Source organism: Panthera leo, chromosome B2 (genome assembly GCF_018350215.1).
Source record: "Panthera leo isolate Ple1 chromosome B2, P.leo_Ple1_pat1.1, whole genome shotgun sequence".
NCBI classification, from domain to species: Eukaryota; Metazoa; Chordata; class Mammalia; order Carnivora; family Felidae; genus Panthera; species Panthera leo.
The window spans coordinates 20,050,057-20,122,145 of record NC_056683.1 but is presented as its reverse complement, the minus strand read 5'-3'; the positions used below and the strand labels follow the sequence as shown (position 1 = coordinate 20,122,145).

Sequence of the window (72,089 nt, the reverse complement as noted above, 5' to 3'; positions counted from 1 at the left end):
AGAATTATGTGGTCAGTAAAGGAAATGCTGTGTTAGAGCTTAATGAAGCTTTTGGTATATTTTTTGGTTAATAGTGGGATTCTCAGAACTTTTAATAAACAAATGTGCATTGCAAATCTATAAAGAGGGACTATAGTATCTCACATTTTCCAAATTTAATTGATCATGAATGCGTCTCCTCAATTCTCCCACCCCCTTTTCTTATGGAGCCTAAAGAAAATAGTAACTTAGAAAGCAGTTTTACGGCTACTTATGAGGATATCTCGACTACATTCATTTCTCAGGTTAATTCTAACCGCAAATTGTGAATACACCTCAAAATCTTATGAGGCAATTTTCCCTGGAGTCAGTTTCTTTTTCTTTTTTTCTTTTTTAATTTTTTTAACATTTATTTATTTTTGAGAGGCAGAGAGTGAGCAGAGAGAGACACAGAATCTGAAGCAGGCTCCAGGCTCTGAGCTGTCAGCACAGAGCCGGACATGGGGTTCAAACTCACGAACTCCTAGGTCATGACCTGAACTGAAGCCAGACACTTCATCGACTGAGCCACCCGAGTGCCCCATCCTGGAGTCAGTTTCTTAATTGAGATCTGATGAGCACATTTGGCAGTCCATTCATGCCTTCGGAGCACAAAGACTATAACACTGTCGGACTGAGCTCAGGCCCCCAATCTGGACAATTCAGGTTCCATCCTTTGCTTTTTATTAGCATTTTTGCTCAGAACTTCATCAATTCATGCTGAGTCCTTTTGCCTTCAACCTCTCTTCCTCCTCTCTGTACCCACCCACCCTGCATAAGCTCCTTTATTCAGCCTCCCCAAAGCCTGTTCCATCAAACCACATCCTGGGCAGTAGTCCTAAGTGGTTCTGTTTTTCCTGTGGAGTTATTTCCAGCGTGTTCACCTGGAAATCCGCGTACTGTCTGAAGAGCACCATCGAGTAATGATAGATTTAATTCCAATAAACAGATTAAGAATAATATTTGCAGCAGGAAAATTTTCTACTGCATATAAAAATTACAGACCGAAGCACATCTCCCTTAAGAACATGCTGTCAGATTAAGCACGCTTGGCTATTTTCTGGAAATTTCTTGTTACTCGTATTTTCACTTCAGTGAAGTGTAAAACTTTTAAAGGAACATTTTTTTCTGATACCGATATAATTGGAAAACAGCACTTTGTAAGTTTAAGGCGTACAGACAGCACAAAGATTTGATTAACATATATTGTGAAATGATCACCACAATCAATTTATTAACATCCGCCATCTCATACAGATACGTCAATCAATCAATCGAGCCAGCAAGCATTTTTTTTTTCATGTGATAAGAACTCAGGATTTACCCTCTTTGCAACTTTGCTATACAACATACAGCAACGTGTACCACTTTTGTCATATTGTACGTTATGTGTTCAGCACTTACTTATCTTATAACTGGAAATTTATACCTTTTGAACATCTTCCTTCAATACCCCCTCCCTGCAACCCCTGCCTCTGATATTCCGGTAACCACACGGCTGATCTCTTTTTCTGTGAGTCTGGTTTTCTCTTCTCTTTCTCTCCTTTTGGTTCCATATGTAGGTGAAATCAGACACACAGTATTTGTATTTCTCTGATTATTTCACTTAGCATAAATGCCTTCTGGGTCTATCCACATCGTCACAGATGGCAGGATTTCCTTCTTTTTTTGTGGTCGAATAATATTCTGTTGCATATATACATACCACGTTTTCTTTACCCATTTATCTATCAATGGACAATTAGGTTATTTTCATGCCTTGGCTCTTCTAAATAATGCTGCTATGAATATGAGGCTCTTTACCATAGTGTTTTGTTTCCTTTGGATATATTCCTGGGTGAGGAATTGATGGATCACACGGTAGGTCTGTTTTTAACTTTTTTTTTCTTTACGGCACCAATTTACAATCCCACTAACAGTGCACAAGTGTTTCCTTTCTCCACATTCTCATCAGAATTTGTTCTCTCTTGTGTTTTTGATGATGGGCATTCTAACAGGTGTGACGGAGTATCTCATTGCAGTTTTGATTTGCATTGCCCTGAGGGTTGGTGATGTTGAACATCTTTTCATATAGGTATCGGCCATTTGTATGTCTAAAGAAAATGGGAGAAAAATTTTAATTGAGAAAACCCCATCTAAGTCATTCATTTGTTTTTCTATGAGTTAGCAAATCATTGCTACTCCTTGACTTTTGCTAGATAATACCAATTCTAACCCATGATCTGAGACGGCAGTTTTAATACCAAAGACTCAACACCAAACTTGTAATCTGTTCCTGTCATATTCTTTTATTTTTAAAAAATATTTTTAAGGTCTATATTTGAATTCCGGTTAACATACAGTTATAATATTAATTTCAGGTATACAATATAGTGATTTCATACAGCACCTCGTGCTCCCCACAAGTGCCCTCCTTAATCCCCATCACCTGTTTTACCCATCACCTTACACACCTCCCCTCTGGTAATCATCAGTTTGTTCTCTAGAGTTAAGAGTCTGTTTTTTGGTTTGCCTCTCTCTCTCCCTTTTTCCCTTTGTTCGTTTGTTTTGTTTCTTAAATTCCACATATGAATGAAATCATACAGTTGTCTTTCTTTTACTGACTTATTTCCCTTGGCATAATACTCTCTAGCTCCATTCATGCCATTGCAAATGGCAAGATTTCATTCTTTTTTTATGCTTGAGTAATATTCCATTGTGTATATACACCATGTCTTCTTTATCCTTTCATCACTCAGTGGACACTTGGGCTCTTTCCATAATTTGGCTATTGTAGATAATGCTACTATAAACATCAGGGTGTATGCATCCCTTTGAATTAGTATTTTTGTATTCTTTAGGTAAATACCTAGTAGTGCAATTGCTGGATCATAGGGTAGCTCTATTTTTAACTTTTTGAGGAACCGCCATACTGTTTTCCACAGTGGCTTCACCAGTTTGTACTCTCACCAATAATGCAGAGAATATTTTCTCCGCATCCTTGCCAATATCTGTTGTCTCTTGTGTTGTTAATTTTAGCCATTCTGACAGGTGTGAGGTGATATCTCATTGTAGTTTTGATTTACATTTCCCTGATGATGAGTGATGTTAAACATCTTTTCAAGTGTTTGTTAACCATTTGCATGTCTTCTTTAGAAAAATGTCCATGTCTTCTCATTTTTAAGTTGGATTATTTGTTTTTTTGGGTGTTGAGTTTTATAAGCTCTTTGTAGATTTGAGAAACTAACCCTTTATCCCATATGTCATTTGCAAATATCTTCTCCCATTCTGTATGTTGCCTTTTAGTCTTGGTTGTTTTCTTTGCTGTGCAGAGTTTTTCATTTTGATTAAATCTCAATAGTTTTATTTTTTATTTTTGCTTTTGTTTCCCTTGCCTCAGGAGAAATATCTAGAAAGAAGCTGCTATGGCCAATGTCAAAGACGATACTATCTGTGTTCTCTTCTAGTATTTTGATGGTACCCTGTCTCACACTTAAATCTTTAATCCGTTTTGAATTTGTTTTTGTGTATGGTGTAAGAAGGTGGTCCAGTTTCATTCTTTTGCATGTCACCATTCAATTTTCCCAACACCATTTGTAAAAGAAACCGTCTTTTTCTTACTGGATATTCTTTCCTCCCTTGTTGAAGATCAATTGACCATATAGTTGTGGATTCATTTCTTGGTTTTCTATTCTGTTCCATTGATCTATGTATCTGTTTCTATGCCAGTACCATACTGTTTTGATTACTACAGCTTTGAAATATAACTTGAAATCTGAAATTGTGATGCTTCCAGCTTTGCTTTTTTTTCTCAAGGTTGTTTTGGCTATTTGGGGTCTTTTGTGGTTCCATACAAATTTTAGGATTGTCTGTTCTAGCTCCGAAAAATGCTGGTGGTCTTTTGATAGGGATTGCATTAAATGTGTAGATTGCTTTGGTATACACATTTAGTATAGACATTTTAACAATATTTGTTCTTCCAGTCCATGAGCATGGAGTATCTTCCCATTTCATTGTGTCATCTTCAATTTCTTTTATCAGTGTTTTATAGTTTTCAGAATACGTCTTCTATCTCTTTGGTTAAGTTTATTCCTAGGTATCTTATTGTTTTTAGTGCAATTGTAAATGGGATTGATTCCCTAATTTCTCTTTCTGCTGCTTCATTATTGGTGTATAGAAATGCAACTGAATTCTGTATGTTGATTTTGTATCCTGCCAGCAGAAGGAAGGAAATGATAAAGATTAGATTAGAAATAAATGATATAGAAATCCTAAAATTTCAAACAAATAACAGAAAAGATCAATGAAAACAGGAGCTTATTATTTGAAAAAATTAAGAAAATTGACAAACCTCTAGCCAGACTTACCACAAAGAAAAGAGAAAGGACCTAAATAAGTAAAATGAGAATGAGGTCGCCCAAGCACACACAGTTTAAGGAGGGAGGTGAGGGGCCAGCCACTTAAATCTCAGTTTTCACATTTTTTTTGTAAAGAATAATCTCTCTCTTAGGACTGCTGCAAAGAGGAAATAATACAGTGTATTCTGCTGACTGTGAAGCATGTTGCTGATTTGAATTATATGATGGTGGTTTACTTACTGTCCCCATTCACCCAGGCCCTTTTCTGCCTCTCACCTGTCCCTATCTGTGAAAAACCTTTCCTCACTTCCTTCCAAGTATCTATCTGAATTATGGGCTAAGTTGAATGCCCCCAAAATTCATGTGTTGAAGTCCTGACCTTCAGTATCTCAGAATATGACTATTTGGAGGCAGGGCCTTTAAAGAAGTGATTAGTTAAAATGAAGTCATTGGGATGGGTCTGAATCCAAGAGAGCTGGTGTTCTTACAGAAAGAAGGGCGCCTGGGTGGCTCAGTCAGTGAAGCATTGGACTTTGTGGCTCAGGTCATGATCTCATGGTTAGTGGGTTTGAGCCCTCGTCAGGCTCCGTCCTGACAGCTCGGAGCCTGGAACCTGCTTTGAATTCTGTGTCTCCCTCTCTCTCAGCCACTCCCCTGCTTGTACTCTGTCTCTCTCAAAAATAAAAATAAAACATTAAAACTTAAAAAAAAAGGAAAGAAGGAAGAGATCAGGACACAGACACACACAGAGGAAGAACCATGTGAGGTCACAGGGTGAAGACGGCCACCTACAGGCTAAGGAGAGAGGCCTCAGAAGAAACCAACCCCATCTGCCATCATTTTAATCTTAGACTTTCCAGACTGTAGAATTGGGAGGAAATAAATGTGTGTTATTTAAGCCACCCAATCTGTGGTCTTTGTTAGAGGAGCCCAGAGGACTAATACTTGGTCTTTCTGGTTTCAGGAAGTTTCAAGTGCTCTCTCCTCCAGCCCCTATTCTGCACCCCAAACCCCAATCTACACAACTACATTGGGTGGAGTTTTAATTGGCACACATACATGTCTGATATCTTCAATTATGTATTATGGTTCTGGAGACTGGGCAAACTCTATACACTGTCCATTGTCCAGACAAGTGCTTGTGAATAAGTTAATCAATATAAACTTGTTGATTGGTTGGTTGAAAGAAGAATCCCAGTCAAGTGTGCTAGCCAGCCAAAGAACAATTCTACCTCCAGAAAAGCAAAACAGATTTTGCCCCCGTTAAGCCTGTATCAGTGCTAATCTCATGATTTAACATAAGTGTTTGTAAATTCAGTTTGGGAGGCAGCCAAACTGTGGGAATAAGTGAATCTTAATGCCTTCTCTTTGAATAAAAAATTCTAATTCCTGGGGCACCTGGGTGGCTCAGTTGGTTGAGTGCCTGACTTTGGCTTAGGTCACCGATCTCAAAGTCTGTGAGTTCAAGCCCCACATCGGGCTTGCTGCTGTCCCCGCAAAGCCGTCTTCACATCCTCTGTCCCCCTCTCTCTGCCCCTCTCTGCTTGCAGTCTCTCAAAAATAAATAAACAGCTAAAAAAAAAACATTCTCTCTCCCTCTTTCTCTGCCTCTGTCCCTCTCACTTTTTTTCTCCCTCTAAGATAAAAGTAAAAACAAATAAATTAAAAAAAAAATCTAACTCCTTATTTTACTTGACCTCCCAGCCCTACTCCACTCCCACAACAATGTGGGGTAAGCAAAGATGTTACTGCTCCTATCTGAAACGTAAAAAAAGCGGAGGTTCAGAAAGGTCAGGAGGTTTAGCCCGGAACTAGTTAATAGCCAGAATGGCACGTGGGAGGTTCCTGGCGCTTTGACAACAAACAGGTCCTGTGATGAAGTTCTCAATGAAGGGTCTTCATAGAAGAAAAAAGAAAAGGATCTCATGCGCGCCCCCCCCTCCCGCCCCGCGCCCCCCTACCCTTCCCCCATCAAAAACGAAAAAAGCACAAAAACCCAGAGCTTGCATGTGAATAAGCCAGAAACCGTATTTTTCGATTCTCTGCCACAACTTCTTAAATTTAAAACCAAAATTGAAAGCAATCTCCATAGAATTTCTCTGGAGAGAAATGACCTACTTCAGCTTATATTCCTCCCTGTATTTGCTCTGAGCCTTGGGAATTACCTTGTCCATGTATTTTCATTCAGAATGAATGCTCTAATATATTTCTTTAATCATCTGTTGCATCAGAGAATATTGTTTCATGCATATTAAAGACTTGAGCATGTAATAGACCAGTGTTCTGACTAATAAAAGCACTCAAAGCATGTCACTAGTCTTATTGCTTTTCTTGGCTTCAGGATAGATGTGTTTTATTTGGCAAGTAATAATAATAATACAAATAATAATGATAATAGCACTTACACTAAACAAAAGGAATTATTTTATTTTAAAAGGGTGCCATGGCCTTGTACAGATCATTATTCTTTTGAAGGGGTTGGCCCTCTACCCTACTTCCAGAGTGTTTTATTTCCCATTCAGGCAAATCAGTCAATGAGTATGAGGAGACTTCTCTGGACCCAGTATCAAGCTGAGCAGAAGTAATACAGACACAACCTTTGCCTAGAATGTCTTCTAGTAGGATTTGGGTCTGTAAGACTTTCACAAAACAATGAAAAGCGCAAACCACAAACAGAGAAGGGAAGATCTTCATAGAGGGATGAGGTTTAAGTAGGATTTTGGTAGAAGAGAAAGAAATATTGGGATGGGTGAACAAAAGGAAGGAGGGGCTTCTGGCCAAGGAGAAGGATATGAACAAAGGCACAACGTTGGGTATTTATTTAATAAACACTCTCGGGGCGCCTGGGTGGCTCAGTCGGTTGAGTGTCCGACTTCAGCTCAGGTCATGATCTCATGGTTCATGAGTTCAAGCCCTGCGTCGGGCTCTGTGCCTGGAGCCTGCTTTGTATTCTGTGTCTCCCTCTCTCTCTGCCCCTCCCCTGCTCATGCTCTGTCTCTCTCTGTCTCAAAAATAAATAAAAACATTAAAAAAAAATAAATAAATTGAATAAACATTTACTCTCAAACTCACTTTTTTAGATGGGAGGGCCACAGAGATAAAAGCCATGGTTTTTGTTCTAACGTGAAAAGTCCAACAGACCCTAGCAGGCTATTGTATACAGAGTGATGGGTGCCATGGAAGAGCCAAGGGTGGTATGCTCATTGACCTCAGAGAAGGGCCACGTGACATGACTGGGGGAGAAACAGGAGTACAAAGAAACTTTTCCCAGAGTTGTTCATGCCTAATAGGAATCTCGAGCCAGGAAGGAATTAGCCAGCGGAAGGAGAGGAAGAACATCCTAGGCAGAGGGAATCATTTGGTGAGGGCAAGTGGGAAAGAGAGAAGAGGAGAGTTCGTCCTGTTTCAGTCTGGCTGGAGTGCGATGTGTGTGGGAGGGGTGAGGCTGGAGACACGGGCCGGGGCCAGGCTGCGGAGAACCCGAGAAATCCTAGCAAAGAATTCTGATGTTACTCTGGAAGCAGCCGGCAACAAATACCATATTCGTAAAAGAGCAAGAAGGAAGGAGGCCTGGTTGGAGCACAGGCTTCTGTGAAGTTGAAAGAGAGAGAGAGAGAAAGAGAGAGAGAGAGAGATTGAGAAAAGGGAGAGTGTGAAAAGGGAAGGTAATAGAGAATTTTGCGTGTCTTTCACAGAAGTTTGGATTTGAGCTGGAACATAATCTGGTCACTGGAGGTTCATGTTCTCATTCTGGCATTTCTTTTTGTGAGACTCATTTGACATGAGCTTCATGCACATGAAAATATGCAGTCCAAATAAACCAGATTGTGTGAACCCGGGCAATCACAGTCATACTCTCTGACTTTGCTAGCATCATTTAACAATGACAAGTAGAAAATAAATGTTATATCCTCAATATCTCAACTAATGCTCATCTCTCTCAAATAATATTTTGTCCCAATTCCTCATGCATTCAAATTCCTTACATAAAATAACAGTTTCTAAAGTGAATCTGAGCATCATAACTGGTACTCTTTTTGTTTTAGTATCTTAATCATGATATATAGACTGAAAAATCTTTAGAAGTTGATTGACTAGCACCAAATCAGAACTGTAAAAAGTCAGTGGACATTGTCTTCTTTTCTTGACCTCAATCAATCAAGCACATTTGAATGATTTTTAACTGTAAGGTAATGGAAAATGGAAATGTACAGGAGGGACTAAGAGTAGGGGATTTCATTGTAATCCCTTAGCCTGGCTCTGAAAATAAATTCATATAATCTTGCTATTCAGTTTACCAGCTTGTAAAATGCCCTTAACGTTTTCCCACACAAATGCCTCAGGGATGTATGACACAGCTAATGGCAACTTTCTGTATGACTTCAGGATTTATGACTGAAAATGGAATGTACTGTCATTTGGATATTTATATCTTCCAGGAGTCAGTAAATAAGTATTGTCCGTATGGATCCTCCTACAACTTAGGAGTGGGGTCTGGATATGGTGAAAAATGAGACAGGTAGTATCTCTTTAACCTAACAGGCTCATGCAAGAGACAAAAAAAAAAAAGCTTATTTTCAGGGAAAGTTAAGAGATCAAGCTAAAATGAAAATGAATCTAAACTGCCTAACATTTTTATACAATGGAAAAATAGGATTTTTTAAGCATGTAATTTGATTTCAGAAAAAGCAGATTATGGGTCACAATATTTGATTAAATCTACAAAGAAACTATTGAAAAAATAATACGAGTGGGGATCCAATGGAAAAGTGTTAGTAAATGGTACATCTGAAATAAATATAAAATTAAAAAATGCAAAACCTTCCCAAATTGTTCTGGGTCATGTAAAAAAAATCTGGCAAAAAATGTCACGGTAGAAAGAAGCACAAGCAAATATATTACCTTCCAATAAGGTTTAAAAGTGCTGACATTGGAAAATGAAAGTAAACCTTTAAAAATATATATTATAAGTTCTGGAGATATGCTCATGTTATTTTTTGTTATGCTATTTTTCCTTGCATAGTTGTTCGGAAAACATCTTACGATTCTCAACACAGCCCGCAGCTTGACTCATTGTATCAGTCTGCTCAGGCTGCCATAACAAAATACCACACAATCTGGTGGCTTAATCAACAGACATCTATTTTCTCCAGTTCTGGAGGCCGAAGGCAGAGATCAAGTGCCATGGTTGCTTCCTGGCAAGGCCTCTCTTCTTGGCTTGCAGACGGCTGCCTTCTTTCTTGTACTCACATGGCTTTTCCTCTGTGCATGTGTGGAGAGAGAGAGGTCTCTGATGTTTCTTCCTCTTCTTACAGGGATACCAGTTTTACAGAATTAGGGCACCACCATTACCGCCTTATTTAACCTTAGTTGCTTGTGTCCTGTCCCCAAATAGTCACATTGGGGTTGAGGCTTCAACATAAGTGTTTTTTTATAGGCGGCAAAATTCAGCCCATAACACTCATCAGTATCAACTCTGAGAACAATTAAACCACAAATTAAGTCATTAAAGCTCTAAGATAGTTTCTTCTACTCTCTTAGGTATTTATATATAAATATTTTTAGTTATCTAAGTCTTTATGTCAGGTATTATGTGGAAACTCTAGATGAATTTATAAGAATATCAGCAACACTGACATAATTCTTTGGAGATTAAAGGAGAATTCTAATAAAGCAGTGGATACAAAGTCTAGCTGGGGATGCTCAGATGGTGGAGGAGAGGTTTAATAAAGGAGAGGAATATAGCTAGATAGGTGTGGGAATCAGCAGTAGGGTGAGAGTGGAAGGAACCCTATTCAGGCTTGTTTCTTCAGGGAGAATAACAGCTTGGTTTTTAAAAGCTTACTTCTGTCATTTTTCTCTCACCAGAGCTTTTAAGTGGACAAACATGGCTTCACAGAAGGGAGCCCAGCTACCTCTACTCTTCCCCACCCAGTCGTGCCGATCCTTCAGAGTAAAACCTTAGACAATTGGGATAATCCTTGGAGTCCTCAATTTCCTCTTCTTTAAAATGAAGTGTACATTGGGGCGATGGGTGGCTCATTGGTTGAGCGTCCGACTTCAGCTCAGGTCATGATCTCACGATTTGTGGGTTTGAGCCCCGTGTCAGGCTCTGTGCTGACGGCTCGGGGCCTGTAGCCTGCTTCGGATTCTGTGTCTCTCTCTCTGCTCCTCCCCCGCTCACACTCTGTCTCCTTCTCAAAAATGAATAAAGATTAAAAAAAATTTTAAATGAAGTGTACATAGCAGTAAAACCCTACTCTACTCCTAACATCTGGCTTGGACTTCCCTAAGACTTCCTTCTGGAGAAGGCATATTCTGGTTCCAATGTTTCTAGAACACTTGCCATGTAACATATAGAAACCTTTCTTCTCTTCGTAGGTGTAAGTAGCTCCACAATGCCAATCTTTATGCCCAACTTGATTGAATTCTGAGGTATAATCTGGAAATCACTGTAATCTGAGAAGTAGGGAGGAAGAGGGGAAAGAAACCATAGTATAAAATCCAAGTAAATGGCCTTATTTCCATGGCCTTGTTATGTAGTTAGCTCATTTATTTAGGAGTAATTTCATTTTAATTACCCCAATTCTGTTTTTGTAATGCTCATGTTTAAAAGAATAGATTAAATTTAAGCTTTATGTGTTGAGAATGGAATTTATTTTTTCTTTTTTTTTTTTACAAACATTAGAGTTTTATTGGACAAATACTGTTCTTAGTTTATTAGATAATTCAAAATATCTATGCTTGCATTGGATATATCATGTCATCACCGCAGAACGACACAGTAGAAACACACACCGTATCACTATAAGTTTTTCATACTTTTTAAGAGTTTCCATATATGGCATCCATATATGGCAAGTGTTAATAAAATTATATACGTTTCTAAATATTTTTCTCAGAATGTCATTTATCAGCACCTCTATCAGTCGATATTAAGAGGTGGTCACATAATATAATTTAGGTCAATCTCATAACTTCACCAGAGAGCTTCTTGGTTAGTTAGACACTGGTGTGACTTCTGGGTCATGTAGATATAAAGAGCGTGATCTCCTTTAGGAATATTCTTGACTAAGAGGAAATAGAGCTGCTCTGCAGGAACAAAACAAGACAGAGGCAAGAATGGTGATGTGAAGAGAAGGAAGAAGAGCAACTGGATCCTGAAGGTTTTCTTTGTACTTCTTCCAGTCCCTTTGGATGCAGTCAGTTTGCAATCCCTGCTCTTGGGTTCTTCTTCTAAGAGAAACAACAATGTCCTAGTGATAAACCTCTTGACAAGGCTAATTAAATATGACTGTGTAGCACTTGCACTCAATAATTCCTTCCTCACCACACTTGATTTTGGCAAACCACTCTAGAATTTACCAAATTTTTATTGCCTTTTCAGCCAGTGTCCTCTTACTTGTTTTCTCTTCCCACCAAATTGTATATAGTTTGCTCAAGCAGTCAACAATATTGTGCTAATCTGGCCAAGCATGGTCACAGACAGAAACTTAATGAGTTGAATGCTTCATTTACTGACTAAAATTTAATGCACCAGTTAGTGATTTGGCACAATTTCCAGCAAATACATGCCATTGTTTAAAAAGGAGCAGCTAGTTTTCTGAAAAGACTTATCACTGTAAATTCATCACCAGAAATCCAACTAAAAATGTCTAGTGAATGGAAGTCAGTAGTGTTGGTATAGGAAATGAACTGCTAGCTATCATATTTGTTTATTGATTAGTTTATATCCACAAACCCATAAGAGTAATTCCCAAACCTCACTGGGATCAGAATTGCCTCGGAAATATTTTAAAGCATAAATTCCTAGGACTGTCCCAGAACTGTGGAATAAAAACCTGTGGGAGATGAAATCCGGGAATCTGTATATGTACAGTTTCATAGATGATTTTGACCCTCATCTAGCTTTGAGGACCACTGTCCTCAAATATGTATATATATATATATATATATATATATATATATAATGACCAGGGGAAAAATTGTAACTGGAAATAAAATGCCACTAAATATAGAAAAATCAATTGTATTTTTTTTTAGTTTTTAATTTACATCCAAGTTAGTTAGCATATAGTGCAATAATGATTTAAGGAGTAGATTCCAGTGCTCATCCCAACAAGTGTCTTCCTTAATACCCCTTATCCATTTATTGCATTACTCCACCCACAACCCCTCCAGCAACCCTCAGTTTGTTCTCTATATTTAAGAGTCTCTCATGTTTTGTCCCCATCCCTTTTTTTATATTATTTTTGTTTCCCTTCCCTTATGTTCATATGTTTTGTATCTTAAATTCCACGTATGAGTGAAGTAATATGATATTTTTCTTTCTCTGATTAATTTTGCTTAGCATAATACCCTCTAGTTCCAACCATGTTGTTGCAAATGGCAAGACTTCATTCTTTTTGATTGCCAAGTAATACCCCATTATATGTATATATGTATAATATATATATATATATACATTACATATATATTATATACACATATACATTATACATATATATGCATTATATATTTTTCATATATATATATATATATATATATATATATATATATCACATCTTATTTATCCATTCATCCATCGATGGACATTTGGACTCTTTCCATACTTTGGCTATTATGGATAGTGCTTCTATAAACATTGGGGTGCATGTGCCCCTTCGGAACAGCACACCTGTGTCCCTTGGATAAATACCTAGTAGTGCAATTACTGGGTCATAGGGTAGGTAGTTCTATTTTTAACTTTTTGAGGAACCTCCATACTGTTTTCAGAGTGGCTGCACCAGTTTACATTCCCACCAGTAGTGCAAAAGAGATCCTCTTTCTCCACATCTTTGCCAACACCTGTCCTTGCTTGAGTTGTTAATTTTAGCCATTTTGACTGGTGTGAGGTGGTATCTCATTGTGGTTTTGATTTGTATTTCCCTGATGATGAGTGATGTTGAGCATTTTTTTCATGTGTCTGTTAGCCATCTGGATGTCTTCTTTGGAAAAGTGTTGATTCATGTCTTTTGCCTATTTCTTCACTGGATTATTTGATTTCGGGGTGTTGAGTTTGGTAAGTTCCTTATAAATTTTGGATACTAACCCTTTAACTGATATGTCATTTGCAAATATCTATTCCCATTTCATTGGTTTCCTTTTGGTTTTGCTGATTGTTTCCTTCACTGTGCAGAAGCTTTTTATCTTAATGAATTGCCAATAGTTCATTTTTGCTTTTGTTTCCTTTGCCTCCGGAGACTTGCTGAATAAGAAGTTGCTGCGGTCGAGGTCAAAGAGGTTTTTGCCTGCTTTCTCCTCGAGGATTTTGATGACTTCCTGTCTTACATTTAGGTCTTTCATCCATTTTGAGTTTATTTTTGTGTATGGTGTAAGAAAGCGGTCCATTTTTCTGCATATCACTGTCCAGTTTTCCCAACACCATTTGCTGAAGAGACTGTCTTTATTCCATTGGATATTCTTTCCTGCTTTGTCAAAGATGAGTTGGCCATATGTTTGTGGGTCCATTTCTGGGTTCTCAGTTCTGTTCCATTGTTCTAAGTGTCTGTTTTTGTGCCAGTACCATACTGTCTTGATGATTACAGCCTTGTAACACATCTTGAAGTCCGGGATTGTGATGCCTGCAGCTTTGCTTTTCTTTTTCATGATAGATTTGGCTATTCAGGGTCTTTTCTAGTTTCAAACAAATTTTAGGATTGTTGGTTCTAGATTTGTGAAGAATACTGGTGTTATTTTGATAGGGATTGCATTGAATATGTAGATTGCTTTGGGTAGTATTGACATTTCAACAGTATTTGTTCTTCCAATCCGTAAGCATGGAATATTTTCCCATTTTTTTGTGTGTCTTCTTCAATTTCTTTCATAGGTTTTCTCTAGTTTTCAGTGTATAGATTTTTCACCTCTTTGGTTAGGTTTATTCGTAGGTATTTTGTGGTTTTTGGTGCAATTGTAAATGGGATTGATTCCTTGATTTCTCTTGCTGTTGCTTCATTATGGTGTATAGAAATGCAACCGATTTCTGTGTATTGATTTTATATCCTGCAACTTTGCTGAATTGATGGATCAGGTCTAGCAGTTTTTTGGTGGAATCTTTTGTGTTTTCCATGTAGAGTATCATGTCATCTGTGAAGAGGGAAAGTTTGACTTCCTTCTTGCCAATTTGGATGCCTTTTATTCCTTTGTGTTTTCTGATTGCTGAGGCTAAGACTTCCAATACTATGTTGAATAACAGTGGTGAGAGTGGACCTCCTTGTAGTCTTCCTGACCTTGGGAGGAAATCTCTCAGGTTTTTCCCCATTGAGGATGATATTTGTGGTGAGTTTTTCATATACGGCTTTTATGATCTTGAGGTATGATCCTTCTATCCCTAATTTCTTGAGGGTTTTTATCAAGAAAGGAAGCTGTATTTTGTCAAATGCTTTCTCTGCATCCATTGAGAGGATTATGTGGTTCTTATCCTTTCTTTTATTGATATGATGTATCACATTGATTGTTTTGCAGATATTGAACCAGCCCTGCATCCCAGGTATAAATCCCACTTGGTCGTGGGGAATGATTTTTTTAATGTATTGTTGGGTCTGGTTGGCTAGTATCTTGTTGAGGTTTTTTGCATCCATGTTCATCAGAGAAATTGATCTGTAGTTCTCTTTTTTAGTGGGGTCTTTGTCTAGTTTTGGAATCAAGGTAATGCTGGCTTTGTAGAATGAGTTTGGTAGTTTTCCTTCTATTTCTATTTTTTGGAACAGCTTCAAAAGAATAGGTGTTAACTCTTCTTTAAATGTTTGGTAGAATTCCCCTGGAAAGCCATCCAGTACTGGACTCTTGTTTTTTGGGAGATTTTTGATTACTAATTCGATTTCTTTACTGGTTATGGGTCTGTTCAGTTTTTCTATTTCTTCTTGTTTCAGTTTTGGTACTTTATGTTTCTATGAATTCGTCCATTTCTTCTAGATTGCCCATGAACTGTGAGATCATGACCTGAGCTGAAGTTGGACACTTAACCGACGGAGCCACCCAGGCACCCTAAAGACTTATTTTAAAGTTCAAATAAACAAGACAGTGCAATATTGGTGAAAAAAAACAGAGCCAGACACAGAAATTGATGGACTAAAATATAGAGTCCATAATTAGACACATGCATACAGATTTTGGAACAAAAGTGCAAAGGCAGGTTAGTGGAAAAGGGAATGTCTTTCCAATAAATGGTGCTGGAACAATTGAATATCGACATGTAAAACCACAAACTTTGATGCCATGCCTTATTTTATAAGCAAGCATTAAGTCAAAAAGAATAAGCTGACCTACATGTAAAACCTGAAACTATAAAACTTCTAGAAGAAAGCGTACAAAGAAAATATTTTGTGATCTCAGATTAGGCAAAGATTTATTAGAAATGGTCAAATGCATGATCTACAAAAGAAAATGGTGTTAAATTGAATATCATCAAAACTAAAAGCTTCTGCCCTTTGAAGAATATTGTTGAGAAAACGAGGACAAGCCACACACTGGGAGAAAATATTTCAAAATTTGTATCTGATAAAGAATGTGTATCCAGAATATGAAAGAAGTCCTAAAACTCAATAATAAAAAATATAGCCAATAAAAAATGGGCAAAAGATTTGAACACTTTACTAAAGTAGATATATAAATGACAAGTAAGTGCGTGAAAAGATACTCAATGTCATAATCGTTAGGGAAATGCAGTTTGAAATCACAATGAGATACATTTATACACATATTAGGATGGCTGAAATATAAAACCTTACCATATTCAAGTGTTAGCAAGGATTCAGAGAGGCTGTAACTGTCATACATTACTAATAGGAATACCACTGTGAAAAACAGTCTGGAAGCTTCTTATAAAGTTAAGCATATACTTGCCATATAGTATAAATATCCTACTCCTAGGTATTCATTAATTCAAGAGAAATAAAACTTCTGTTTATGAAAAAACCTATACATAGATGTTTGTAGTGGCTTTATTCACATTCACCAAAACTGGAAATAACCCAGATGTCCATCAACAAGTAAAATGATACGGGCACCTGGGTGGCCCAGTCAGTAAAGCGTCCGATTTTGGCTCAGGTCATGATCTCATGGCTTGTGAGTTCAAGTCCTGCATTGGGCTCTGTGCTGACAACTTAGAGCCTGGAGCCTACTTCTGATTTTGTGTCCCTCTCTCGCTCTTCCCCTCCCCCGCTTATGCTCTCTCTCTCTCTCTCTCTCTCTCAGGAATAAATGAAACATTAAAAAAAAACACAAGTGAAATGATAATCTGTGTCACATTCATGCAATAAAATATTATTCAATGATGCAAAGGGACAGCTTGCATTGTCCACAATAGGGATGAATTTCAAATGCATTAGGTTATGTAAAAAAGCCAGACTCAAAAGGTCGTACAGACACCTTGATTCCATTTTAAGTGATATTCTGGAAAAGATTAAACTACAGAGACAGAAAACATGTCATTGGTTGCCAAGAGGTGGGGTGGGTGGGAGAAGATAAGTTGACTACAAGGAGAGGAGGGAATTTGGGGGGTGGGGGAGTTTTTTGGCTCTTCTAAAGTATATGCTACATTACTGTAATATTTGCCAGAATTCATAGAACTGTATATAAGAAAGGACAAATTTTCTTATAGGTAAATGATACACCAGTAAATCCAAGGGGGGAAAAAAAAACAAAATAAAGACAAGCAACATTCCAGCTGAGTGTATCAAGGGATATGTATTTTGTTTCAGTTCCATCATTTTTAGGAATCAAATTATCTTTCTTTTTACTCAAAATGACTAAGGTAATAAGTGGGCTTCCAGTCTTTTCTTGCTGTGGTAATTGGGAGGGGACAGGGTATTGTGTAGCTGTCTACTTGTTGCCGGGAGGGACTTTCAGCTCTACCATAATGTACTGTGCAGGCTTAGGATACAACAGTGAGACATTAATGCATTGGGAGAGACGGGGGAGACAAAGACCTTTGTTACGTTTCTACTATATATCAGATAACCTGCGGGGGTTTCTACTATATGTCAGATAACCTGCGGGATGAAAAAAAAAATTCAACAGATCTACAGACGGTTTTGGAGAAACTTCATTAAAAAAATCTTTGGGTTGAATTAAATTGTTAAGTTGCATGCCCATGTTTGCACTTAAAGCGGGCACGGTTGGGCATGGGTGGTTCAGTTGGTTAACCATCTGACTTCAGCTCAAGTCGTGATCTCATGCTTTGTGAGTTCCAGCCCCACACTGGGCTTTGTGTTGATAGTGTGGAGCCTGACCGGGATTCTCTTTCTCTCCCTCTCTCTCTGCCCACTGCCCCCCCCCCACTTTTTTGCTCTCTCTCTCACTCTCAAAATAAATAAATAAACTTAACAAAGAATTGGCACAATTAGGTAGTTCTCAGCTAGTGGGCCCCCCAGCATGGCATTTGCCCCAGAGTCTTCAAGGAAGAGAGAAGGAGCCACTGTGACCTCAGGGGTCCCTGTGTGCCTTTAAACAGGAATTATGCTAAAAGAAAATATTAGATAATCTCTAGAATGCCATCAAATTTTTCAGTATTTGAAAGTACGCAACAAATACCAAAGGTCGAAGAATGTGAATTGAACTCTAAAAAAAGATACTCCAAGCATTAAGTTTCCAGAACTTGCTGCCCCCTCTGTTGGACCTCGAATAGGTGAAATGATTTGCCCAAGCTGATAAGTGATGGGAATCTTATTTAAACTCAGGTCTACCTACTTGAAGGCTGGTGCACATCGATACTGTCTTATTTTTTCTCTTCGAAGCCCAGTAAGGGTATAAGCCATGATGGAGGCATTATCTACCACGAGAAGAGAAGACAGCAGTATTTCCTCTTTTGGTCACTGGTGCTGTTAAGTTGAATACAACACTTTTTAAATTAATTCGTACTTGGCATTCCATTATAATTAGATTGATTTAACTGAGCTATGTTTTAATTTTTTAATAAGTCTTAAACTTTTTTGACATCCAAGTTAGTTAACATATAGTGTCATAATGATTTCAGGAGTAGAACTTAGTGATTCATCACTTACATATAACAGCTCGTGTGCATCCCAACGGAGCTATATTTTTAATATTTCAGAGTTAGAAGACATGGAACAAAATTTTATTTTCTTTTGTGACTTTTCAAAATATTCTAGCAATGAGAAAACATCTTGAAGGAAAATACTTGGTAACATTCTTCACCAGAGAGTAACATTTTGTTTTTTTTTTTTTCCTCTTGCTTACTGGTTCTCCCTTCCTTTCCAGTTCTTTGCAGAGCCCTGGGTGGGATCATCTCCCTCTGCTGTTCCATGAGATGTGGGTGCTTCTCAGAGTTCTGTCCTTGGGCAACTTTCCCTCTCACTGTATGTAACATCTCCTAGGTGATCTCACGCATTCAGTTTCCACTACCATCTGTAGACTGATGACTTCATCTTTGGCACAGACCATTCTGACTGGCATAAATCCCATTTCTTTCCTTTTGGACAAGGAGGCCCAGATGACCCACAGAAAACTAAATCTCACCATGCCCCGCAAGAAATCCAGTGCTTTCCCAACGCTGTGCTCTGAACCTCCCCTGTTCCTGCTAGACTCCCCATGTCACAGATGGCACATGGGAGCCGTCTCAAGTGTTTGGCTCCTCCCACCCAAGCTGCCACTGTCTTACTGTGCTGCCTGCTTTATATCTCTCAAAGTCATCCCCTCCTCTGTATATCCCTTCATGAGGTCTAATCTGCATTATTCTGATACATCACCTCCTATGTGGTTGTCCCACCCCCCACCAGGCGCACTGCTAAGTCATGTTGCTTCCTGCTGTGAGGCCCACAATGGCTTCCCACTCCCAAAGGGCAACACCCAACTTCAAGCCTTCCCCATCTCCCTCTGCAGCTTAACCCTAATTGAAATCGGAGTTTCAGCTGCAGTGAACTACGTGCAGCTATCTGAGCACCCTTTGCTGTTTAACCAATTATTCGCTTACACTGCTTCTCCGCCCAACCTCTTAGTACTGGGCTGTTAGGTCTTTCTTTGCCTTCACCGTCCTTGTCATTATGGATCTGTTGAGCAAGTGTTTTATATATATATATGTGTATATATATATATATATATATACACATATATATATATATATTTTTTTAACATTTAAAATTGTTTTTTACTTTATGTTCTCCCCCACCACCAATTTTTCAGTGAGCAAGCAAATTTTTTTTTAATTAGAATGTCTAAACTTTATTAAAATACCTTAATGAAAAAAATACCTTAATGAATATGTAATGACATTCTCTTTATTTTTCTGATATGGTCCAGGTGAATACAGGCATTACAAAACTTCAAAACAGTTGTTATTCTTTTAAATCTATTCATATTTTCAAGTCTTTTAATTGTATGTGTAACTCACACCACCTTGAAGCAAGCTTGGGGAGCTGTGGATTTACTCCCAGATCTCCAGGAAGAGATTCGGCCATTTTTTGTCTACCTTGGTTGCTTCTTCATTCCCGTCTTCTTTCGTATGTTAAAAAATTAAATAATAGCTTTATTTTTCAGTATAGTTTTAGATTTACAGAATAAATGAGTGGGTAGTAAAAAGTATTCCATATACACACCCCACTCCTCCTCCCATGCCCCCATTCTCACCCCCAACTCCCCACACATAGTTTCCCTATTATTAACAACCTTCCACAGCGAGGTACATTTGTTACAATTAATGTTCCAATATTGATATACTCCTATGAACTAGAGTCCATTTAATTTGCATTAAGTGTCACTCTGTGATGTCCAGTTCTATGGGTTTTGACAGATGTGTAATGACATGTACTCAACATGACAGTTTCACACAGAATAGCTTCCTTTGTGCTTCCTCTCTTCATCCTTCCCTTCCCTCTCCTCCTCCTCAACCACTTATCTTTTTACTGCCACTGTAGTTGTCCTCCAATATTATCTTTTGAGCCATGGATTGCTCAAATTGCCTTTTCTTTTTAGGCAGACCTCTGTTTTCTTTCTTTCTTTGTCTTTCTTTCTTTTTCTTTTTATGTTTATTGTTGACAGAGAGAGAGAGAGAGACAGAGACAGAGCATGAGTGGGGGAGGGACAAAGAGAGAGGGAGACACAGTATCCGAAGCAGGCTCCAGGCTCCGAGCTGTCAGCACAGAGCCTGATGAGGGGCTTGAACTCATGGACTGAGAGATCATGACCTGAGCCGAAGTCAGACGCTCAACCAAATGAGCCACCCAGGCACCCCAAGACCTCTGTTTTCTTAAAACAAAGAAAGAATAGCTTCGTGAAATGTAAATTATTTTGCACAAATAGTAAATACAGGTTGAATGTTTTTTAGTGAGCAGTAGAGGGTTTTCAAGGACCGACCAGGTTGCATTTTCTACTCCCATGAACCTATAGTGAATACATTGTTGATCAATGTATTCAAGCTATAGGAAGAAAGACCCTTGGGAAGAAATGAGGGTCCAGATAGACCCAGAAATGCCCATGAGGGACACTGATTTCTCTTATCCATTACCATATTGCAAGCAGCTATGTATGACAGTTCAGTAAGAGTTTATCAATTTCTAACATGTGGCAATGATAAAATAATCTGGTGCACAATCTAGGCAATTACCATCATAATATTTTTTTTAATGCTTACTTATTTATTTGGAGAGAAAGAGTGAGCAAGCAGGATGGGGGGAGGGGCAGAGAGAGAGAGAGGGAGAGAGAGAATCCCAACCAGGCTGCACGCTTGGTGCAGAGCCTGACACGGGGCTCAATCTCATGAACCAGGGATCGTGACCTGAGTCAAAATCAAACATTGGACAGTTAACCAACTGAGCCAACCAGGTGTCCAGTCATGGTCAGTATTATTCTATATTTTTCCATCAGAAAAATCTCAGTTGTGAGAGTCCAAAGCTTAGCACTGTTTATTTTCAAATAGACACACTTAACCTACTTCTAGATGCCACTCTCATTTAAATTTGATAGTGCTAATACCAAAGAATGGAGTGCATACTTAACACTCTTTTTTTGGTGCGTTTTCTCATATTTATTTTGATACAAGTTAGCCTTACCAGATGTGTTATTAGCATAGCACTGTTTTAAGATATTGAAAATCTGCTTCTGAGTGAAATAGATTAGAGTGATCAGAAATGATCCCAGAGCGAAAATATAATGGCTTTCTTCTTCCTCTTTGCTTTAGTGGAATGTTTGAAAGCCTAACTCTTTGAGCTGAAAGTATGATTTGCTATTCCAAAACGATTTTAGTCTCAGCAGAGATGGGAGTTTGCATGTGCATTTTCTATAACTGGGGTTGACTCACATTAGGGAAGAAATAAAGTATATGATTCATAATAAGAAATTGCTGCCTTTGAAATCACTTCCTACCACAATACTGGCCACTTCATTACAGTGGTAATTAGAAAGAAAAAAAAAACCCAGAAATGGCCATTTGAGGGGGAAATTAGTGCTTAATTTCCAAGACTGTTTTATTCTAATGAATGCAACACTGGCAGGATTTTATACTTAAATTGCAAACAGAAGAATGATAAGACTAGTGTTTTAGATCTATCTTCTAAATGGAAAACACTTAATGCGATATGTGATGAAAAAGTATCTTAATGACTGAATATATCCCTTCCAGTCAAATATACTGACTTTGAAGGGAGGTTTAAAAAATAAACACATATTTAAAGGTAGGCATACATCCATTTAATCAGCTGCTATCGTTAAGGAACAACAACTCTTTCCAGGAGGACCTTTAGCTTGCTAAAGATACTCTGATAAGGAAGGAGAAGGCACTGTGAAAAGAAAATTTTATGTTTTATTAAAAATGTCTGATTCAGTCCAAAATGAAGGGATAGATCTTTTCACTGAAAGAGGAAAACGAGACTTAAGACATAGAAATAATCATGGTTGGTCTAAGATTCCCCATTTAAAAATTTTTTTTTCTTTTTACATTTTATTTATTTTTGAGAGAGAGAGAGAGAGAGAGAGAGAGAGAGAGAGACAGAGCACAATTGGAGGAGGAGAAGAGAGAGGGAGACACAGAATCTGAAGCAGGCTCCAGGCTCTGAGCTGTCAGCACAGAGCCCAACGTGGGGCTCAAACCCACGAACCGTGAGATCATGACCTGAGCCAAAGTCAGTTGCTTAACTGAGCCACCCAGGCACCCCTAAGATTCCCATTTTTTAGAGAACTGTTGAGTCATCTTATATTCTAAAGAATATATTCTCTGTTCTCCCCCCCACCTTTCCTCTTTTAGAGAACTGTTTAATTGTGCAATGTAATACTCGTACAGAAAACTGTACCAAAAAATATACAGCTCGATGCTTTATCTGAAATGGCACAGTAGTGAAATTACCACACAGGACAATAAAAAATTGCCAAGCACCTTATGAACCTCCTCCTGCCATTCCTCCTGCCTTCTGTACCCCCAAAATGTAGTAGTATTTTCTTTTTTCTTTTCTTTTCTTTTCTATTATTATGAAAGAGAGTATGGGATAGGAGAGAGGGGCAGAAAGAGAGAGAGAGAATCTCAAGCAGGCTCCATGCTCAGAGTGGACACAGGTCTTGATCCTACAACCTTGGGATCATGACCTGAGCCCAAATCAAGAGTCAAGTCAGACACTCAACCGACTGAGCCACCCAGGTGCCCCACAAAGTCCATTACACTTCTTTGCTTTCCTAGATAATTTTACCACCAAAACATGCATCCTTAAACATTCCAGTTTTGCTTTGTCTTTTTTTTTGGAACTTTGTATAAATGGAATCAGACATTTCTCTTCTTTTGTACTATGTTTTTTGATCCAACATTAATATGAAATTTATTCTTATCGTCCATTTTCATTACATTTATATGTATATACCATGTTTTGTTTTTGTTTTTGTCTTGTTTCCCATTCTATTGTAGGTGGCTGCTGTATCTGAGTGGCTTTCAGTTTCTGCTTTTACAAATGATGTTGCTCAGAATATTCTTGTGTCTTTGGATACACATGTGCTTACATTTCTGTTGTATGTGCATTTGAGTAGAATTTCTGGGTCACTGGGGAAGCATACATTCAAATTTTGTAGATATAATGACAAGTTGCTTTCTGAAATGGTTGCATAAATTTATATTTCTACCAGCAGTGCATGAGAAGCCCTCTTTCTCCACATGGTTGTCTATATGCAGTAGTTGTCTTCTTTAATTTTATCCTTCCTGGTAAATTTGTAGATTTCCAATCGAGGTTAAATTTATATTTCCCTGAGGTTGAACACCTTTTCATATGTTGATGGCCATTTGGCTATGTTCTTTTGTAAAATGCCTGAAGTCTCTTCCCAGCTTTTGTGTGGTTATCCTTTTTCTTGTTCATTAAAGGGACTCTCTTCATATCCTATGTACAAGTTCTTTTTTGGTTATGTGTGTGGTCAATTCACTGTCCCACTCCACAGTTTATATTTTTATTTTCTTAGTGGTATCTTTTGATGAGTAACAACCTTCTATTTTTAAAGTTTTATTTTGAATTAATTTCAGATTTGATGAAGAGTTATAGAGAGCTCCCATATGCACTTCATCCAGCTTCTTCCAGTATTAACATATTTATCAAACAAAACACTTATCAAACTCAGAAATTAACACTAGTATGATACAATTGACTAAACTACAGAGTTTATTCAGATTTCATCAGTTTGTCCACTGTTGTATTTTTTTCTGTTCAGGCATCCAATCCAGGATACCATGATGGTATCCTGTCTCCTGGGTTTCCTTCAGCCTGTGGTAATTTCTAAATCTTTGTTTCTCATGACCTTTATACTGACTGGTCAGTTATTTTGTAGAGGGAACCTCAAAAGTTACCCTGGAATTCTTCTGTTCCTTCCACCCCCTGTATTAATCACCTCCTACATATCTCTCATATTGGTTCCATTCTCTCCAGCACCAATTTCCAAGTACTTATTTATGTCCTCATAATTTCTTATATGGATTCTCTTAAATACTTCCTCTTCGAAAGTCTTTCTGAACACTTATATGTATTCACATCATAGAAATTATTATCACATTATAGAAATGATTATACCATAACTCTATGCCTGCCTCTCTCCTGTAGGATAATTGAGTGAAGGAGCTATGGCATTTATATATATCCTAATATATATTCTGAGAGCCTTTCAAATTGCTCAGTACACATTTGTTGAATGGATGAAGCAATGTGACATTTGGGTCAATGGATCTCATCAAAAAACAAAAAAGAAAAGCTTACTATTTTCTCATCGCTTATCACAATTGCTGATAATTCATACTTCTCAGTGGAGGGGCCATGTGGGTCTATGGATTGTTATTTATTAACCTTTCGGAAAAGTCAGTTAGTTCAGATGGCACTATTAATTTGAGTCAATGTCACTTTAAAATAGAACATGAATAGAATATGACCATCTCTGCTCTCCAGGAAAAGTCTGTGTTCATGCAGTTATAATGAAGCCTTCTGACATTATAGCCACCTCATTTGAATATTCATGTCTATTTGGAAGATAATCGCCAAATCATAATACTATTGAAGCTGTATGCTTAGAAAAGCTCAGATCATGTAATTTGAATTTTGAATATTATAATTTCAAATTATACACCACTTATTAACAAAACTATTGTAAGAAAGAAATCTCACTTCTGTGGTGAACGTGTTTTTAATCTTCCCTTTTTCAAAGCAGCAAATAAAATACAGTAAAATCAAGCAATTTATGTTAACTCTCATCACATTACTGACACTAATTCAGGAGTATTGAGCCCTAATTCTAGATTCTCCCCCTTTCTTATGGTGGTAACATTGTCTTGACCTAACCTAGAAGAGTCACACAAAATCATTAAGCATAACTTCTGATCTTGCTCTTACAGGCCATATTTTTGAAATTCCCATGGTGGATGACCTTTAATCTTTACGTTTAGTCCCTTCTGGATCTCTTACTGGGGGAGGCAAATAGACCTTGGAGTTCACAGCTTAGCAAGCCAGATCCCATTTCATTTTCCTCTGACCCTGGCACCTACACTTCCTATTTTTTCCCTTGTGATTAAGCTTCCGCCATGTGTTCTGTTCCAGTGATGTCTTCTCAACCTTGACCACACTTTAGCTCTGTGCTCAGCATTTCTGCTGAAACTCACATTCTGACTAGTCTTTTCTTCCTTCCTTCCTTCCTTCCTTCCTTCCTTCCTTCCTTCCTTCCTCTCTCTCCTTTCCTCTCTCTTTTCTTTTTCTTCCTTCCTTTCCTCTTTCTTCTTTCTTTTCTTTCTTCTTTCTTTCTCCCTTTTTCTTTCTTTCTTTCTTTCTTTCTTTCTTTCTTTCTTTCTCTTTTCTTTTCTTTTCTTTTCTTTTCTTTTCTTTTCTTTTCTTTTCTTTTTTTGAGGGTGGGGGAAAAAGAGAGAGAATCTCATGATCACAAGATCATGACCTGGGCTGAAATTAAGAGTTGGATGCTCAACTGACTGAGCCACCCAGGCTCCCTTGACTCATCCTTTAATTCTATTCCCCACCTCCACTTGTCCCTAAAACTTCTCCTCCGGTTGGGTTCCATTACCTGCTGGTAGCCTACCCTAAGTGCCTACCTGTAAAATCTCACTGATGCATATGTGGATTTACCTGCTCAGGGACACAAGGCAGAAAAATCCCTTCTTTCACCACTGTCTGGGTATCTCTCTTAAAACCTGGCTGAAGTGGCCAGTCTCCTGAGATGTGTTAATAGGTAATATACAAGCAGAATTGTCCATAAAATCCCTTCCTTGGAAAAAGTCTTGCTCAGTGTAAGTGGGACAGAGAAAGAAGGCAGCATTAAGTCCTTTGACAGACCACAGGAACAATGGAGAGGATGCCAATCTGAATGTGGTGTTGTGGTGGCTAGAAAGAGTGGAGGTTCAGGAATCGTGGGTTATCAGAAAGGTATTAGGATACAGAGTGAAAGACACTGGGTGTGGTTTCATTTTGCCTCTTTACTACATGTGAACTTTAGCCACATTTGTCTTGCCAAGGCCCGTTTCCATGTCTGCACAACAGAAATCATTTTTGCCTTTTCTGTTCCCAGAATTTTGTACAAGTGATGATTACTTCGCTGTGCATTAGACAACAGCACAATTGGAGAATTTTATAAGGTATATGAATAAGTATCATCTCAAAATTAAAGCTTTAAGTGTAGTGAAGTTTTTCAATCTCAAGTAATTATGCAGATGTATTAAAATAATCTTCAGGCACCTGGGTGGCTCAGTCAGTTAAGCTTCTGACTCTTGATTTTGGCTCAAGTCATAATCTTGCAGTTGGTGAGTTTGAGCCCCGTGTTGGGCTCTGCACTGACAGTGCAGAGCCTGCTTGGGATACTCTTTCTCCCTCTCTCTCTCTGCCACCCTGCCCCCCAAATAAATTAATTTAAAAAAATCTCATCTAATTAACTATAATATAAAATTTAAGTTTATTGTAATGACTGAATTCTATTTTATGTTTCCATTACTTAATTTTCCTTTCAAAAGATGTGAAATCTTTCAAATGGTTGAATATTATAAATCTTACTGCTTAAATTTGAATTTTTACCAATTTAAATGAACCAGTATTTGTAAAATACACTGAATCAAAATAGCAGCCAGCAAACTATTACTTATAGGGGTTGGAATGGCAAATCAGAGAATCATTAGTGTGAATCACTGAGAGACAGAATTGAGAGAGCTTCCTTTTTAATTAATTTCAGCTCCTATCAAATGGTGAACTAGCACAGGCTGCTGGCTTCTTCTAAAACCACCCCAGAGAAATTATTGAAGAGAGAGAAAGGCAGATAGGGAGACAGACATATGGATTCTAGAAAAACAGAAAAGTGAGATGTCCTGGGGAGGCCAAGACAGTCTTAAGCCTTGCAGCGTGGAGAAAGGAGTGCAATGTGCCTAGGGGACGGTGTATGGAGGAGGAGCACGGTGCCAGAGAGCACAGTGTGGGAGGGGCCTGGTGTGTGTGGGAGCCAGGTATGTGGGGGAATGTGTTATAGCAGGCAGCGAGAAGGCTGGGCTGAACGGCCAATGCCTACACAAAGGGGTATAATTAGTAAAAGACCACCAACTTAAAAAACATCTATCATCAGAAACAGAATGATTAGGATGGAGAATCCAGGAAATTAAAATAACCATGGTAACTATAATAAGGGAAAATATTGTTAACATAAAGCAGAACCAAGAAATCATTAGAAGAATCCAAGTGGACATATTAGGTATGAATATGTAATAACTGGGATATAAAAAAATGACACTACACTGAATGGGATAAATAGTAGGTTGAATGGATGAAGAACAAGCAGAAAGATCAGACTGAGAAACTCTCCTAGAAGCAGCAAGAAAGAATAAAGAGTTGGAAACCATGAAAGAACAGCTCAGGGATATGTGAGGCAAAAGTAGAATTGGCATCTCTTAGGAGTCCTTGAGGGAAAGAAAAGAAAACAAAAACAAAAACAAAAATAAAAACAAAACAAAAACAAAAAACTATCAGGTCTTCTTAGAAATTTTGTAAATAGATAAGCCCTGAGAATTAAGGGAAAAAACAAAAACAAAAACAAAAACAAAACTACCCATGGCTCAGTTTTATGAGAATGGCTGACTGCCGAGAATTGAATGAATAATTAAATATATGTTTAGTAAGATTAAGTTTGAGAATCCGAGTAGCTGGGATCTTAAAGAATGAGTTCCTCCAGGCACCTGGCTGGCTCAGTTGGTTAAGTGCCTGACTTCGGCTCAGGTCCTGATCTCACAGCTCGTGAGTTCGAGCCCTACATTAGGTTCTCTGCTGTCTGTGCAGAGCCTGCTTCAGATCTTCTGAAGATCTTTTTGCCCTTCTCTCTTCACCCTTCCCCCACTTGGTGCGCGCGGGCTCTCTCTCTCTCAAAAATAAATAAACCTTAAAAAAAAAAATAAGGAGCTTCTTTATTCAGTGTTTGACCGTCAGCTAATGTAGGCACATTTGAACTAGTCCCGTTAACTGTGCACTAGCTCCATGAGCCAACCTGTGTCCCCAGGGGCACCGCACTCCTCTGGTGCGAGCCTCTCCTAGATCCTCCAATAATCCCTAGTGGTTTAAAGATAGGCTTGAACTGGCTGTGGATGTGTTTGTAGGTATTTTACAGGAAATTACCCCCAGCCCCACCCCATCCTATTAGATCAAACCTTCGTAAGGGCAGACATTTCAATCAACTTTTCATTTCATGAGAGGTACCCAAATACCAAAACAGTCCTGAGATTAGCACATATATTGCAGATTAACATTATGTCAATTAATATGTAGTTAGAAATGAGAGAAAAGATAATCACCCACCTTTATGAGTCATCTCTGGGTATACACACACGTACAAATCCTACACAATTAAAAATAGGATATATATTAACGGACAATTTTTCATAACATATAAAAAAATGAATTCCCACATGTTCATTTTCTGTCGAGTCAGAAATATGCTTTTTAGTCCTTTCATTGTGACTGGCATTAGGAGAAAACATGGAAGGTGAGTACTGTAAGGAAATCTCTAATAATCAGACTCCAAAGTCTCATTTCTATCATTATCTATTGTGATAATTATCCACACTTTACCTATTTCACCTATTTAAATCGTATCAATTGTGTGAAACTGATGAAAATGGAAATGTTTTAGACATTTGGGGGTATCATAGGATTAAGATATTTAATAAAACACATTTTTGTGATTAAAGTCTCAGAAGAATCCCTTAAGTGTTAAGTCCTACTTCCTGAACCCCTTATAATACAGTTCATTCTGAAGCCGGAGTAAATCACTGAAGTGAACATTTTCTTCATAATGTCACTACAAAATAGCGTAAAAGGGATTCTAACTACATGCCATGAAATTAAAACAACAGACCATGACTGGTAGGAAATTATGGGTTTATCTTAGTTTCGTGAAGATTTAAAAAAAAAAGCCACATTTATGGAGAAAGTAATGAATATTAAATCTTTCATACACCTACACTGATTAAAGAACTCTTTTTACTTACGCTAGCAACTCTGCAACATGGTAAGATTTTTGTTCAGTTTGAACAAAGAGACCTAGAGATGTTACATAGTGTGAGGTAGGTCCCACAGAATGGGAAGTTTGAAAAGCAAATGGAAGGGAATGAGGTGGAAGCTATTCAAATAGCTTAAGATGTCTGGACGCCAAGAGCAGGACACAGATCTGGTATTCTAAGGCTTTGATACTCAAGTGTGGTCCAAAGACCAAAGCATCAGCATCTTGTTAGAGCAAAGTCTCAGCCCCAAAACAACCCTATTAAATTAAAATCTTTTAAAAGAAGATCCTCTGGTGACTTACGTGCACATATAACTTTTAGAAGCACTACCACCTTGGGGCGTTCTTTGAAAACTTAAGGCTAATAAGCTACTCTGTGACAGGAAGTTTATGTATTTTTACGTAGCGATCACAGCAAATCTTCTCTATAGAATAGGTGCTCCTTAAGAGTTAGGGTTTATTTGATTATTTTCCTCATCCTCAGCATCTAGTATAATGCCTGGCTCATATCTAGCCAGTGAGAATGGAAGAGGAAAGTATGTTAAAGTAAAAATAAGAGTAGTCAAGTCAGTGATGCTACACAATCTGTTAAAAAGGTTAAGATGGTTGGCCCCATGGGCAAGAACGAGGACATTCAATAGGGACACGTAAAAAGCAGAGTAAGTAAAAACAGGAGAAAATGTTTTTGCTCAAACACACAATGGGAAAAAAAAGGTCATGTGCTTAATTAGGAAGAAAGCATACAAAGGTTTTGAGCATTCTGGGCATAACTTGGTAATTGGAAAACTGTAGCTTAAAGGACAAACGTGATATTGGAATGCAAAAATATTTTCATTATGTTAAGCCCTATTATTTGTTGGCCCAAATATTGGTCAAATTTTACTAGAACTCTATGCTCTTTGATCAAGGAGGAATCTAGGATGTAAAGTGGGCTGAAGATGAAAATCACTTGAGAAAACTCAAGAGGCTTTGAGAATAGTGCAGAGAATGCTAATAGTTATTTACAAGCATTTGTTCAGCAATAAAGCCCACAATGGAATTGTAACAACCCAGATTAGGTCATTTCACAGGCAGTCTCCACAAGACTTCCCTCAGTTCAGACACCAGCTGCAAGCCCTAGGATCCTAAGGCCACTCGCACTTGTTACCCACTGGGTACAAACTCGGCAGTTCCCACTATCCCCTCAGGTTCGAGAATGTGCCAGAACAACTCGCAGAACTCAAGGAAGTGCTATACTTCCTGTGTTTGTTTTGTTACAAAGTTACAAATCAGGACCAGACCAAAGAAGAAATCCTTGGGGCAAGGTCTGGGAGGGTGACAGACACTAAGCTTCCAAGTCCTCTGGCACATCCTCCTGTCACCCTCCTGGTACATCCACGTGCATCTCCAATCTGAGAAACTCTCCCAAGCTTTCAGGTATAGTGTTTATTGAGCCTCACCGCATGGCCATGATTGACTGAATCATTGGCTATACACCTGAACTGAAGTCCCAAATCCTCTGCCATCCTTGGAGGTCGGGCTGGTATGATGTGGCTCAAAACCCCAACTCCATAGACAGTTACATGGTTAGTCATTCTAACATGGTCAGTCCCTACTCTGGAACTATTTAGGGACCTACCATGAATATCAAAGACATGCCCATCACTTGGGAAATCCCAAAGATTGGAAACTCCCTACCAGGAACCAAGGAAAGGCCAGCCAACTTCATCATATAAGTTGGCCTTACTAAGGATTCTGGCTAGGCTGGCTTATCTGTACGTAAGATCAAATAGAGTGATCCACATGAGTTGGCCAGATTCTTCTGCTATTATTTTGTTGCTGCACTGACTATTATGCTAAAAAGAGGGACACTGCTGGAAGAATTCAGAACATATATTATCCAATATAGTTTTTGGCCTCATGGTATTCTTTGAGGACTAGTCTTGGATAACACAGGTATTTACTGAGTGCTAACTATGTGATAGGCACCTAATTTGAATACAGCTGAGGAAACAATCTATATTTACATACTGCTTAAAACAAATACATCTATCTGCACCAAACTAACGGTCCAATCAAATCATCTTTGCCTATTCATTAAAGTATGTCTCACAAATTCTTTACTAAAAAATATTCTATCATTGGGGCGCCTGGGTGGCTCAGTCGGTTAAGCGTCCAACTCTTGATCTCAGCTCAGGTCATGATCTCATGGCTTGTGAGTTTGAGCCCCACATCAGGCCCCGTGCTGAGTGTGCTTGAGAATCTCTCTCTCCCTCTCTCTCTGCCCCTCCCCTGCTCGTGCTCATGCTCTCCTTCAAAAATAAATAAAAAAAAAAATATTTCATCATTATGTTACTTATTACCTAAATGCTCATAGTGGGAAAATATGAGAAAGAAAATATGCTTTGGGGTATGATGGAAAGGGGCTTGAAATCCAATGAACTGTGAGCTAGTGAGTACTTACCCTGGTCCTCAACCTCTGTATTTGCAAAACATGAACATAAACCATCACATCTACTTAGAGAGGCAACATGGCTAAGAGCCTTACTGTGGGACTTGGCTGCTTGACAGATAGCTCTGGTTCCTTCTAGCTTTGGTTCTTTCTAGGTGAGAAATGTCACCAAATCTCTCTGGTCACAGCTTCCTCATCTGTAAAATGAGGATAATACTTGCCCTCATAGAGCTGTTGTGAGGATTAAATAAACTGTTGAGTATTTCACTTAAAACAGTGCCTGGCACCTAATAAGCACTTAAATTTTAGTGATTTTAGTAATTATTATTTTTAATTCCTTTATTAATTATATTACTTATACGTGGGTTGTTGGGATCACATAATATTTACGAATGCTATTAGAAAACCTGACACAAAGTATACATTCAAATATTGATTTCCTTCACCATAGAAAAGTATTCTGTATTTCAAACTATTCACTAAGGGTACTCCAGGGACACAAATAAGTGAGATGAAGTTTGCTTCCATCTGATAGCAGGTAAAAAAAGGAAATGGGAGTAAAAGGGTTAGGCTGGCAAACCAATTTTTAAACAGTGCTCAACTGTTTAAAATTGGGGGGTGGGGTGAGGAATTCTTAACAGGCAAAGACAAAAAAAATTAGAAAAGCGTGTACATAAAAGGATGCCTTGAAAAGTTAAAATTATAATCTTTTATCACGAACTCGGGAAAACTGATTTTTTTTAATGGCACAAATTTCCTTACCATCTTAAGAGTTTAAGAAGGCATAATGAAATATAAATTAACATTCCTTTCATTTTAAAATACGAAAACTTAAAAAATGATTACCATTTGGGGAAAAATACCCTCACAGTATTTTAACATGTAACTGATTTTCAGTCAGAATTCCTTATGGCTAGACCCTTAAATTATCACGGGCTCTGTTATACCCACATATGCACATAACAGGTTAAAATTACCATCAGAATACAATGGAATTTTCAGAACAAGATTAATATTCCAAGTATATTATACTCACAAAATATAAGTGATATTACCAATAACACAGAAACTAAGCTGTTTTAACTAGCATTACTTATGCTGAAAATGAAGATTAACTGGATTTTTTTAATACAGTGGAAGCAATTCCAAAACTCAACTGCTACAAAATAAGAGCCAAAATCTTTACGAGTTTATACTCAAAACTGTGCAAACAAGATACTGTACAAATTTGGTAAAATCTACTTGTGTTTCTCACGTTTACCCTATTTAATCTTTAAGCTGCCAAATTAAATTTCACTTTTATGAGAAAAACTATGATTTTATTATTTTATTATAATTTAAGGCATGCATTATTTTCCCTTCAATTAAAAAATCCAAATCATTAAATCTTTTAGCACTTCTTTGATGAATAGTAGCAATTTTTTCTGCGACACATACTTACAGGTTGCAGGATGACTCCTTTTATTATGCTGTCTATATTTCACAGGAAACTTAAAGCACATTTCCTCTAACAAATACTCCTACTAAATTATCGGAGAAAAGCCTAAGTTTTAAAGTTTCTGTAAAGACTTACTCCAACCTTCACTTCCCTCTTCATAACAAAATTCTAATAACACATTTATTTTAAAAAATCACAGAATAATTTTTATTTATAATGAAGTTATTCTTTCTAGACTTTAAATCATCAGTTCACTCTTATAACAGAGAATCATTTAAATAACACCACCAAAATGGAATGAAAACAAAACAATCTATTAATTGATATTATTATATCAATTTCTTTGATATGTCATAATGATATCCAATTAGTTTTGCAACATGGTCCATTTCCAGTGAAATTCTCAACAGGTTGCTAAGAAATGTCAGTCCTTCACACTGACATTTGATTCTAAGGCGTGCCAGATGTGGCTCTCTTGATTGCTTCAGAAGTCAAACGGTTAAACAAGTATCCTGAAGAAAAGGCTGACTTCGTAGGTGACCCATCACAAATGGGTAGCATGCCTTCAGATCCTTTGGTTTTTATAATAATCCCTTTGGAAAGTTAATTACTTGATGATTACTCCCTTAGAGTTCTGTTTTAAACAGGATGAATCACTCACTATACGGTTTGTGCCAACGTCCTTGACTTTCTCATTTCCACTATTTTGTTTATCAGATCATATAGTGCTGGTAGTCTTAGTTTATCCATATTTTTGCTGTAAACATTGAGAAATATACCAAGGACAACTAACAAACCAGACCAGACATACCTAAGAAAAGAAGGAAGGAAAAAATATTAATATCAAGGTAACGATTTACTGTTAACCACAGAACTTGGTGATGAGTTAACAATAATTCTGCAATAAAATAAACATTTTGTTATTGGAGGGCCACCATGACACTAAAATAAAAACAAAATAGTATTTTTAGACCAGATTAGATAGAATTCCATATTATTTATGTTAAGTATAGGTACAGAGAAGATATTTTACAAAATATTAAATATAGTTCATTTGAATTTTGAGGATAATAGCAAATTCAAGTCCATGTCCTAACCCATAGTCTTAAGAGTCTAAGCACTGAATGTGTAAATCTGCCAGTGGCCATCTTGGGAATTCAACAATCTACCCAGTTATCCCAGTTGGGTGGGACATACAGAGGTAAAAAGGGGCACATCCTGAGAAAGTAGGGGAATTACATGGGTTGCTATAATGTATACCTAGCACATGCACAAAGAGAAACTAAATACAGAAAACAAATACACCAACTGAAATTTATCTGTGGTTAACTTTAAACTTATACATTGATAATTTCTAGGTTTGAATCTTCTCAATTACTAAGCAGCATAAATTGAAAGGATACTAATTTTAAATGTATACCAGACAGTAAAGAAAACAGTAAATGCTTTATAAGAAGCCATAAACTAAATAAACTTACAGAATAGATCTCTACCTCAAATCTTTTGTGGGAAAGGGGAACAATAAACAACTTTATTTATTTTTTTGTTTTAATGTTTATTTTTGAGAGACAGAGAGGGACAGCGTGAGCAGGGGAGGGGCAGAGAGAGAGGGAGACACAGAATCCGAAGCAGGCTCCAGGTTTTGAGCTGTCAGCACAGAGCCCGAGGCAGGGCTCGAACCCATGAACCATGAGACCATGACCTGAACCAAAGTTGGGCACTTAACTGACTAAGCCACCCAGGCGCCCCTAAACTTAGTAACTTTAAAAACCATGTATATATATAACGTATATAATTTATGTATTACACACATATAATTTATACTCTTGTACTAGGGCAAGGCAGAATCCCTTCATCTCAAGACATCACTCACGTTCACTTATACTGGAAACAGGGTCATGCTAGCACTGGAACTCCAGTTAGGCAGTTCAAGTGTACAACATGATTTCTTCAAAATAATTACATGCATTTCTGAAGTAGCAGAAGAGACGTCAATAAAGTATGGCTCCAGATAAAACTGATTCTTTATAAAGAAATTAAGGAAATATGAAATGTGAAACCAGGTACCTGCAAGTACCTTGCAGTTTGTTGAATTACAAACTACTTACTGAAATGTGAATGGTTTGGAGAAGAACATAAATGAAAGTACGATAGTCATTGCTTTTCTTCCGGTTGTCACTGTAGGGAGAAAAAAAGGTTGCTTTAGAATGTGCCCACTAATATCTATCTTTTAGAATATTTTGGAAATCATTTCAACAAATATTAACTAAGCCTGCTATGTGCCGAGATCTACATGACACGCTAAGAAAACAACAGAAACCAAAAAACAAACAGAAAGCTGCTGCTGGGGTTATGGAGTTAACAGTCTGGTAGAGGGTAGAGACATTAAATCATACAGTTAAATGTTAAAGTACAACTGTAATGAGTACTTGATAAAGGCCACGACACTAGGGAGGCATGTCAATCCCTTAGAGATGCTTAGTCTGGCAGGAAAGAAAGGCTTTCACGAGGAAGGTATGATTAGGTAGAACAGGTATTATTCTTTAAAAGTAGTAAGCTAAATTCCTAGGAGTGCTATCTGCTTTCACTCATACGTGGAACTTGAGAAGCTTAACAGAAGACCATGGGGAAAGGGAAGGAGAAAAAAATAGTTACAGAGAGGGAGGGAGGCAAACCATAAAAGACTCTTAAATGCAGAGAACACACTGAGGTTTGATAGGGGGTGGGATAGAGGGGAAGATGGGTGATGGGCATTGAGCAGGGCACTTGTTGGGATGACCACTGGGCGTTGTATGTAAGCGGTGAACCATGGGAATCTACCCCCCAAACCAAGAGCACACTGAACACACTGTTATGTTAGCCACTTTGACAATAAATTATATTAAAAATAAATAAACAAATGAAAGTAGTAAGCTAAAGGATAAAGTAAGCTAATATCCTAATACTACTGGTCATGTCTGGGTAAGACCATGAATAATCTTGACATGGCTGTATTAACCTTTACCGGTCTTTCAAGTATTATCTTAAGCCTGCTGTTAGGCATGAAGCCCTCCTCCCTGTCCCAGCCAGGTAGAGGTAGGACTCGGCAAATATCTCCATGGTAGCCCTGTTCCCCGCCTGCATTATTACTTGCTATCCTCTCTCTGGACTGTGTGTCTTACTTAGTTCCTTGTCTTACTCATCCTTGTATCCCCAGACTACAGTCCCGGGCACTCAATGTCCAATGAATAAATGAACTCCAAATGAAGAAAGTTTTGGAAATGTGTCAGAGCCTGACTCCCCAGATCTATTTTTCCTTCTGTGTTATTTTTTATGCTCTATTTTTACCTGGGCATACCTTCCTTTCCTACAGTCAGGTGTGGTCATGTGATTAGGTTTTGGCCGGTGAAAAGTGAGAAGTGCTGTTTCTAGGGGTGTGTGATTTCTAGGAAGATTTTCTGAAGACAAAGGTGTGCCCTTCATCTTCTCTCCACCCCACTGCCTGAAATGAGGATGAGGACAAGCCGGCAGAGAAGACAGGAGTCCGGCTTCCTGATGAACGTGGAGCCACCACAGCAGTTCAGGAGGCAGGATCACATATGGGTTAAGAGCATAGGTCAGGAGCCAGACTGCCTCCGTTGGAATACTGATGCTGCAACTTACCAGCTGGTTGACCACTGGGCAAGCCACTTCTGTCTAGCAAGCCACACACATGACCAGTGCCTCTGTTTACCCCTTGTAAAATGGAACAATAACAGTGCCTACTTTATTACAGGATTATTGCGAGATGAAAATGAATAATGTATGTGAAATGGCTCTGGGTACATAATGAAGGTTATATACATGCTGGCTATTATTATTGCCAGCGCATTTCTTTTACACGGAAGAGAAATAAACCTGTCTGCACCTTTAAGAAAAGGACTGCATCTCATATTTTTTTATACCAACTACAGGGTTTAGATAATACGTATCAATTGATATCAATTCCCTTTTGAAGAGTTATCATCTTTAAGCGAAACTGGAACCCGAGCTAAGTAGATGAATTTGTTAATCTTTCTTGGTAGTATGAGATAACTTGACAGATTATACATATGGCCTCACCTATAATTATGCCCTCTGTTTACCATTAGCAATACAAACTTTAGCAGGGGAGTCATATGTGAGCAAATAAAGAGAAAGTTTAGGATTTAAATCCATTTGCTTTATTTATTCTGTAGTATTAAACTAAGTATTCCCTTAAAAGTATGAAATGTTAAACTCAGCTATAAATGGCTAATGTGTGTATGCATTATGATGCAAACCTTACAAATCTCTGATAGAAATGTTCGAGTCCAACCCAGTCTCTTTCCAAGAGAGAAATGAAGGCCAGAGAAGAGGAAAGAATTACTCTCCAGGCCACATGCCATTAAGCATCTGAGCTGGGACGACGCTCTACCTTCTCTGACATCCCAAACCAGCCACACTGCATCCAAACCTGGGCTCCTTTCAGCGCTCTCTCCATATGGGAGATGCTGAGTGCATTTGTCATCTGGACCATTCACTTGGCAAATGGTACGAGGTTAGCACATGGAGTCATCTATCTTTTTCATTGGGCCTCACCTGTAGCCTCTCATCTGTTTTCCTGACTCCTCCAAAGCATAACAAATATAACTTCCATTCCTCTAAAGTGCAAGCAGAGTTCCTGCACAAAGCAGGTGCATAATAATTATTAGTGACAAGAGAAGCTAATCTGGCTAATGCCCCAGAAAGGGTACGAATGAAGGTCCAAAGTTTTGTTTGAAATATAGCTGCCATATTTTCCGTGCATCAAAACTAGAATTTTTGTTATAAATTAAAAGTGTATATAAAAGCAGCATTTTTATATGAAGGTATTTGGCCTATCACACTTTAAAAAAAATTTTTTTTAATGTTTACTTTATTTTTGAAAGAGAGAGAGAGAGAGAGAGAGAGAGAGAGAGAGAGAGAGGCAGAGAGAGAGGGAGACATAGAATCTGAAGCAGGCTCCAGGCTCTGTGCTGACAGCTCAGAGCCTGATGTGGGGCTTGAAATCACAAACTGCGAGATCATGACCTGAGCTGAAGTTGGACACTTAACTGACTGAGCCACCCAGGCGCCCCATAGTCCATCACACTTTTTAATAAAAAATTCTTTTAATGCATTTAAAAGTTACTATTTAGATACATATACATATTTGATTTTAAAATTAAAACTTCAAATAAATAAAATATTATGAGGAAACATCATTTTCTTTAGAATTTTAAAGAAATACCATAAGCCAAAAAATAAATTGATGAAATGCAACAATTTTCTTTTTAACGCAGAGTAGATGCTGCCCGTATCTTTTGAAAATGAGAGTCAGAGAAAATTTAAATGTTTATTTCATAATCTAAGCAAGTATATCATTCATACCTGTTACAGCAAGAAGTGCACCGAAAATTTTAATCAAAGCCAGAACAAAGGAGATTCCAAAATACCCAGTGAGGGAAAAAAGGAAAGCATAACCGTAGGTCTGAATTGGATTCTGCAACATATAAAAAAAGCCTGTTAGGAAAATGCAAAACAAACCCTGAGGTATTACAAATGAAATAAAACTACAGATTTTAATCAACCTCCTGAGTAGTAATAAGCCATTCAACAATGCAGTCAAGCAAAGATTCTTATTTAGTTCTGATTTAATGGAAAAACAATGATGAAATTAAAAATCCCAACTTTTACACATTATGCATCGCTTAAAAATTAACTTATAGGGTAGAGCAAGGATAAAATAAATTTAAATATAAATCATTTCATTTCTGAAATAATTTCTGATCTGCATACATTATATTAAAGGAGTTATCAAATTACATAAAAATAATCTTTTTGAACAAGAAATACAGAGGAAACTATTTAATGGGAGATGTTTATTTTTAAAAATATGATTAGTGTTTACCTTTGAACAAAATGTTACTGCAGGGCCTAATCCGCTAGTGCATGTCAATCCCAGTAAAATGTACACAAAACCGATGGAATACGAATATAAAACCTATAGTAGATAAAAATATAGTGGAAAAAAATGCTATCAAACCAAAGGCAGAAAATGAAGGATTTTTAATATATGACTTAATTAATTAAATGTGAAGAACAAACCATTTTTTAAGTAACATCATTATTTCAATACGGCCTAACTTTCTGGAGACGATGACAGATCCTGTTTCGAAGTTTACAGCTTTTTTTACGTATAAGGTAACACAGCAGTACTGATCCTTTCATATATACGGTCACATAATATTCATTTTTTTGCCTGGCTTAATTACTGAACTCAAACCACATTTTATTGTTGGGGTTCTAAAAACACATATAAATAAAACAAAATAACTTTAAAGCTACTTATTAAACATGAAAACACCCAAACATTAAATTTGCAAAGAAATTAAAATATAAGGAAAATAAGCAGTATCTGGCATATCTATTGCTTCGTTTCCCAGTTTTCCTACCAATCTTTCTATCCCGGTTTAGTATACTCTCAGAACAGTCAGCAGCAGCATCGTCATCAAATTTACAGACCTGTGATGCTGCAGGTACCGTGTCAACCACGCTCTCTATGAATAATTCCACTTACGCCTCAACCTGCAGATGAGGAAATTAAAACTTAGAGACAGTAAGTCATTTTCCCCAAATAAGAGAGCTCGCCAAGTTGGGATATAATCTGAGGTGATCTTAGCCCAGAGCCTAAGCTCTTAACCATTGTATTTCTAACTATTTACACTTCCTTAATTCTCTGATCTTGACCTTACCCAGGAAGAGTGGTGACGATCATCAAGAAAACTTCTGACCGAGATTAAAGACTCCTTTAAGATGCTCACTCTGCTGACAAAGTAACAGGAAAGACCATTCCTATATACTCTTAATGTAGTACATTCTGTCTAGCAAGAGGTTGGTTATAAAATTAATGTAAACATACATATGGTAACTTTCCTATATATAAATACCAACCAGGTAGAAGGTATAGGGAAAGAAAGAACATTATTAGCAGTAACAACAGCAAAAAGATGAAACCCCTAACAATAACTTCAATAAGAAATACGGATTTATATGAAAAAAAAAAAAAAAAACTTAAAATCTAAGGGACATTGGAAAAAAAAAACACTTGAATAAAAGGAAAGTCATACCTTATTCTTGGACTGAAAGAATCAAGTGTATAGATGTCATTCTCCCTAAATTAAGTTATAATTCAGTGCTATACCAATCACAATAGCAATGCGATTTCTAGTTTATTTGGGGATATGAACACCCAAGAATAACCATGGTAGTAATATTCTGAAAAACAAAAGGAACATTGCTGGCTAGTCCTAGCAGATGGTAAATGTATGACAAAGCTGCTGTCATCACATGGTTTGGGTGCAGAAAGAAATCAAAAGAATATAATTCTGAATCCTACATTAGACTATGATATGATAAAGAAGGCACTTAGGCTGAAAAGTGGATCTTTCAATAAATGAAACTGGGGCAAGTGGATAGCCATATGGAAGAAAAATCTTTTAAATTTTTGGCTAGATCGAAGCTTTAATTAAAAAGGAAATCATAAAATGGATAGGCAACCTAGGTAAAATTCTTAAATCTTAAGAGATGGGAAAGCCCTTTTCAATGATAATATGTTTCCAGAACCATGAAGGAAAAGATCAACCATATAAAAATCACAAGCTTCTAAATGGAAGATAATACCAAATACAAAGAGAGGAGAAAAGTGATGTAACAAAGGATTTTTTAATATGTAAAAAACTCTAGAAATAGGGAAAATATTCATCAAATATTATACAATAAGCTCCATAGTGGTAATGGTATTTTTACTTTTTCATTTCCTGTAATGTTTGCATGGATTACTTTTGTGAAAATAATGATGACAAACCAGTTGGAAAATGCCGTGCCAGTCTTCAACACCAGAAGTGGTTCGCAAAATGAAGCATGTCACCATTTCTGAGCCTGTCCGTCGTGGAGAAAAAACACCAGAGCACTTACCATTTCTGAGTTGGAAGCATTGTGCAATTTCATGGCTTTCTCTTGAACGTTCCCAATGACGGCATCCGCACACAGTGCCAGGGAAATAAGGATCACACCTTCAAGAAAGTGCAAAAAAATACAACCTCCTTATTTAAACATGTGAATGACACTCAAGGTTTACCAGAGATTTAACTTGGCTGAAAAACCAAAGCAGATCTTAAATCACATTTGCTCAGTAAAAATGGATTATTTTCATCCACAACCAGCTATAATTGGGCGCATAGATGATAACGTCAAAAAAAAAGGTAATGGACACTAATAAACTACATTAAAGTTGTCACCTTGCTGTGTTTCATTATTATATAAAATAATAGTTCTGTTTAGGTTAAATGTTTGAAAGGAATACTTTATTAAACACATACAGAAGAAATTCTTAGGAGCTCTATCGGGACTGGTAGTTAGTTAATTGAAAAAATCAGATGAGGATGGAAATCATAAAAGAAATTACCTACATTATTAAAACATTTAAAACACATAAACATACACATAGTTGCCAAGGTCTTTTCTTTGAATATGTGTCCTAACGAAAACCATACTCATAACACACACCGTTAATGATTTCCCAGTTGTTTTCGTTAAAAAGCATACAGGAAAACACAGGAACTTCGGACACAGGGGGTAGAATCCCTTCACGCTTTTATGATATCCCGCTATTTTTACAGTTGTTTCCTCCACACCTAATTCAACACTGATTCTGTTGACTAGTCAACCATATTGTTTCAATTAACAGAAACAATTCTCTCTTCAAACTCATTTTTAAACAATTTAAAAAAATATATTTACTTTTGAGAGAGCACAAGTTGGGGAGGGACAGAGAGAGGGGGACAGAGGATCTGAAATGGGCTTTGCATCAACAGCAGTGAGCCTGATGTGGGGCTCGAACTTGTGAACTGTGAGATCATGACCTAGGCTGAAATCGGACGCTCAACGATTGAGCCACCCAGGTGTCTTTCATTTCTGCACAATGCAAGCAATATTATTACCTAGTTGTAACAGTACAACTGTCATGTACAAATCTGGAAATCAACACACCAATGCGAATAGGCACATCTACCTAAGAAGCAGGCGGTTGGTTACCTGAAGTGTTTAGGACACCGGTCACCAGCCATGTGCTTTACAGAAAGAACAAAAAGCAGCCTTGGTCACGTCTGTGAGTCTGCTGGGACCTACGGGAGTTTCCCCCTTTTCATTTTTTTAAACAATGCAGAAGCAATTACACGGAGCAGAAAAATATATGTGCATGTGTGTGCACTTGAGAATTTTCAAGTTTTCATACTTATTCTTCAGTTTGCCTTTTCATCATCTAACTTTGTGGTATTTATTACCTAATCATACATTTTTATTCACCAAACTTGATCCTGAATGCTCTTTTACTTATTTCAAATATGAAACCTGTCCTTGAAACAAAGATGGGCTATTGTTGAAGACTTGAATACAACATCCTCGCTCCCGGCAGGCTATTCAAAGACATTCTAAAAATGTTCTGAACAAAGGCAACACAGCATGAAAATGCTTGAACTACATTCTAAGGGGAATATTTAAAGGCAGACATTTATCTGCATAAGTAAATTCTGATATATTCACTTTACACATTCAAAGCTTTATTTATGTCTATCTTAAATAACTAAACAGTTAATCTAATCTCCTTTAGATAATATATTATTACAGATCAGAGACCATGATAAGTGCTCATCAGTTATTCTTAATAATGAAGTATGACCAGGTTCTAATTTTCTTACAAAATATTTCCATGGGAGTTGGAAAAGGTCAGCGGTCATGTCACCTTGAGAGGTTGCGGGACCACAGACACCACTGACACCACTTCAGCCCATCTTTATTGTCACTTTCACCCTCAGCACACGCATGCGCTTTCATTCATACCCACTGTTCCATCACCTCAGTCAACCCTCCCACCACCTCTGTGTGAGGCAAGCTATCATCGTGATCTCTGTTTTAAGGGGAGAGTACAAAGGGGTCTGGCACTTTAGCCAGGGTTATAATTTTAGGTGATCTGAACAGAATTTGAAGCTGTGATTCTGACTGCAAATTGTGCCTTCTCTAAAACTGCTTTTTCAATAAGTAAAAGAGTCAATTACCTCAGTTTCCATACATCATTTTCCTTTGAGAGTTGCTGACACGAAGCGTTCTTGAAAAATCTACACCATGTCAGACACATCTGTAACTATAAGCTTCTTTCTCAGAGGAAAACTCAGTGAAATAATGATCACCTGTACTCTGAGCAAAGTTGAAACAGATGTTGTAAGAGGTTCCATCAGAATCTTTTGGTTGTTGAAGGGTTACTCCAAGAGGCTGTGCTGGTTACATTTAAATCCATTAACTTAGCCTGGTTAACCAGGTTAGTAAATAAAGAAGGCTGACTAACAGCCATGAAGAAAAATTTTGATTCTTAGGAATAGCAAAGCTGATGTAAATCATTTTCTTCATTATGTAGTACCTTTTTCTCATGAATAAATTTTTCCCCTTTCTTCAGAGTTCCTATGAACATGTAAGTATTTTATTTTATTTTTACTCTCCTCCCCCCCATTGAGGATCTACTGGCAATAAATGCAACCATATAAAAGCATAAATTATGAAAAACATAGCCATGGTGTGCCCCGCCCCTCAGCCCGGGCCCTAAAAAAAGCCCTTCTGAGGGAGGGAAGAGAAGAACTGCCTAAGAACACTGTTGCCCCTGGGCCTGTGGGAGAAGCCAGGTGCTGCTTCAGCATATCTGGTAGTCAGTAGAGCAGGACAGCTCACACAGCTGGCCCTTGAAGTCCAGGTCAATGGTGAAGTCCAGATCTCGATTATTATTGGCACTGGGCTGAATGTCAATGGTGCCAAAGATCTCTCCGCCTGTTTTCACTGTCAGGTGGTCCTCCATGTAGAACACTGTCTGCTCCCAGCGCGTGTGCAGGGACTCAGGGCTGGTGGAAAAGCCTGTCCTCTTTGGGCAGCAAGTAACCTTGATGTTGAAGTAGGCCACCAGGGCATGCTTCACTTGCAGGCAGAAGGGGGAGGTGAAGGTTAGGTCTTCCACCTTGACAGTGTAGATGTCCACCTCCTTCATGAGGCGGGCATTGGTGACCAGCTGCTTGGGGTCCACCACATCCACCAGGGGCTCTCTGATGGCCATGTCTTTGACACAAGATATGTCAAAGCCATATATGTTCTCCCACCAGTGGATCTTCATAGTCTTAGTACAGCCGGTCTTCAATGGTTGTCACATACAGCATGGCTCAGTCTGGGAAGATGAGGCCACTAGGTGTCAGCCACTTGTCTGGAACACCATATTGAGCATCGACTTGTAGAAGGGGCGGCAGTCCATCTACTCACTGATGATGATGTCTACCTTCTTCACTGGAACCTCTACTTTCTCCACCTTCCCCTTGGTGATGGTCACCACACGGTCTAAACTGTTGGTTTTGACAATCTGCACCACATAATCAGAGATACTGGAGCACTGGATCCCAATGACCAATGACCTTGCGGGCTCCAGCCTTGGCAGCAAACATACAGAGGATCCCTTGGCCGGAGCCCACGTCCAGTACCATGTTGTCCACAAAGAGGTGTCGGCTATGAAACATGGAGTTTTGGTACATGAGGGTGAGTGCCTCATCTTTCAGCATCTCTTTCGAAATGCCAAAGTGAGCACTGGAATCAAAGTAGTGATCCTTCCATGTCAGCACTGGGCTTCCTGATGCTTTCTGCCTGGCCCCAGGTGACCTCCATGATGCAGTCTGTGGCCTTGGCTGCTGCCACCTTTACCTGCACCTACTCCTCCTCTGGCCACCGAGACCTGCCCTGAACACGTAAGTATTTTAAATACTACTTTTGTCAGGCTAGGAGATGGGATGATACTAAGCTTATGAATAAAACTCAACAGTATTAGAATGACAATACTGTGTATATAATAATATAATAATTTCTCTTGTCGTTAGAATAAAAACAATATTATAACACATTTTTTATTCTTATTTAGTTCTAAATATACAGAATACCTATTTTGCCTTTGAAAAATCTAAATTTTATTTGCAAAATTCCACGGGACACACAAGGAGGAAACTGTTCATGGTGGAAACTTCAAGCACTGTAAGGTTATAGGCATATTTAGAGTGCACAGTTCTATGTTAACATATAGCATAACTTTTCCTCTTTAGCTAAAATAATGACAAGTAAATGTGCAATTTAAATTTTTTTAAAAAAAGAATAAAAAGTTACTACTGTGATTCTCCTATAACTAATGTGTATACTTCCGATTCAGCCCATAAGAAACTCATCTATCATGTACTGGATCACAGAAGGTTTTGACTGGCCGCACAGCCTTTTGTCATGTCAAGATTCCAGAGCACTAAAAAGAACTGTTACATTTGCAGGGTTGTAATATTTTTACTACATCTTATACAGAAAGTCCGAAAGCTTTATGTCAGATACGAAAATCATAGATGTCACACTATCGTTTAAAATTCTCATGAAATTATAAAAGTTCTTACTCTAAACCCAAATGCCTGTAAAATCTGAGCAGCACAAACAATTTCCTTACCGGTCAGGTTGAAATTTGGTGCAACCGTGCTGTCAGCTAGGGTGAACCATATCAGGCCAAGGCTCATACATATGGCAGCAGACACATCTGCAATGTTGTAACGCTTCCCTGTGTAAAATAAATGTAAGCCAACCTCATTATGCACATGCCCACTTGACACAGTTTTAGATCTATGTGTCTAACCAAGTATAGCAGGATCTGCTTTTTATATCCAAAGTCAAAAACATACGAAGAATGCTTAGATCAGTGCCTTAGACAGTCACAGAAGGGCTTCAGAAAATTAAATTACCAATGAGCAGCAACATGTCCTTAGGAGTTAGATATGAGATCCTACCTTATCTGTTACGGTGAGTAAATATGAACATTTAAAGTGCATGGACATGAGTGCCTTTTTTACTTCGTGTATGTTAGAAGATTCTGAATTTTCTTACAGCCCATACGTTTACAAAGTAACCAGAGCAATTTTTCAGGCTGCATAACTGTTTAAGTTTGCAACTACCATAATCAGAATTGGTGCGAATGAACCTATTTTAGTAGATCCACATCTAAATAATAAAATCATGTAGTGTAACTTTTTGGTAAGGATTGTTAAGGACGTATTACACATGCATGTGGTTTTTAATAGGGAAGGGTATCAGTACTCTTTCCTGCATCAACAGTTACCCTGAAATTATACATGAAGTAGTTGACATCCATACTTTCGTCTCAAAGGGCTTTTGTGGGAAGGCCTCTAATGTAAAAAATGAAGTCAGGCTGTATAAGAACTTTAGTGAAATAGAGACCCTTGATTGTCAAAACATGAATATTCTGCATGACTGTTACAGAAACAACAAAAATGTGTTCCACTTGCTATCATTGCTTCCTCTTTCGCTCCTATTTCCTGTAACTTAGTTGGGGCTCTAGGAAGTCAGTGAGCCAGCAGAGTTGGTAAAAAAGCAGTTCTGCTCAGGTTAACCTTTACTTCAGTGTGAGAACTGTCCGTGTGTATGATGGAGGTAGAGAGAGGAGCCCTGCAGAGCAGAAGAATGAAAGAATTGAAAAGAGGAGTTTTCTAGGTATTTCTGAGCTACGTCTTCAATAGATGAATGCAGTATTTCTGGAAATGTGATGGATTCCCGACTAAAAGAAAAAATAATTTAAAAAAGTACTATTTTTATTTTTCCCCAGTCCAAATTACTGACGGCAAAGACTAGGGGATATTGCAGAAGTATCAGTGTTTTTATAATACCTTATTTTGATACAATGTCACTCAGAATTGTTCTGATATTTCGAATGTTCATTAAAAAATATTAATTGGAGTTTCAGGTTTTTCCTAATGCTAGATGCCATAACAGATCCTATTAGTTTCAAACAGTATGAAAACATATCATTACTATACCTTGAATAAAAACTCCTCCTAGCATAACAGGAATCAATTTGCAGCACTTGAAGATGACTTGGGTGGGATAATTCAGGTAGCCCAAGGAAGTATTTGATAACCCCATAGTACCCACAGTTAGAAAAGCTATTATCATGTAGGTTTTTCCTGGTATTCTGTAAAAGACAATTTTTAAAATCTTCATTTTGGGACCCAATTCACACTATTATAAGATAATGTGTTTACAATGTGTAAATGTCTAATTTCTGATGAATATTTCTACAAATACTGGTGAAATATCACTATTTTAAAGGTTATCACGCTGTATTCATACAAAAGAATGTTGGTAAAAGCAACAATTTACCCTTATTTAATTGATCACAAGTGAGAACTTTCAGCTGTGTGAAACACGGTGTACCACAGAGTTCTACAGATTCTTCTGGATGGTCTGAAACGTTGGTAAGAAGTTTTTTAACAGCAGTTCTACCTACGTATAAAAACCATCTTGACTAAATTTGGAAAAAAGAGTTTTAAAAAATATTGACCTCCATAATGGTAAAAGGAACCTTAACTAATTTTCAACTTCTAAATTGTTGTTTCCTAGTGTTCCCATCTAGCATTAGGAAAAATACGTCTAGCCATTCTGCTAAAATAACCTGAGCAGAGTACCTGCAGAAAAAGTACATGGCAGTTTAAAACGCTGCACGTGATTTTTATTACCACAATATCATATGGGTGAACTCTAATTCTGTATTCCATAAAATGTTACAACAATTAGCTTCAAGATGAGGTATCTGATTCCCCTCCTCACGATCCCAAATCACTACCTGGGGTCCTATCTGAATTTCCTAAACGGGATTTTAATATGACATCTTCAGAATTTTGCACTATTATTGTGCACTTTGACTGGATATTTAATGGTCTAAAATAACCCTGTACACTGGTGTGACTAACACGTGAAGTACTATGCACATAATTAGATTATGCTGCATACTTAGATGTAGCTTCCATTTTGGGATTAAATCAAGGCAACAAAATTCCTCCATAGTTTTTATTTGGCTAGATATAAGGCAAAATAATTTACTGGAAAATTCAATTGAAATGTATCCTTCCCATTTACATTTCAATTTTCAGGCCTTTCCTACTCAACCGCTAATAGAGTAGTCAACATTTAAAGTCCGTGTGGAAATAACGTGGCATGCCCATATGCATCAGTGTAGAACACAAACACTGATTTACATGCTGTCTGTGGGGTCTAATCCTCAGTGAGGCATCATCAGGAAAGGACAGCACTACTCTTCCAGGTAATGACAGAAGTCACAGTGGTCAAATTTCCTCAGAGATAAATTGCAAATAGTGGCCAGAAAATTAAAAAAAAACCTCAAGTCAGAAAAATTAAGGAATGTTGATTAAAAAGTACCGCAACACAGGTCGAAAGAAAACCAGGAGACCTATATTCAGAAGGTCGCAACTCTTGAGAGCAACTTGCCATAGAGACTCATGAAGGCCCCAGCCTCCTCCAGGGGTGTTCGCTCACTGGTGAAACCAGGAGGTTATTAGATTCATCATCCTGCCTCTGGGGTGCTCACTGGGTCTGTTTTATTTAGTATCTCAATTTCTTACTTCTTTAGACATGGTGGGGAAATTGTGACTTTAAATAGTCCCTTCAAAACCAATTTGACAGATCTTCCTTAAAAACTCACATAAAGTAATAACAAAGTTACAAGGTAATCTCTGGTGAAAAATAATGAGTAGAGGGTTCAGGGTATTGCAACTTACAATATGCTTTACCACACAATAGGGAGTGGTCCTCAAAGGTCAGAGAACTTAAGAAACTCCCTTGAGGTCTTAGGACAGCTAATTAGAGGCCATGCCAAGACTCAAATACATGTTTTCTGACTCCATATCCTTTTCTCTTTCAAGTACAAGGTATTCATATAAACATAGGAAGAAAGGGGGGGGAAAAAAAACTAAGCAAAAAATCTGGCTAACTCAAGATTTAGAGAACAGTGGCATTTAAATAAATTCAGAAATATGTGACTGAGCATATTTTCATTGTAACATACCTTTAAAGACTTTTTCTAAAAATGTTTTTAACGTGCCATGGAAATGAAAAGGTTTCAACTCATAATTATCTTCATCTGTAAATTCTTTTCCTACACTCCTTCATTTATGTTTAAATCAAACAGAAATGATTTTATCTTTAAACATGTTACAGTCATGTGGTTTAAAGGCAGGGATAAACATGGCCGGAGGCACACTCCCCATCTCATTTGGGTAGATGACAGGGAGGCGTATCTTGGTATCACTTTCCATTTAAGAAAGACAGTGTTAGATTCTTTTACTTTGAAAACAGACGTCCAGCAGTTTGCAATTGGTAATGAATCATCAGGTTTTCCTACATATTAGTCTTGACAGATATATTTAATTACTTTTTATTCTATCACCTGTGACTGAGAATGGCAGTTTTAGAGCATGAAAATAATACAAATGCTATCCTCAGATTCAAACATTTTACTATGACTGCTCTAAAAATTTATTGGCAGTAAAGAGGTTGAGAACTACGAATTAGAACTATGAAGAAATACCAGTGGTATAGACTTAAATATTTAAAATTTTATAGTTATCTTCTTACAAATATCAAAAATATGTTTGTAAGAAAAATAGCAGCTGTGAAAATATCCTATTTTTACTGAAAGATTGAACATTTGTATCAATGAAGATCGAATGTCAGTATTATAGCTCCTTTACTGCATTTAAACTGCCCGATACATACATGAAATGTTCACATATTAAAGTCTGATATGACAGGATAACCACACTTACAGAAGTTACATTCAATTTCCTAACCTCCTCTTGTATATAATCAGGTTTTTATTGCACATTGTTCAGTATACCATTAAAAATATTTTGAGATATTTCTCAAATCTAGATGGTCAATTTAAAATATACTGTTAAACAAGCTCCTGTGGTTTTGATGAAAACACACGTTATGAAATTTCTCTGATGTCTAAACATGCAGTCTCAGGTCCTGGACATTACAAATACAACAATATTAAGCAGAGCATATCCCACCAAACATTAACTGTACATTTCAAAGACCACTATAAAAGTGGCATTGATAGTTCATTTCATCACTTTGATCTTAGTAGCACTGTAAGTCTTTCAGTAATCACACCCACTTCAGTGAAATTTATAAAAACACTTATGTACACTTGATACTTTCTCCTGTTTCAAGAAGATACATTTACTGTAAGTTGAGCCTAAACTACATTTTTCTGATAACATTACACTGTAAGAGAGACCACTTTTTTTCAGGGTACAAAGGAAATATATTTAGTATTTTTTAGTAAGTTGATTATACTGATAAAAATTCTTGGGTATTAGATATGTTTTATTAATAGGAAATATGTATATTGCATGTATAATATACCCCATATTCCCAAAACACAAAACAAAAAATTTAACTACTACTAATGAATTTAACTGTCAAAAAAATAAAAACAAGCTACATACCTTCTCCTTTTGTCCTGAATAAGCTGAAGTTCTATTAGGCCAAATATGGAGTAAAATGCAAACTGTACTAAAGTTAGGTACCAGCCAAAGGACTTAAAACCCTCCACTGAAAATATTAATTCCTGTCAAGAGATACATGAATACTGTTAAGTTCTTGGGCAAACCAATTTCTTCACAATAAATTCCTATAAACACAATATTAAAAATTTTTTTTTTACATTTATTTATTTTTGAGAGACAGAGAGACACAGCACAAGTGGGGAGGGGCAGAGAGAGAAGGAGACAGAATCCGAAACAGGCTCCAGGCTCTGAGCTGTCAGCACAGAGCCCGACATGGGGCTCGCACTCACAAACCGTGAGATCATGACCTGAGCCGCAGTTGGACGTTCAACCAACTGAGCCACCCAGGCGCCCCTATAAACACAACATTTTAAAAGAAACCAAGCCTCACCACCACCACCACCAAAAAAACAAACAGAACAAAACAAAACAAAAAAACCCACCAAAAATCAAAACACCATCCAAATCACAAAGCACCTCAAAGGTAAAATTAGAGAAGTCCAGGAGGCCTTTCCAAAGAACTGAGTGAGAAAAACAAAGGGAGGAAGCCTGGCTATATAGCAACATTATCCTATGCTTTGCTCTTTAAAAAAAAAAAAAAAAAAAAAAAAAAAGATTGCCAAAATTAAAAACTGCCCCCAAACATTGAGAAAGGTCCCTGGGTCAAGAACTCCTTTATGATACAATAAATATATTTCATTAGAAGTTTATTATCTCAGACCTGTTTTTTCTATAGGAATTTAATCAGTTCAAACCAATGTTATTTTTTAGAGTATCTAGGCCACGGATTTTATGAAATTTCTCCTTGTAAATGGTTACTTATCTAAACACAATGTTGTGTCATGAAGTAACATTTATATTAATTGTTAATAAGCCATTATTGACAAGTCATTAAGAGGTATTCCAATAGTTATTTGGCTTAATCCAATAAATCACCCTCCCTCATAAACTCTGAACTAGATACTGTGTAATTCCCCAAATTTACTTCCTGTTCAAGCACGTCTGCAAGGTATTTAGGAATTTTCTGGCACACGAACTAAAAAACATGAAAATAGCTTTATTAAATATGCTAGCATTCAGATATATTATTTATTTATATTTATTAATATATATATATTATATATTATTTATATATTATATATATATATATATATATATATATATATAATATATAAATAACTTCATTACAAAACCCCACCATTTTCTCTACACTATTTTAAGGCTTTTCTTTTTTTCATTTATTTTTGAGAGTCAGAGAGCAAGAGAGAGAGAGCACGAGCCAGGGAGTGTCAGAGAGAGAGAAAGAGGGAGAGAGAGAATCCCAAGCAGAATCTGCACTATCAGTGCAGAGCCTGACACGGGGCTCAATCTCATAAGCTGTGAGATCATGACCTGAGCAGAGATCAAGAATCGGACACTTAACCAACTGAGCCACGCAGGCGCCCCTAAACTATTTTAATATGCTAGCAACATCAGTTTTCACAAAGTGAAAGTGATGTTTATCTAATTTTAAAAGAATTTTTGCATAGATTATAAAGTCTCTGCTCATTAATCAAACAGAAAAAGATTAATATAAATTTGTACAGCAAACTTCTAATTCATTTTCCTTTCTAATGACTAACTCTGCTCCCAAACTATTTGGTAACAATGGTATTTTGAAGAAGAAATAAAATATTTCTTAACAAGAAATTGCAACCTTTCTTTGTTAAATTTACTATTTTTCATTGTTCTTCATTGTGATATCTGAATTTTTGTATCATCTTCTAGTGGGGAAATTAGTTATTATAAATACTAAGATTTTTAATTCATGTTTTTATTTCACGCTAATACTCCTCATAGCATTTTTACAAGGTAAGGAATAATCAATTCTGCCATCTTCTTTATTTATACTTCCTTTTATATTTCATCTATATATGATAATCGAAAAGAATACAATAATTTTTAAGATCACTCTAATGAGCTCCAAGAATCAACCATGGGCTAGAATATGACTTTTGTGTTATTATTCAATTTTATTGGAGAATTATGTTCCAAAATATCAGCGAATACTTGAATCACTCTTTACAAACACATGGGTGCATATTACCCCCATTTTGTTAAACACAATAAATAGTTCAAATTGTGTTCATAATTTTAATTTTTTAAGATGGTCTCTGTTCCTCTCTCATCTGAAATGTTCAACTGTGAAATTTTGATCCCTGAAAAAAGGAGCACACTAACTTTTAGAAAGTCTTTTTCCGTATTTAAAAAACTCAAAAATGTGAATAAACTGGTATCCTATGGAGAAAACTACCTTGGGTAAAACTATTAGTAATGCTCTTATTGACCTCAACTGTTATAAATAATTAGCATCTTGTAAATAAATATTTTTACCTGTAAATATCCATAAATTAGGTAAAATACAAAAACTCCAGCAACACATATGAAAAACTGAGTAAGTTTGTTAAATCTGCTGAGATTTATGCCAAGCACTACAACGTCATCTATTGACTTGATGTGTGGTGACATTGTCTGTGTTTTGGGAGGGACAGTTATAGAAATATATTTCCTGGAACTGTTGAACTTGAGATCCATTGTTCTTGTTTTGCTGCATTCAGTGCTTCCAAATTTATCTTTGTTGGTTTCCTCTCCTTTGTTCAGTGTTTCTTTTGCTTGCTGAGCCAAGTCCTAAAGAAGGAAATTAGCAATTAAAGCAAAACCTTTGGATAAGATACTATGCTCCAAGTAATAGTTCACATCACACTTTAAAAATTATACAGGCGAATCTCATTTTCTCTAGATATTAATATAGTAATTCCTCTATTCAAACTTCTAAGCAACCAAAAACAATGTCTACTCTCCAATTATGTTTGCCTGGTAAAGACCAATATCGCTAAACATAATGCCATTCTCATTCCCACAGCAAACATCAAAAGCTAACTTAGTGTCTATTTTTTTATCTTTGTGTTTACTTATCAAAGAAGTAAATATGCTTTTATTGTTTTTATATGTATTAAGGATATAATTTTTAAAGCCCATGACAGTCTATGAGTAACATCTTCAACATTAAAGTTGATCTTGGGGCGCCTGGGTGGCTCAGTGGGTTAGGCGACCGACTTCAGCTCAGGTCACGATCTCGCGGTCCGCGAGTTGGAGCCCCGCGTCGGGCTCTGGGCTGATGGCTCAGAGCCTGGAACCTGCTTCGGATTCTGTGTCTCCCTCTCTCTCTGCCCCTCCCCCGTTCATGCTCTGTCTCTCTCTGTCTCAAAAGTAAATAAACGTTAAAAAAAAAAAATTAAAAAAAAAATAAAGTTGATCTTTAATTGCACAAAAAAAAACTGATGCTCCCTTAAATACTAATACAATTTAAAATATATTTGCTAAGGATGTTTTAAAATAAACTCAAACAACTATAAGTTACTTTTAAAAAAGCTAGATTTGTCAGAGACTATAGAAAGGATGATATGCTTTAGCAACAGCATTTCTTAGGTTAAAAGGTGTTTCCTTCCTTTGGAAATCATTTTAATTTAAAAAGTCTTTGGGGAGTTGTTCAATGGGATTTCAAGTTTCAGTTATACAAGATGAGTAAGTTCTAGAGACTCACTATAGGACATAGTGCCTATAGTTAACAACATGGTGGTGTGCACTTAAAAATTTCTTAAGAGGGTAGATACCATGTTATACATTTTTAACCACACACACACACACACACACACACACACACACACACACAGGCAAACACATGGAAACTTGTAGAGATGACAGATATATGTATTACCTTGATTATTAGGTGATGGTATCATAGGTATATGCATATGTCCCAACTCATCAAATTGTGTTATGTTAAACATGTGTAGTTTTTTTTGTATAAAAATTATACCTCAATACAGCTGTTTAAAAAAAAAAAGAAATAAAGAAGTCTTTGGGATTATAAAAAGCTGGAAAACATCATTTTTTGTTAGTCTGTGAAAAAAAGTCATGAGGACTCTGTAGATGACTGTCAGTTTCTCTTTGGATTTATAAAAACTGAAAAATGAATTCCAAGTACAGGGTGAGGAGAGAGCAGAGTTAGGACAACTAAACACATTTATGATGAAAAAATTATCCTAGAAAAGACTGTCTTTCACAACCCCAATGGGGACTAAAATTTAGACTAGTTGAGTAAAGAGGATGGATAAGGATAATTTTGACAAAACTGTCTTGATGGCTTAAAATGGCAAGACTTAGTCACTTTGTGATCACTTCTCCTTTGCTGATCACAGAGATTAAGCAGGCCATCTTTAGTAATTTAAATATGGATCCAGGTTCTGAATACAACTTGTAACTAACCATACTCAGGCATCAAAGAACATTTGTTTTACAGTGCACCCGCCAAATTTCTAAAGAGATAAAGCATAATTTTAAAAAGTTTTACTGTATTTCTTTTCCTTTACCTGTTTCTTCTTCTTTATATATTGTTCTTCCTTCCCACACTATGTTTCAATCACTGCCATCTCTGAGTTAAGACTTTTTAAGACATCTTGCAGGACACCCTTGAGATCTGACTTTCTTTATAAATCATGCTTCAAATGATCTTGAATGTAGAAGAAACAAAAACCTAAGTAACTACTTTCCACATGTGTAGGCACGGATACAGAGTACCATTCAAATAAATCTGATCCCCCTTAAGCTTCTCCTCCCTCCACATCTTTCAATCAAGCCCCAAACTGCCCACAATGGACTACTATTTCATTCCAGAAATAGACCATGGACTTTCAAACACCTCTACCTTATGTTAATGATGTTCTTTCAGCCTGATGTCTTCTTTCTCTAGGTCAGGGTTTGAAATAAGCTTTAGCGTTCCTTCCTTTGTGATACCCTCTCTAATTCTCCAACTGGGAGAGAACAGAACTGAAAAGGCAAGACTCAAATCTTACTTATCTCTCCGTTCTTGGGATCCGGCATACTCTGCACCCTAATAAAGGAACCAAATAAATTGGCCCTTCGTCTGGAAGTCCTGAAACCCCAGCTTGCAATCACTCTGTCTACCTGAGTATGATTTTTCAAATGTACTGTGGTGGTGGCAAACTTTGTGAGCAAAACTTAAAATCTTATGGAAAACAGGTTGAGTAGGATGTGCAAATATTGATTATATATTTACACGAGAGAACAAATAAAACTTCTAGAAGACCTCTTTCCTGCTTTTGTTAGTATCAAAAATTTGTCCCCAACCATATTCTGCTGAGATGTTTGTAATTTAGCAAAATGCCTGGCATATTGCAGTGACTCAAAAAAATTATAGCTACCCTTATGAGAAAGCAGTACAGCATGGTGCTTTCCCTATGCTTTGGATTTTGACAGATCTGAGTGCACGACCCAGCTTTGCTAACTGATTAGCTGAAGAACCTTAAGCAAATTCTTTTAACCTTTTTGAACTTCAGGTTGTACATCTTTAAAAGGGAGGGGGGGTGGTAAAAAAATGTGCCTATCATAGAATTTTTTTTAGTACTAAATGAAATAAATGTAAAAACATCTGGCATATAGTAAGACCACCAATGTTAACTATTATCCAACTTTTTAGAACCACTGCTAGTGCGATATGGTCGGCTGCTGGGAGACTCACTCCTCTGATGTGCAGTTGGAAATACGAATCGGGACTTCCAACCCGGACTTCTCTTCTGAAATCCAGATCTCTGCTTCCAAATGCTTCTTTGAAAGCATTTCTACTCATGAGTTCCACTGGCACCTCATTTCAAAAATGTTCAAAGCTGGGAGTGCCTGGGTGGCTAAGTCGGTGAAGCCTCCGACTCTTGATTTTGGCTCAGGTCATGATCTCAGGCGTTCATGAGTTCGAGCCTCGCACTGGACTCCATGCTCTCAGTGCGTAGCCTGGTTGCAATTCTCTCTGCCCCTCCCCCATGCTCTCTTGCTCTCAAAATAGATAAACTTAAATAAATAAATAAAAGTCCAAAGTTGAACGATGTTCACCTCCAAACAAACCTGCCCTTCCTATATTCCCAATCTCACTTATGGTATTGAGCAGAAAATCTGTAAATTATCTTAGATTCTTTCCTTTTCCTCGAAGTTACATTTTGCCAAGGTTCCTGTTGACTCTACACCTGTAAATGTATTTAAAATCTGTTTCTGAACCTACCATTAGCAGCTGTTTTCTCTTGCCTAGATTACTAGGCATCACTAGATTACTGTTTACAATCTCTTCTTCCCTTTCTGATCCCTCTTTCACATTGCTCAACATGAATACCCACTATACTATACCTCTGATTAAGGCCCTATACATTACAAGCTGGGTGATTCTCTGGACTCTCATAGCATTTTATAAAATTTTTTACAAATACCTAAATCATAACAGCATAACTTTTTGCTTTTATGGTTGCTTCTCTTAGAAGCTTCTGAAATCTTTAGGGGAAGAGAAGATATCATCTTCATTATGTTTCAACACATAACAAAAGTGTAAAATATGAAATGAAGGAGTCTATTGCACTCTAGTAAGCACCAATTTAATCAACAGAATTCTGCTCCTTTCCAACAATTTGCCACTTTCAACACACCTATTGGCAATCTTAGGAGCCGCAGATCTGTGCCAGACATGTAGAGTTAAATCCCTTCAGCACTGTCACTTCTTGGACATCTGTGCCAAAATATTGACATCTCCACTGAAATTTCCCACAAAGCATCTGAAATGAACATGGAAATAAATTCATTTCTTTTGCTTACTTGAGGTACCAGTTCCAGAAAATCTGCCTTGCAAGCTTTGCATTTAGAATGCAGTTTTATTAATCAGAACATCACTGGTCAGGTCACATGACTGATGAAGGAAGACACTGTAAACTCTGATGCCCAATAACTGTGATCCTGATGTGTGCCACACACCTTCCGTCTCAGACATTAATGATGGATATTAATCAATATCCACAGAACCTAGGCCAATGTCCTTTCGATGCAGGAAAAATAAAATCAAGCATAGAATTAAACCTGTTTTCAAATTAAATGATCAACATTTTGCTCTGCTTTAGACATTCACAGTAAGCCTTAAACTAAGAACAAAAAACCCCACAGGTGTGAATCACTGCCTGAGGCCTCTCCTGTTCTTAAAGTCAACACATATATTTAACTTTACTTGTTGGTACAAAGCAACTGCTAAAATGGGAAAAGTCAGCATTTTCAGTATATACTGACATCTAAAAATTATAAATAACTGGTAATAACATTGGTTTGCAATGACCCACTTAAGTTACAAATCTTTCAGTTCATTTCTTAATCTAGTTCTTTTCCGGTCTTTAGAAGAAAAGTCTCCCACTACTAAAGGGTAGAATATGAGGAAATTACATTACAGTGTAAATAACCTGAACATACTTTACTCTGTATTTTGTCATACTCGTTGTTACAAATAAAATAATTTTGCCATTGTATCTACATTAGATGGACTCTATTAATTGTTCACCTATGGGTTATGGTTACAAAACAACAAAAAAAGGGGGGCTCATTTCTTTGTACACGCTTCACTACACGAAGATCAAACAGGGTACTCATTTTTGACAGTTACTCAATTTTTTTCCAAGGGATAAATCTAAGCTTTGGATTTAATATAAAGAAATTAAGTACAAATAACACTCATCCAAATTATTTTCAAATGCTGCCGTATCTCTCTCTCTTCCAAGGCCCAAACTATCCCAATTCACTTAGGAAAACGTGAATCCAAAAATCTACCCTCGACATCGACATGTGAGACCCTACCTTAGAAGAAATGCATATGCCCGACACTAAAAAACCCCACTGTCAGCACACCAAAGCATTCCACCTCCTTTCAGTATTTCTTTAAAAAAAAAATAAAAAGGCGGGGGAGAAAACTAAGCTGCAAAGACTGGAGAATCTGCATAACTTTTAGTGGAAGATTATGACATAAATTTAATAACCTGGCAGGAACGATCACCTTGCACCGCAAAGCAGATGGACAGCAGAAGACCCTAAGTACTTTATCTAACGCAGAACCCGGAAGTAGCTCTTCACTCAAAAGCAGTCTTGGGAACCCAGGCGACTGCCAGTTCTCCAGAGGCCCCTACTAGTCTAAAAGGCCCTCCTGGAAGTGGCCTCACGCCTGAGTCCACAGACCGGGGCCTGAGGGGGTTCTAGCCTGCCGCAGGGCGCAAAGGGGACAAGGAGGGACACACACTCCTCCCTAGAAACCGTGCCAGGTTTCCGTTCTTTAAAAAAGGAAGTCATCCCCGCCCTCCGTCCTGCCCTCAATCCCCTCGCCGCACGCTCGTCATAGATGAGGAAGATAAGCTGTGTCCAGGTTCTCTGGGGAGGGGAGGGTCTGGGTCCCGAACACGGCGAAGAGCCGGGGGTACACGTCCACTCCAGAGCCGTTAAGCCACCTGAAAAGGTGACCCCAGCCCGGGTGGCGCCTGCCAGACGGAGCGGTCTCCCCCTCCCCAGGTCGCCATCACCTCCTTCTCCTCTCCGCCTACCCCTGCACTTTCCACAGCGGCCGCCGCCTCCTCGCAAGGTGTTCGCCTCGCCTGCGCCCGCGCGCCACTTCCGCCTACGTGTCCCCGCGCGCGTGCGCAGCTGTGCGGCCCCGCCCCCTCGCCGGCCTGGGGTCTCCCGCGGCGAGGGCGCGGTTACCTTTCGCGCATGCTCTCTCTTCTCAGGAACCTGGGTAGAGCGCAGCCAAGGTGGGCACCGCGGTGCCGGGAGTGCGTTCCTGCGCCCACTAAAATTTGCTTAGGAGTGGGGAGCGCCGATCGGGTAGAGTGTTCTTATCCTTTGATCGGTCCTCGCTTGTTGCTGGTCTCTGAGCCTCTGCAGCCTCCGGGTTGCTTCGGCCTCGTACTCCCGGGTCCCTCCCCCCGTGGGCCACCACGCTGGGGCCACTTCCACTGCCATGACCCTTTGCTGATATTTGGGAAGGAAGACTAGTGGAGAATGTTGAACCCGGAATTAGAAACACTGGGGTTCCCTCTTCCCTCCTCTTGATCCAGATGAGATGGCATAGTCACCCTACCTGTCTCTATTATGTTCTTGCCTGACTTGCACCTGCTTTCTGGTGACAGCGGACTGAAGTCGCACTTGGGTTGCTTCTGACGTTATAATTCACCTTGTAGCTACAGCAACCCCAGGCCTTCCAACGTGACACGAAAGTTGACCGCATTGTTAACACAATGTCACTTACTGCTCAGAATGTACATACATCCCATAGCTCTGCCAGCCATCAACACTAATTTATCCTGCATTTAGGGTTACATCTACGGTCGCTGAGATGTAATGACATGAACCCCAAGATGGGATAGCTGCGATAGCTTTAGGTAACACTAAGGTGGCCCGGAAGGCAAAGATTACTGTAAGGAAGCCAGAACATTTTTTGAGTGCATGATTTGGATACCCATAAAGGGATGGATTGGATTAATGTATATGTTAAAATCAAGTCAGTTTCACACAGCTTTGACAATTTCACAGGCATTATACAGAAAGGGCAACATTTGTATTTTGTATTGGGTGTGAGGGTTTATATCAAAGACTGGCAGATATCTCCTAGTATAAGCGAGGTGAGTGTGGCTAGGCATTTTTATTTAATCCTTACCAACCTGGTACAAGGTCAGTGTTATCAGCATCTTATAAATGTTGAAATTAGGACTTAGAGAATTTTAATTTCCCACTGAGACAGTAAATGACAAAGCCATTAACGATGCCATACTGTTACCTGAATAATGTGGACTTAAAGGCATTTGAACAACAGTTCTTTATTGAGCACCTATTAAATGGGCATATGCAGAGTTTGCATACATAATCCATAAATTACAAGTATGGGTTCCTTGCCCTGAAGGAGTTGTGGACACAAAAGAAAAGGTAAATGTCAGCATAGAACAACTTATTGTACAAGAGACATCATAAGTTACCCTCTACTTCTGCCTGGACAATTACCATAGCCTTTCTGACAGGACTTTCTACTTCCCCTTTATTTCTCTACTTCCAGTTTCCATTCAGCAGCTTGCTGTTTGCGCCTCCCCCATGTATTATGAGAGCAGAGATTTTGTCTCAGTCACAGCTGTATTGCCATCATCTAGAACAGAGTGCTTGGTACAGTCTGCACTCAGTAAATAGTTGCTGAGTGAATCACCAAGATGCAATGCCAAATGAGGGTTAGGACAGGAGTATGGAAATCCAGAAAAAGTAAAGTATTGGCTGGCATGGCTTATGAAAGCTTCTTCTAAAGGGCAGAACCTAGATGATGAGGATTCCAATGGCTTTGAAATGGGGGAAAGGGGAGGGAAGGCAGTCCGAGCAGAATCAACCAAAATAAACAGAGACATTAAACAGGCAGTAATCGGATTTACAGTAATGCTAATATGCTGATCTCCACGAGCAAAACTAAGACAGGAAAGCAGCTAATAGCTGGTGTGTGAAAATTCAGCCTGGCCTCACCCAGGGCTCATGTATCATTTCCCTCTTTACTAGCAAATTCCATCCTTCCTAGATTGTATCCGTTAGCTATTATCAATTCCAGGCGGACTGGAAAATACATTTAGAGCATAGTTGGAATTTGTTTTAAGCTATGAAAAAGAAAATACTGAAAATGACATGGAATTTAATGTCTGGACATCCTCAAAACCCAAACCAGACCAACCCAAACCAGAAAAACAAACCAGGGAATTGGGAATCAGGAAATGTCTGCATCCAGGAGGCTATGGAAGCTGGAGGCTATGGAGGCTATGGAGGACTCATAGCTGTTTTTCTTGGACAAGCTGGGGTTTGCACATTATCTACCTGGATGACTGTCCAGGGAATCACTAAACATTTAAAGGAAGAACAGCAATTATTTAACAGAAACCAGAAAAGACGAGAAAAGGTGAAATGTAGCAGTTGTCAAAAAAAAAAAGGGGAGGGGGATCTGGGGACAGACATGTACAGAGGGAGGGTCATGTGAAGACAGCTAGAGAGAGGAGAGGAGCCTCAGAAGACACCAACCCTACTAATACCTTGATCCCAAACTTCTAGCCTGCAGAACTCTGAGGAAATAAATTTCTGTGGCTTAAGCCACCCAGTCTCTGGTATTTTGTTATGACAGCCCTAGCAAAGAAATACAGCCAGTGCAATATTTTTACATGTCAGATGTGAGGTGAATGACAGACTGAGTAGTACTTGTTACTGAGTCGGTTTTTAACAAATACTGACTCCATTACATCACTGTGATGCCCTAGTGATGACCACCGTGGGAAACTGAAGATGTGCAGCAATGAACTGTCGACTCCTAAGAAATTCATAGTCCTATTGTGTCAAAAGCCTGTGGTGTCCTGACTCATGTTCTGAGCATCACCTCCAATTTTGGACTTGGTTGCGTGGTCGGTTTCATGCAAACTTGTCACTTTTCCCTGACGGCTTCCTTTCTCTATCATTCTTTGCTGTTTTCCCGGAGTCTCCTCTAAAAGTTTGCTAACTCCCATGACAACAACTCACTCCTGGGTTGGCCTTCAACCAATGGGTGACAGTCCCCGATGGGTAAAGCCTCCTGCTCTTACCCTTTAGTGAGGCAGTTCTGGAGGGCCATTCTGTGTGCTTCTCAAGAGGTCCTGGGGAAACTGCATCCTGGTTGCCCAGAGCAGCAACTTTCAAACTGCGTTCTTAGACCATTTCCTATACCTTCCTTTCATTCCTGCACTGCTTCTCACTGGGATCATCTTCCAGATGGCCTGGGCACACACACACAGCTGTCTTAGGTTATCCTTTTTAGGGAAACCAAGCTAAGAAAGTTAGTGTAGGAAGAAAGTCTCAAATGCAGCCCCTCAGGTGACTCACTAGTCAGATGGCGACACCGATACGTCCGGGTGTGCTGGGGTATCACCATCACTAAGGCTCTTCTTAGATGTGGTGGACAGAAGGTGAAGATAAAACACTGGTATGCATGGTAGCTCTAGCATTTGAGTGGGAAGAGATAAGGATGCTTAGAAGATGGCAGAATTCGCTGGCTTTTTTTTTTTTTTTTTTTTTTTTAACTTTCATGGTCAGCCAGCTCTCAGCTCAGGGCTCACTGGGAGATGTATCAGCATTTAAGGAGACCCTCATCTCTTGCAGCCACAGGACAGGGTGCTAAAATCATGTTCAAGATTTAATTCTAAGGGTGGCAGAGCTGCTTGGTAATCCAATGTGTATCTTTGACGGGTCTCTAATGTTAGGGTCAGGGGAGGAGAAGGATCCTGAGACTAAGAAGGGGAAAATTATGTCGGTGATCTTGGGAACCTTAAACCTTGAAACTCCCTTAATCCCTTTGCGCTAGTAGAAGCAACCCTTACCCCCCACCCCCACCCCCAACACACACACCCTTGTTTAGGGAGAATCACTCCCACCCCCACCTGAAGACCATGAAAAGACCTCATCAGAGACAGGTGCTTGACAGGGTCATGCTTATCCTCAAGATCTGCTCCAATCTCTCCTCATTGCCTCCAGACTAAAAATTAGGGTGGGCTCTTATTACAGCCTTAGTGGGGAAGTGCAGTCCCTTCTTTGGCAGGAAATGGTTTTGTCACCCAAAGAATCACTAGATCTAGCCGATAAGAACCGGCAGCAATCTAGAGGACACAGGCTAGACTCTGGGAGTGGTTATTGCAGGTTGTGGACTTTGTGGGGTAGTGGAAGGGGACAAAATATCAGGCTGGATAAGGGAGGATTTAATGACATATTAGTAGTCTCCATGATTCAATTTAATAGCTGGGCAAGGTCACCTAGAGGCAGTCCCCATGCCCTGCTGAGATTGTTCACTGAAGCTTAAATGCAGTGGAAGCCCCCAGTAAATGAAACAGGGTTGGCAAAATGGTCTTGACAGAATATTGAGGAAGAAATCAGGGAGGTGGTATTTTTGGAGTGAATTTTTAATGGGAGGGCAAAGAACCCGACATGTGACTATATTGCCTGGGAAGGCTAGGTGGGCACTGCCTTCAATAAAGCAATAATGAATATCCTTTGAGAAGTTTAGGGTCCTCTATAAGCCCAGGCTGAAGTAGGAGATGCTTCCATGGAACAAGGATCCCGAATAATCAGTGGAGGATGACAGGGGTGAGAGGATTCCAGAAGAGCAAAAGCCCTGTGGTAGCATTTAGCCAACAGAAGGTGGATGCAATTACTAACACTAGTAGCAAAACCAGAGTGGCATCAGGTTGCCTTGGTCTGCGGGCTCACAGTCAAAGTCTTTCTAACGGTAAGGCAGATGTGTATTTAAGCATATTGTTCACCTTGAGTAGCCATAAAAACAAACAGAAGAAGTAGTGAGCAAAAGGCTGACATTAACTGCCTTAATACGAGTAACCTCACATTCAGACCCATCAAGTGAGGGGGAAGCCAGGTCCCTTGAGGAAGAACCCTGCAATGCCACTACAAATTACCTACAATAAATGTTCCCAACACATTCCCCAAGGGACCAAAAGCCATTTGCCCAAGGAGAAGCACACTGTGGAAAGTGAATTACACAGGGACTAAATCTGTGTCATAGTGTGTCCACTGCGTCTACGGATTCCCCCAGGTATAATTGGTACTGACATGCTTAGCAACTGATAGATCCCCCTCTGACCTGTCGTAAGAGTTCTTATGCTAGGAAGGGCCAAGGTAAAGCTCCTGAAATCATTTCGCCTCCCTGGACCAGAATAAAAAACCGGAAGCTTATTGCACCCGAGAGGGATTGTAGAAATTGCATCAGTAAACACTTAAAAAATGTAGAGATGATGATCTCTGTCATAACCCATTCAATTCATCTTTTTGGTATTTGAAAAAATTAGTAGTAGCATGGTGTATTTTGGTAGATTTTGGAAACTTAACCAAGCGATAGCTCCAATAACAGCTGCTCTTGTGCCAGATGTGATATTTTTATTAAAATAGCTACAATAGCCTTTCATACTTGTTATATGGTTATTGAGCTGGCAAATGTCCCATCCATAAAACAGAACAAAAGCACTTCACTCCTTTGTGAAAAAGACTTAAGTACATATTCACTGTCTTTTTCCAGGGATAGGATAACTTTTCTGCTTTCTGTCAATATGGAGTCCTGCAGGAACCTTGACTGTCACGACGTCCTCTATATCATTGACATCATGCTCATTGGACAGAGATAACAGGAGGCAAGTGCTGGATATTCTAGGAAGATATTCTAGGGAGAGTGCCACAGAGTGGGAGATAAAACCTATGAGGATTTAGAATCTGCCTGACTTGGGGGCATCTGATGATTTAGGAGCTGGTGGCATCCTCTCTTAGTTTGGTTTCACCTGAAATAAGACCTGAGACAAGAACTTGTGTGCAGGTAATTTCTTTGGAAAGCCATCTCAGGAAGCAGAGGGCAAACAAGAAGGAGAGGAAGAGGGAGAATGAGGAGAGGCAGTACTGGGGTTCATATAGAGGTGGTTGCTCCAGACAACAGCGCTCAGTTCTCTCAGGAATGCAAAGTGTTAAGGACCGGAGTTTGGATTTCAGAACATACATGAGCCCTGTCTAAAAGACACCGATAGTTTCAAGGGAGACCCTGGGGCAGGAAGCAGAGAGACTCACAGAGTCTGCATGAACTGAAACATTGCAAGTGAAAAGTGGATCTGAGCTCCCACAAACATGTTCAACAAAGCTGTGGCTTAAGTCAGAGATTTGCTGATGGAATGTCATGTCGTGGGGCACAGAAGCACTGGCTACATCCTTTCAAGTGAAGGAAAATGTATTGCACTTTGCAGTCCCTATTGAAGAGAGAAAGAGAGAAAGAGAGAGGGAGAGAGAGAGAGAAAAATTGCACCGATGACTCCTTGATTTGGGAGGCCACATATACCACATTTAGGAATGCTGCTTCAATCCATTCATTAGATAACTCAAAAAACCTTCAGCTCTGAATGTGGCCCAGATCTGCTCTGTAGCGGATCCAGGCAGTACTGAAGTATAAACTTTTCTGCACTTGAGCTGTGTGACCCAGTAGATTCATTGGGGCTGGAGGCATCTATTGTAGATAACAATGTTAACTGGAACCTCTGGAAAACAATAGAAGATCCAAGGTGTAGACTACAGAAAACTGCTTGATTTTGATAAGCTCCTGCAATACTCCTGGGGGCTGGTAGAGACTGGGTTTTAACTGCTGGATATCAAGTGGCTATGAAAGCGCTGGTGCCCATCATGAGCTAGCTGTTGTCAAATTCAGACCCACTGAGTCATAAGGTTAGGCAAGTAGAACAGCAATCTGCTGTAAGAGGAAAATGGTACATTAAGGATCAGGCCTGAGGAGGTCCAGAGGGCAAAGTAAGTTAGATATCACCTACCTCTATTGCCCCAGTGCCTCTCAGTCAGTTCACATCTATGGCCTTAGGACAGGCTTCTGAAGATGAAGTAATGAAAGAGACAACAATAGCAACAGCAACAACACAGACCTTATACACACATTGGTTGGCTAAATAGCTTGGTTTGAGCTGAAAATGTATTATTGTTTTTCTGCGGCCCTACTCAGGGATGGCCCTAAGAAGACATTTGGGTGAAATGCCCCCATTGGATGGAGCCGTGAACACTTGATTGTCTACTTAGTATGGAGGGAGAAATGGCCTCTCCCTCCTAATTAGTGTCTATTTCTGGTCAGGGGTGAAGAAGGTACAAAATCAGCAGATTGGAGACAAGGAGCTTTGGAGGAGGCATGTGGATAGATCTAAGGGTGTCTGCACAAAGTTCATGAACCTTTATATATTATTTTTATGCCCCATATAGAATCTTTATCACAGAGGAGGCACTCAGCAAGCAAGTCCAATGTGTGTTAGTTAGCCTTTGTCCTCAGCTGATTCAGTGCTTGCCTGATACACTCATGAACAGAGGAGCCATGATGATGGCATGTCTGGCTCCACAGCAAAAGCTCCTGCTTACTAAAGCTTGTATAGCTCTTGGAATGTTCAGTGTGTCAGCAGCAAAGATTGATAGTAAATCCTGAAAGAAGAGCAGCCAGCCACTTGATTGATTACAGAAAAGCCCATCTTTCCTGGAGAGTGAAGGGATTTATCCTTTAAGAATTGACACCTTCCTTGTTATGGATTGGTCCTGTTCCCAATGCCTCTGACAGCACTACAATCTGATGGACTTACAAGATACCTGATTTTCTGACACATTGCCTTTGAGTAAGGGACCGACTTTATGGTAAAGAGGTGTCACAATGGGTACACAACCATGGGTTCTATGGGTCCTACTGTATATTGCATCCCCTGGAGGCAGCTGGCCTAATAGGACATTGGCATGGTCCATCATATGTCCCACTCAGGCATCCTGATCGAATTGGAAGGCCATCATCCCGGATACTTACATGCACAAAACAAAAACAGCTGATAGATACAATCTTGTGCCCCCAAAGAGCTAGAATATATGAGTCTGGGAACCAAGAAGTGGAAATAATATTGGCCTTTCTCACACTGACTCCCAGTGACTTAACTGCAGAATTTCTGCTTCCTATTCTTCTACTAGAGGTTCTAATCTCCACGGAAGAACTCTCCTACCAGAGACCATAATAGGAGCCACTGAAACTGAAGTTATAACTACAGCTTGATTAGTTGGGTACCTCATACTAGTGGGGCGAACAGGTGGAGAAGAGACCTGGATTCTTCTCAGACCTGTTCATTACAAATGCTACTCTATTTAGTGAGGACAAGGAGAATCTATGTCTACAAAGCTAGGGGATTCATTGAGGTGTTTCTTGGTGTTTCCATGCCCAGTCAAATTGGTGAAGGCAACTACAGCAATAATAGCCTCATGAGGGCAAAGCAACTAAGGGCTCAAATGTCTCAGTCACCCCACTAGGTAAGCAGTCAGCTGTGGTGCTGGCCAAGGGTGAAATATATCTAGAATGAAAGTTGGAAGAAGAAGAAGATGGCTGTCAACTATGGCCTCAGCATAAGTTGCTGCAGCGGGTTCTCTCGCTGATTCTACTAAGCCTTGGGAATTAGATATTCTGTAGAGATGCATCTGTCTTCTCAATCTCACCTGATCACTTATTGCTGCCAGTGTCTGGCCTCAAGCTTACGTTGTGTTTTTTGCTTTCTGTTTTTCTGATGCGGCAGAGGCCTGACAGAGCAATGACCCTCCATTGGGGGATGGACACCTATGGATAGATACTCCTGCATTCTATCCCTCAGGACAATTTTGGGAGGCGTTTTGCTTCTCAGATTCTCAAATGTCCTGGGGAATCATCTTGCATAGTGTTAAGACTTAAGTTCTAGAATCAGACTAAATTTATATCCTTTTACTAGTACTTGCTTGTTGGGTATCTTTGGGCAAATTACTTAAATCTTCTAAATTCCAGTCTTCCAGTGTGTAAAATGATGATAATAGTACTCATCTGGTTAGTTGTAGTGTTAAGTGAAAAAGGATTAAATGTTGCCAAATGGTTAGCACAATGGGTATCATCTGGTAAGCCCTCAGTAAATGTTAGCTTTATTATTATTATTATTAACTTTTTTATTTAGAGAGAGAGAGAGTGAATGGGGGAGAAGGGCAATGGGAGAGAGAGAGAGGATCCCAAGCAGACTCCATGCTCAATATGGAGCTCGATGCTTGATCCCATGACCCTGAGATCATGTCCTGAGCCAAAATCAAGAGTTGGACGCTCAACTGATTGAGCCACCTAGGTGCCCCTATTATCATTTTTATTAAAAGCACTTTTATTGCAGGGGCGCCTGGGTGGCTCAGTTAGGCGACCGACTTCAGCTCAGGTCATGATCTCACAGCTCGTGAGTTCGAGCCCTGCGTCGGGCTCTGTGCTGACAGCTTAGAGCCTGGAGCCTGCTTCCGATTCTGTGTCTCCCTCTCTCTGCACCTCCCCTGCTCATGCTCTGTCTCTCAAAAAATAAATAAATGTTAAAAAAATTAAAAAAAACACTTTTATTGTTAATTATTATATTCATATGTTAAATATTATATCAATTATTAATATTAATATATCATTGTTACTGGTGAGTCCTGTTCTCTGGACTTGGTTCCTGAGTTTGGCCAAGAAAGAATTCAGAGTCAAACTCACAAGCAAGCAATCCTTTAATAGTGGCCAGAGTGAAAGTGCACTCTCAAAGTGGGCGATTGGGCAGGCCCAGGGTTGTCTTATTTTTTATACCCGTATGGGTTATGGGTACAAATTAGGGCAGTCTCTGACTGAGGTTGCCTCCAGTCATCTAAGAGATCTCTCCTACTAGTTGGGAGGGTGAGATTTTGGCCCCTTCATGGTCCTTGTTGGAATTGTCACAGCAGTCATCCCCTGCAGGGAGGGTCAAAACCTCATTGCAAATGTATTACAATGAAGTTATTGGTTACTTTAGGGCAGCGATTATAGGGAAGAGCTCATGTGAGCTCCCCCAGGTTTTCCCTGACTTCAGTGAGGAGGTAGTTGGTGATTTCTGTCTTTTTCATGGTCAGAGAAACCAGTTCTCTGCACATACCTAGCTAGCTGCCTGCACTATATCATCATTTCTGTATTATCAGTTGCCTCTTTTCTATCTCTGCCATAAAGAGAAGCTTTGATAGCATTTTCAAGCTAGGCCACTCATTGGTAGATATGTGGCTTCCAGTGCACTAAACAGAAAAACTACTTGATTCAATTATACATGCTGCTGGGCATTGTGGACATGTCCATGAGGAAGACAGATGTGGATTCTTGCTCTCACAAAGCTCATAGTCTTGTGCTGGAGATAGTTACTTGCACAAGTAATTACAGTGTGATTAGTATTAATGATAAGAAAATTAGCTATAGGGTGTGATGGGAACTGTAGGCTATGTTAATAAGGCTCTGGTTATGCATTCGATTCCCCTGGAGGATGGTTGACTTCCAGGGCTACAAGGTTTGCTCTGCTCTTTCCCAAATGCACAGAGGTTTGCAGAGCTGGGCCACTTGTGGACATTGGCCCCCATACCCTTTCTTTCTCAGCATTAGTAATTTGTACATGAAGTACATGAAGTATTTGCACGTGTAATGGGATGGAGAAATATTTTACTTGTTCAGCCCCTAGTTTGCGAATCCCTTTATGGACAAAGTTGTTGTTGTTGTTTGTTTGTTTGTTTTTTTTGTAATAAGTAATTTGATAAGCCCCTTACAAGATTATTCCTAAAATGCTTTCTATGGTGGGTTGGTCTGTTTTTTTTTGTTTTTTTTTTTTTAAGTATGCGTCACACCCAGTGTGGGGGGCCAATGTGGGGCTTCTGCTCACAACCCTGAGATCAAGAACTGAGCCGACATCAAGAGTCAGAAGGGGCTCAACCAACTAAGCTACCCTGACACCCCTAGAGGGTTGATCTTTTTAATATTCAGTTTCTTTTACTTCTTAGAGCAGTGCCACTAGAAATACAACGTACACTACATATGCATTTTATTATTTATTTATTTATTTATTTATTATTTTTTTTAATGTTTATGTATTTTTGAGAGAGAGAGAGAGACAGAGAGACAGAGTGTGAGTGGGGGAGGGGCAGAGAGAGAGGGAGACACAGAATCCGAAGAAGGCTCCAGGCTCTGAGCTGTCAACAGAGCCCAATGCAGGGCTTGAACTCACTGACCATGAGATCATGACCTGACCCGAAGTTGGACACTTAATGGACTGAGCCACCCGGGCACCCCTACATATGCAATTTTAAATTTCCTGCTAGTTACACTAAAAAGGTAAAATGGAAAAAGTGAAATTAATTTTAATAATGTTTCATTTAACCCAATATAGACAAGAGAGTGTCATTTCAACATGTAATCAATATTGTTGAACAAAATTCAACTCAGCAGAAATTCAAATTTGAATTTGAATTTTCAAATTTGAAGATCTAATTGGCTTTATTAAGCCATTCATGAATTGTGCAGCATCCCATGCAGCACCTGGAAGGGAACTCCTGGAGGAGCTGTACAAAATGGAAGGTTTTTATAGGAAGAAGGGTCAGGCCAGGAAATTATTAGCAAAACAAAAGAAAGGATCTTTTCAGAGAAGGTCACCTTCCCTTAGGGGGAGGTGGAGGGGGTCTGATTAGGTGGACATGATATTTTCTACATAAAGTCTTGAAAGCTGAGTGTCAATTTTATACTTCCAGCACATCTCAGTTCAGACTAGCTGCATTTCAGGTAGCACATGACTGTTGGCTACTGTATTAGAGTAGTTTTAGAGCATTTTAATTAATTCTGATGGTATATTTGGAGGGGAAACGGAGTTTAAAGTGCTAGAGAAAATTCAGGAGCTGAAGGGAGGAAGGAGAGAGAAGAGAGGATGATCTGGCTAAGAAGGGGCTGTGGGAACAACATAGATACCTCATTGGAAGGAATTAGTTACAAATGAAGTATCTAGGGGTGCCTGGGTGGCTCAGTCCGGTTAAGCGTCCGACTTCGCCTCAGGTCATCATCTCACAGTTGGTGGGTTCGAGCCCTGTGTCCGGCTCTGTGCTGACAGCTCGGAGCCTGGAGCCTGCTTTGGATTCTGCTTCTCCCTCTCTCTCTGCCCCTCCCCCACTCATGCTCTGTTTCTGTCTCAAAAATAAATAAACATAAAAAAAAATTTTTAAATAAAAAAACAAATGAAGTATCTAATTTGTAATTCCACACACCAAAGATAGGTATTATTCTTGTGGAGTTTTGTTTTTATTGCATCTATGTTTTCTGGACACAGATCGTGACCATTCAACAACTAGAGATACATTATTTTCAAACAAGGTAAACTTAAATTCCTGGCTTAAAGCGATTGCTTTCTATTTTCAAATGAATTCAGTAGAAATGGTCCTCATGAGATATAAAGAACTTTGAATTTTGGATATGTGCAACTGTACATTGTGTAACTCAGGAGCCTCCTATGTTGCTGTTTTAGGAGACAGTATTCCAGCAGGGTTAAAACAGTTGCTACTTGGCAAAATCTAGTGCCGGACAAATTAGTCTTGTACCCATATCAAGGGGAGAACTATTAAAAGGAAATATTTACCAACAATTTTTTCCCTAGATGCTTTATGGAAATGATGTTTTGATTCACTGATACAATTGAATAAGTAAAAGTTTATAGTTCGTATCAAAGCCTTGATTTGTCTATAAATTCTATTATGGTTTGTTATTTTAGATTTTTTTTCTACTGACTTCTGTAATAAATAAGTTGAAAGATTTTATTATTCTAGCCTGATTTGTGGAAGTCACGCTAATATTTGGCTAATTGTAATTGTGGTTTGAGGCAATTTGTTACCTTTAATACTTAGAAATAAGTAAAAATCTTAAATCAGCATGCAAAATGCATTCCGAAGGTCTGCCAAGAAACTAATAGTATAATATACAGATATATTTAATATTATAATATATGAAATAATACCCATGTATAATTGACATAAAAAGTACTTTCTAAATACACTGCATTTTTGCAGTTCAAAGAAACAAAGAATCATAGAGCTAGGGGGAACTTTTTCTATTCTATACTATTTCTGTTTATGACTAGTATTAA

General features: G+C 38.5%; 1 protein-coding gene and 1 pseudogene across 13 annotated transcripts; both read right to left on the bottom strand.

Moving 5' to 3' along the window:
• Positions 1 to 19,634: 19,634 nt before the first annotated feature.
• On the bottom strand, positions 19,635 to 59,753 carry SLC35B3 (solute carrier family 35 member B3). 13 transcript variants are annotated; one of them, XM_042937940.1, is made up of 13 exons: positions 57,388 to 59,114; positions 55,107 to 55,246; positions 53,068 to 53,361; positions 50,635 to 50,756; positions 47,140 to 47,294; positions 45,762 to 45,869; positions 41,177 to 41,274; positions 39,111 to 39,203; positions 38,591 to 38,702; positions 35,311 to 35,380; positions 33,864 to 34,013; positions 28,631 to 28,670; positions 19,635 to 19,847 (listed from the first exon to the last, which is right to left on the bottom strand). In XM_042937940.1, coding segments are annotated over exons 3-12 (1,110 nt in total). In that variant the 5' UTR covers positions 53,269 to 53,361; positions 55,107 to 55,246; positions 57,388 to 59,114; the 3' UTR covers positions 19,635 to 19,847; positions 28,631 to 28,669. The 13 variants fall into 13 exon arrangements, with proteins under 13 accessions (XP_042793874.1, XP_042793875.1, XP_042793876.1 ...); XM_042937941.1 differs by having other exon boundaries at positions 19,635 to 19,844; XM_042937942.1 differs by lacking the exon at positions 33,864 to 34,013.
• On the bottom strand, positions 43,315 to 45,172 carry LOC122219582 (annotated as a pseudogene).
• Positions 59,754 to 72,089: the final 12,336 nt, after the last annotated feature.

Bases quoted from the DNA above. Each gene is read 5' to 3' on its own strand.
- SLC35B3 (XM_042937934.1), bottom strand. From the start codon at position 53,268: ATGGATCTCAAGTTCAACAGTTCCAGGAAATATATTTCTATAACTGTC. The intron at 50,757-53,067 runs GTAAAAATATTT...ATCTCTTGACAG, and splicing joins TAATTTATGGATATTTACAG to GAATTAATATTTTCAGTGGA. The intron at 47,295-50,634 runs GTATGTAGCTTG...TGTCTTTTACAG, and splicing joins ATTCAGGACAAAAGGAGAAG to AATACCAGGAAAAACCTACA.